We start from the raw sequence: 58,269 nt of genomic DNA on the forward strand, positions 1-58,269 counted from the left end.
CAAGGTTAAAGCCAGCAAATTACATACACACATGAGCTTTAATTGTTGGTTTCAAAAGTGAATAGAAGCGTCTATGATAAGCAAAAAGAAGAACAGGAGTACTTGTGGCACCTTAGAGACTAACAAATTTATTAGAGCATAAGCTTAGCTTTTTGTTAGTCTCTAAGGTGCCACAAGTACTCCTGTTCTTCTTTTTGCGGATACAGACTAACACGGCTGCTACTCTGAAACCTATGATAAGCAAGCTCCATACGTCCTTTAGGGCTGACCCAGGCTGAGCACTGGGGATCTCTTGCTTATGCCTTGAAACCTGCCCCCCCTCCCCGAGTCCAAGCAGCAATGAGATCCAGTTTCTCCCTGTCAGGGGTATTTATTCCCCCCCCCCCCCCGCCCATGTGCTCTGAGCTGTGGACTCAGCTAACGAGAGGAATCCACTGGCATGACTCAGCTTTGTGGGGTGGGGGAAGAGCAGAGCAACAAAGGCTTTTGTCCTCTCTAATGTTTCACTCTAGTCCGTCCGGTGTCCATGGGCCAGCCCTGTGCGGCAGGACGCAACGCCTTCCTCCGGAGAGCAGCACTTCACACTGCTTAATGTCTCTCTCCTGCCTGGTGATTTATACGGTCACAGAGGTTCACACGCTCAAACAGCCCCTTGCAAGAGGGGATACAGATGTTAGATATGCCGGCAGCAACTCACGAGCAATCCATAAAGGCTAAACACAAAGCACATTCTTGGAATCCTGACACCTGTTCGAACAATTCTAGCCTGCAGGTGAGCCAGCCTGGTTCCAGCCACGGCTTTGTCAGTGTTGAGTTGACACATGGCACCTTGGCATGAGCTGGCACCTGGTCTCCCAGTGTCCCAGTTAACTAGGCCAAAAGAAAAGACCTCTCCCTGTCCGCATACACAGCTCTACACTAGGAGCTATGCTGGCAGAGATTTGTAATATAGACCAGGCTTTAATGGGACAGAAGTGCAGGACAGTGCTGGGAAATGCTGATTTTAAAAAGGGTATTTTAATGGTAACTTGCCCTCTGCATAGAACCGACTGGTACATATGTATTTTGAACAATGAAAAACCGTCCTTTAAAAATGTTAACTCTCCTCCATCACACATACACCTGTACAGGTCTGTGGGGGTCTTTCTGGCAGGTGCAGAGACATTGCTGGCTGTTCAGTGAATGTTTGGCGCCTGTCCCAAAGCAGGGTTACACTTTTATTAGTACATGGCCTAATCCCTATTGCTCCTTCTATTCAGCAGGTCCCAGCTGTCTTCCATCCCCCCCGCAAAGAAACTCTTCTCTTAGCTCTGCTCTGACAAGCTGGTGAAGTCAATGAGGCTGTTTACCTCCGTGGGAACTGGGTTGGACCTTTACTAAACAGGGGTCTTGCTGCCAACCTGCCCCCAGTGTGTTTAATGTGCTGTTAGGAGAAGCCCACACACCGGTATGTTAAGGAGTTGGAACTCCCACTAACGACTGAGCCCTGCGCTACACACAGCGTCAGGTCGATGCCAGGCAGCTGACGTCCCCCGAACGCTGTAAAGGGCTACACTAAAATTTCACTCCTCCCAACATAACGTGCCCGCTACAGCGACATAATAACCCCACTTCCACGAGAGGCGGAGAGTCGCGGTCGATGTCGTTAGGTCGACGCAGTGTCAGTGAAGACGCTGCCTTGCTTACATCGACTGTTGCTGGCTTTCAGACGCCGCCCTGCAATGCCCCACACTGACAGTTCATAGAATCATAGACCAATCCCCAACTAAATCATCCCAGCAGGGCTTTGTCAAGCCTGACCTTAAAAACCTCCAAGGAAGGAGATTCCACCACCTCCCTAGGGAACCCATTCCAGTGCTTCACCACCCTCCTAGTGAAATAGTTTTTCCTAATATCCAACCTAGACCTCCCTGTTACGGAGTGTGGGGGAGTCAAGGCCCTGCACTCCTCTTCCTGGGATTCACCATGACTCTCAGCCAGCCAGTAAAACAGAAGGTTTATTAGATGACAGGAACACAGTCCCAAGCAGAGCGTGTAGGTACAACCAGAACCCCTCAATCAAGTCCTTCTGGGGGGTTCAGGGAGCTTAGATCCCAGCTTGGGGTTCCCTGCGTTGCACCACCCAGCCCAAACTGAAACTCCAAACTCCTCCAGCAGCTCTCTCCCCTCCCCTCTCCTTTGTTCCGTCTCCGGGGCAAAAGGTGTCACTTCTCCCAACCCCCCTCCCGGCTCAGGTTATAACTCAGGTAGCTTCCTTCCCATCCCCAATGTAACTCCCCTGCAACATTCCCCGGTCAAATCCGCCCCACTCCCTGCTCCATCACTTTTTTTTTTTTTTTGAGACTGAACTGAGCGGGGTTACTTCGACCAGTGACCTGGGGCAGTTCAGGGCCCCCTTTTTGGGACAACGCACTTGCTATTAGGTTGGCACTTTTTTTTCCATGGCCCACGTCCATGTTATAATTTTGCAGGAGCAGGCTTTACCTCAGGAGCTTGGCGTTGGCTCCTTTCATCTGGTGCAGCCAGGTCAGGGGAGTGGTCGGTGTGCACGGTGAAGTGTTGCCCAAAGAGATATGGCTCTAGTTTTTTAAGGGCCTACACCAAGGCCAGGCATTTTTTTTTTTTGATGGCCGTGTAGTTTTGCTTTTGGGGTAGCAACTTTTTGCTTAGGTACACGATTGGGTGGGGTTTTTTTGCATTAACTCCGCCCCCAGTTTTGTGTTTGAGGTGTTGGTGAACACCATAAAGGGCTTGTTAAAATTTGGGTTTGCCAGAACTAAGTCATGTGCCCCAGCCCCCTGATCATTTTCATTGCCCTCCGCTGGACTCTCTCCAATTTGTCCACATCCCTTCTGTAGTGGGGGGACCAAAACTGGACGCGATACTCCAGGTGTGGCCTCACCAGTGCCGAACAGAGGGGAATAATCACAGTTCCATCGGTGCAAGTGCTCCCGGTGAGGACATGCACCGTCGACACAAGGAGCAAAATGTAGACACGCACACAAGCGATGTAATTACTGCGGTGGCTGTACGCCAGCCTAAGCGAGGGCAATTGAATTTTGTAGTGTAGACATGCCCTCGGGTGTCTAATGTGAAGATGGACTGACACACAGAGCTTGATGAATAACCAAAAAAATTAATTTACAAATAAGTGGTAGATAAAATATCCTCAATAAATGTCAATTACAATGAACTGCTTGACCAGTTTCACTCATTACAAAGAGCTACAAAAGGATCTCACAAAACTGGGTGACTGGGCAACAAAATGGCAGATGAAATTCAATGTTGATAAATGCAAAGTAATGCACATTGGAAAACATAATCCCAACTCTACATATCAAATGATGGGGTCTAAATTAGCTGTTACCCCTCAAGAAAGATCTTGGAGTCATTGTGGATAGTTCTCTGAAAACATCCACTCAATGTGCAGTGGCAGTCAAAAAAGCGAATACAATGCTGGGAATCATTAAGAAAGGGATAGATAATAAGACAGAAAATATCATATTGCCTCTATATAAATCCATGGTACGCCCACAACTTGAATACTGCGTGCAGATGTGGTCGCCCCATCTCAAAAAAGATATATTGGAATGGGAAAAGGTTCAGAAAAGGACAACAAAAATGATGAGGGGTATGGAACAGCTTCCGTATGAAGAGAGATTAATGAGACTGGGACTTTTCAGCTTGGGAAAGAGGCAACTAAGGGGGGGATAGGATAGAGGTCTATAAAATCATGACGGGTGTGGAGAAAGTAAATAAGGAAGTGTTATTTACACCTTCTCATAATACAAGAACAAGGGGTCACCAAATGAAATTAATAGGCAGCAGGTTTAAAACACAAGGAAGTATTTTTTCACACAACACACTGTCAATCTGTGGAACTCCTTGCCAGAGGGTGTTGTGAAGGCCAAGACTATTGCGGGGTTCAAAAGGGAGCTAGATTCATGGATGGGCAGGGATGGTGTCCCCAGCCTCTGTTTGCTCGAAGCTGGGATTGGGTGACAGGGGATCGATCACTTGATGATTCCCTGTTCTGTTCATTCCCTCTGGGGCACCTGGCACTGGCTACTGTCAGAGGACAGGATACTGGGCTTGATGGACCTTTGCTCTGACCCAGTACGGCCGATCTTATGTTCTTATTAATTAGTTCCAAGTGTTTTGCTTAGGTTACTGGTACGATGAAGCAGCTCCTGTCTTGGGATTGCTGGTTCACGCTGCTCGTGCCACCTGCTTATTCTCAACCATTACTTTTCCGGAGAGGGTTGGAGTTTTTGGCATGTGAGCCGGGGGGAAGGTTCAGATTTTATATCTTTAAGAAAAATAAAACTTCCCATTATGTCTATGATTGCAAGGTGCTCTTTGGAACGCCTTTTCAAGTTTCCAGAAATGCTGACAGGTCTCAAGACGGGGTTCCTGGGGAAACGTCACCTCTCCCTCCCCCCCGCTCAGGGCCCCCCCTGCTCAGATTTTAGGCCTCAAGCCATCACCTGAGCTCAGGCCAGACTGGTGAAATTCTCCCATTCTCAAACCAGAGCCTGGGGGTAGCCCCATGAATCACGTGTGCTTTACCTCAGCAGGTCTGACTTGGGTGTAGACCCTGCAGGTCTCTTCCCTCAGAGGGCACCGCCAGTGGTCGCTACAGTGAACAAATGGCCTCCTTTAAGCAAAAGAATCATTTACTGAGAACAAAAGTATTTCAGAGGAAATATACCTTACACACAATAACGCAGGGTACACCGAGAGCTGCTTCCCGGGTGTCTCCCTCTTTTCCATGCACGGGGACCTTGGAAAGATGAACTCTGTGACAAAGTGGGGGATTTTCTTGTTTGTTTTCTTGGTTTCGGTGGGGTTTCAATGGTTTGCATGCAGCGGGGGTGGGACTCAGTTTCCCTGGGTGTTTCTGGTTTAACGAGGGGAGGGGAAAGGGAGTTTGTTGTTACAGAGGGCCGGAGAGGGAACGTGGGACCCCAGCCCATGGCCTGGAGGATGGATACCCCAGCGACCGGACCCGGAGACCCAGCTCAGGAATCGCAGCCGGTTCTGGCCAGTGGGAGGACAATGGGCTGCAGAGTGAGGACCCAGTGACCTAACCAGCCGGTTCCAGCCAGAGGACAGAAGCAGGAGAGGAGGCCCCTGTTTACGACCCTGTTTACCTGGAGAGAACACAATGGACAGAGGCAGGGCCTGGGGATCTCAGATGCCCAGCTGGGAGCAGGGGGGCTCTGGGCTGGAGAGGGGGAGCAGGCAGAGCCCACCTGGAGGCAGAGAGACTGGGATGTGCTGGGCTGAGGGAGGACAGGTCTGAGGCCCTGAGAGTTTCCTGGGCTGTGTTCAACTCTCAATAAATCCTCCTGTTTTATGCTGGCTGAGAGTCGCTTCGGTCTAGAGAATGAGGTGAGGGGAGAGGGGGTGTGTTTTGCAGAGGACCGGAGAGAGGACTTGGGGACCCAGCCGATGGCCGGGAGGAGGGACACCCCAGCGACTGGTGACCTGGTGACCCGGAGGCCCAGCTGAGGAGACGCAGCCGGTTCGGGACAGTGGGCGGACAATGGGCTGCAGAGTGAGGACCCAGTGACCTAACCAGCCGGTTCCAGCCAGAGGACAGAAGCGAGGAGAGGAGGCCCCGGTTTACGACCCTGTTTACCTGGAGAGAAGACAATGAACAGAGGTGGGGCCTGGGGCCGGGGATCTCAGATGCCCAGCTGGGAGCAGGGGGGCTCTGGGCTGGAGCGGGAGAGCAGGCAGAGCCCACCTGGAGGCAGAGAGACTGGGATGTGCTGGGCTGAGGGAGGCCAGGCCTGAGGCCCTGAGAGTTTCCTGGGCTGTGTTCAACTCTCAATAAATCCTCCTGTTTTATGCTGGCTGAGAGTCACTCCGGTCTAGAGAACAGGGTTGCATCAACCCCTTCAGGGGTGGAGGCTCCGGGGGTCCAGAGCGAGTGGACTCCCTGAGGGGGCCCACGGCAGAGACAGACGTGCTAAGGCTCAGAGAGGTGCGGCTCCAGAAGGTGGAGGGGTCAACCCCGGGAGAGAGTGGACCCCCGAGAAGGGCTGTCACACTGAAAGGGGCACCCCTCCATGGACCGCACGGGGCCAAGAGTGGGCACGATCTGTGAGTCCGTGACAAACTCCCTCTCGATTTTTCATTACAAACTTTCTCTGCTGGCTTTTCTCCCTCCCCGAGCTCCTCTCTGGACAGCCCCTAGACTCATCCCCTGCTTAGGAATACGGTCACCTTTAACTGTTAATAACCATTTTGCTTGCTAGCCTCCCAGCCTGGCAAAACAACTGTGTCACTTTGGACTGGCGCCAGAAAGTCGTGTGTGTGTGTTTATCTAGGAAGCCGCTGTCACCTGCCTATGGAGACCCCCCTGAATTGGAGCATTCTAGGCGTATAAATAAATATTTCACTAGCCCAGTGTGTACTCCCGTCCCCACACTGACCAGGGTACATGCCATGCTCAGAGCATTATTACCTAGCTAAGTGTCTAGCACAAGGCAAGGGGTGGAAATTCTTTTAAAGTTTCCAGAAATTATCACATATCTTACACAACACTAATGGAATTTTAATGGGACTCATAAGGGCGGCCAGTTCAAATCAATTATTTAAAACAAAACAAAACCCCTTGATTTTATTTTCTCCATTCTTAATGCGCTTGTTTCTTGTGAAGTGGATTTAGTGCAGTCAAAAAGGAGCAGAAAGTCCTAAAGGCCTCACGCCACAGCAAAGGCACAAACCTCCGGAGGTCCCTTCCAATCCTGATAGTCTATGAGTCTATGAAATTAACTAGCAGCTTTTCCACTCTGTAAAGGCACATTGAGGGTATCCACAGCTGTCAATCCAGAACTCTCCAAACAACAATAAGAGGAGGTGGGGGGCGGGCTCAGTCCCTGTGTATCCATTCAGTCCTTGACCTCTTAGCTGAAACATCAACAAGGGTCTCAAAGAAGGCAGCCATATTGGTTAAAAAAAAACCCTGGTTGAGAGGGAAAGTAACAGCAGCTAGAAAATATGTAACAAAGCACAGAAAGGGGAAGTTGATAATAATGAATATAAATCAGAAACTAGAACATTATTATGAATTGTAGAACATTAATAAGGGAAGCACAAGGATACAAGGCAAAATCTATGGCCAGCAGAATTAAGGACAATAAGGAGGAGTATATTAGGAACAAAAAGAATAATCCATTCATTACTAGATGGAAATTGTAGACTTTATCAATAATAATGCAGAAAAGTTCAATAAATATTTTTGTTCTGTCAAAAAAAGATGTAGTCATCCCATATAACGCTCTTTCCAGTCTACTAGTCTCTCAGGAGGATGTTGGACAGCAGCTACTAAAGTTAGACAATTAAAAATCAGCAGGTAACGTGCATACAAGAGTTTTAAAAGAGCTGGCTGAGGTGCTCACCGCACCATTAATGTTGATTTTCAGTGTTTTAGAATACCAGGAAAGTTCCAGAAGACTAGAATAAAGCTGATGTTACACCAATATTTAAAAAGGGTAAACAGGATGACCAGGGTAATTAGAGGCCTGTCAATCTGACATCTATCCCAGGGAAGATAGTGGAGCAGCTGATACAGTACTCGATTAATAAAGAATTAAAGGAGGGTGATATAATTAATGCCAATCAATCTGGGTTTATGGAAAATAGATCCTGTCAAACTAACTTGATATTTTTTTTGATGAGATTATAAATTTGGTTGAAAAAGGTAATAGTGTTGATGCAACATACATAAACTTTTGGGCTTTTGACTTGATACCTCCTGACATTTTGATTACAAAACTAGAACGATATAAAATTTAACTTGGTGCACATTGAATGGATTAAAAGCTGCCTGATAGGTCCCAACAGGTAATTATAAATGGGGACTCATCCTTGAGCAGGTGGGTTTCCAGTGGGGTCCCACAGGGATCAGTTTTGGCCCTGCACTAACATTCTTATCAATGAGCTGGAAGAAAACATAAAATCATCCCTGATAAAGTTTGCAGCTGACACAGAAACTGAGGGAGTGGGAAATAATGAAGAGGACCGGTCACTGACACAGCGTGATCTGGGTCACAAGGCCGGAGAAGATGATCACCATGGGCCCTTCTAGCCTTGGCCTCTTGGTATCTGTGATACCGTGGCCATTGTCTGCGCCAGGTCCTTGCAAGCAAGGGGCCGAGAGCCTGGGGGGCTTTAGGTGCGGGATGCAGGAAAGAGGCTTACAGCTGTTACCAGACACCACCCCGGCAGAAGGGGGCAGCACCAGCAAGCCCTCTGTGCAGCCAGCCTTGGGGGGAGGGGGTTACTGGGGGCTGGAAAGGCCCAGGCACCACAGCTCCCGTCAAGGCAGGATTGTGAGATGGCCACAGCCTCGTCCCCACCCCTCACTGGCCGTGCAAACACCCCACCCTCCTCCTTCCAGCTGCACCCACAGCGACCCCTGCCAGGACCAGTGCAAACGCTCCCCTGCCACAGCTGTCCCCCACTGGGTGCTGAGACCCCCTGCTCCCCCCCACTCACACAGTGCTCCAGCCCTGCTCGGGGCGGTCATGAGCCGAGCTGTCTGCCCTGCCTCGCTCCTCCCCAGCATAACATGCCTGGACCTCAGGCCTTCCTCCACCTGGCCCCAGGGAGCTGCAGCCTCCACCTCCCGGCACGGCTCACGTGCTGCCCTGCAGCCCCACTGCACCCAGAGGTGCCCTGCATCTGAGCCTCCCACAGGGTCCGACTGGCCCAGCCGGCCCCTCAGCCTCTGAGCCATCGGTGTGCTGCATGAGGCACCATTCACCAGCGTAGCTCTGGGCACCTGCCCCTGGCTCTGCTCCACGCAGCTCTAGGCTCACACCGCTGTCCTCCTCCCACGTTTAAATCCCACTCGCCCCAGCCGGACGCGGCCGTCCCAGTGTCAGGGAGAGGCGCCTTTGATCGGGGCTGCCACGGGGCTGGAGCCGCTGTAGAACCACTGCTGGGACGGTGTCACCCAGTGGCGGGGCTGAGGCCACCCCGGCACATTGCACGGCGCAGGCCTGGCCTGTCAGAGGGATGAGGCACCACTAACGGGCTGGGCGGTTGGGGATTCCCACGGCAGGGCTGAGCTCCTCCCATGCAGCAGTCGTACCGTTCCCCAGGGCACAGCCAACTGCTCGTGTCACCAAGGCCAAGCCCCCGCCTCCGGTGTTGGGCTCCCACCTCTGCCGCGCCAGCCAGACCTAGGCGAGCAGAGAGCACGAAGGCCAGAGAGCTGCCAAGGCACCTGAGAGGGGTGAGGCTGGCAGCAGGGGACAGGCAGAGAGGGGGCTGGGGCAGGTGGGGGGAGTGGCGCACAGGGCTGGGCCTCGCAGGCAGTGCTGGGGGGCAGACGAGCTCCGGGCTGCCTGAGGACCGTTACAGCCAGCCTGGCTGGAGGTAGGAAAGCTCCTGTGTGGGTGGGGTGGGGCTTCCAGTGCAGCTCCAACAGGCTCAGTCCAGCCCAGGAAGCCCCTCGTTTCCCTGGTGAGGCCGGTGCAGGAGAGGCTGCAGTGGTGGAACGGTATCTCCTGCCCTGCGGCGACGGCTGCTTCGGGCCAGCCCCCAGCGGTGCCTGTGAAGTTCCCTACACCAGCGGCACAGGCGCTCCAGGCACCGAGCACCACAACCCCATCACAATCCAGCACCACGCAGGGCCTGGCTTCACAACTCCACCCAAAACGCCACGGGAGAAGTAGTGAGCTTCAACCGGCAGGGACTGTATCCACCCCAGGCAGCCAGCCCCTTGGCGCCCGTCCCCCAGCCCAGCTCTTCTTGCAGGCCCAGGGGCAGCTCCCGGGTGGCAGGCAACTCGGCCCTGTCAGTGCAGGGCACCCAAAGCTGCCATTGACTGCACCGGCGGGTGGGGGTGTTTCTCAAGCCCCAGGAAATCAACCCTGGGGGGCTCATACTGCGCTCCCCTAACCCAAGCACCCACAGACGCCAGCCTCTCTCTGAGGGGACAGCAGAACCCAGCCCTCCTGCCCCCTCACCTCCTGCTCTAACCATTGGAACTGCTTCCCTCAACCCTCCTTCCCCCCAGCCAGTGAGACACAGGGGGCCAGGCTCACGCACTTTATTCACACCCGTACCCAGTGCTCCGGGGGCTGTGCCTTTCCCAGGCAGCAGCCTGCCCCCCCTGCAGCGGGGGGAGCCCAGCCGACCCCATTTGCTGCTGCCACCTCTTGGGACTCGCAGGGGGAGGCAGGCACCACTGGCTGCTTTCCCGGTGCTGGGGGAAGGGACGGCTGATGGGCTGCACTGGCTTTACGTGGAAGAAATAAAGTTGAAGCCCTGAGAAAAGGGCCTGTCCCAGACTCTGGGCCCGGCGTCTCTCCATCGTAGGCTGAGGGACCGGGCTGGCAGGGCCGAGGCGAGAGCGGAGGGCGGGTACAGAGGAGATGCCAGGAGGACCCTGGGTGCTACACAGGCAGGAGAGAAGCAGCGATCTAGGCGAGGCCTCTCGCCCCTGGCGCAGCCTGCACGGGGCCGCCCTTCCTCACTGCTTTCCAGGCTCTGCTCATGCCTGCAGCCTGTGCGCCCTCACTCCAGTGAGCCCCGCCTTCCGCCATTCCTGGCACGCTGCCCCGGCCTGCAGCGCGCCCCCCCCCCCCCACTCTGCTGGGACAGCGCTTCCCATGGAGCCCCCAGCCGCTCACACCATCCTGCCTGGCTCCGGGTGGGGGCGGCTCTCTTCCTAGGTCCTGTGCACAAACACGCAGGCAGCTGGTGCTTAGCAAACACCTACCCCCTGTGCAGCAGGACGGCCTGCAGGAGCACAGCCCCACGGGGCAGAGGCTGGGGAAAGGGAGCTAGGAAAGCTCTCTGGGGCCAGAGCGGGGGCTGGGGATTAGTGCTCTGTTCCCCTGAAAGCGCCCCGCGGTCACCGTTCTATGCTTCCACCTGAGAGCCGGGGTGGGGCCTGCCCCAGCCATGGGAGAGACCCAGCGTTCGAGTCCCGGCTCTCGCCCGGGGTGTAAGCCCAGCCCTGCCCCCTCCAGGCCACGAGTGGCTCAGGCAGCAGCAGGAAAGGCCTGTCCCAGTTCGGTGCCACTGTGGCTAGTGCTTTGGCTACTGGCCGCTCTGAGCTGGGCACAGCCTGGCTGAGCTCGGCTGTCCAGCCTTTGACTGTCCAATAAATTAAGTCGGAGGAGGCACGAGGGCTGTGGCTCCGTGGCCCGGGGCACGTGCCGGCCGCAGGGTCCTGGCTGGCTTGCCGGGCGCTAGAAGAGCTGCAGTAAGAACTCCGGTGCCCACTCCAGGGCAGTCTGTGTGACGGCCAGAGCCGCTGCCCCCAGCGTGGCTGAAATCCCCCACACAGCTGCTTTCACCAGCGGGCTGTGCCCGGCCGTGGGCAGGAGAGCAGTGGCTTCGGCGTGGGCGCTGTCCTGCTGCTGCTGTCTGCGCAGCACGGTGTCCGGGCGCTGGTGGGAGGTGGCCAGCTGGAAGGCGGTGAAGGAGCCTATGGAGATGCTGGGAAGAGACGGGGAGGGAGCTGGTTAGCGCAGGGGTGACATGCAGGGCTGGCCAGGGCACCCCCCACCTAATGCCGAGATGCGCAGCCTGCACAGGTCCCAGCATGCAGCTCTCTTCCTGGCTGGCCAGGCCGCGCTGCATGGGGAGACCCGTCCTCGGCTGCACTGCCATGTTAAGAGAAGGCAGGGGGGCATCTCTGAGCGCAACCCCCCGGCTTCTGGCTGTTGGCCAGTGCAGCCCTCGGCTCTGCCGAGCTGGACACCCTGAATGGGAGGGAATCGGACCGGCTCCAACGTCCACCATTACGTCGCCGCCTAGGGGCCGGAGACCCACAGAAAAGCCATTCGCGCCACTCCTCCCACAGCCAGGGCCCTTCAGCTCTGGCACTACCAGCCTGTGCTGCGGTCTGGGAGCCTCTCAGCCCCTGGGCTGCATGCGGGGGGTTGGCTCACCACCGGCCTGCCAGACACCACGAGCTAAGAGGGGTGCCCAGTCCCCCCACGCCCCACCTGCTGCAGCTGCCAGCATGCCTGAGAGCTCGGCCAGACGGCCTGGTTTTCTCGCTGCTCCGAGGGCAGAGGGAAATCGACAAGGAGTTTAGGAACCCCGGCCCCCGGCAGCGGGGATGGTCAGGGAGGGGGGCAGCCAGCCAGCCCTGCAGCAGCTACATGAGCAATGGAAGGGAAGAGTTGCACCTTTAACCAGACACTCCTGCCAGGGTCCTGGGCAACCCCACACCTGGGAGACCACTGGGGGCCGGGTGCACACCCCCTCCCCCCGCAGCCCTGCCCTCCCTCACCTCTTGTGGTGCTGCAGAGCCGCCTGCTTTGCCAGCTCGGCATGCGGGTGACGCTGGAAGAGCCGGAGGGCCCGGGAGATGAGGCTCTCGTACGGAAGGTTCTGGGGGATTTGGGACAGAAGCTGGTGGACGCTGGGCATGTCGCAGTCACACGCCAGCACCTCCTCCTCCCGGTGCAGGACGATCTGCAAGGAGAGCGCGTCATTGTCCCATGGGACACGTGTGGCTTCCCAGCATGGCCACGGGGCTGGAGCCTTTGCAATAACCCACATCTCCCAGCCCCGACAAGGGCTCTCCTTGGCTGCCCCTGCCATGCCCCCGTCACATGGTTCACGGTCCATCACCTTACCACGCCACTGACAAAACAGCCACCTCTGGGGTGGAGCACAGCAGCTGTTAAACAGTGAACAGGGACAGCACACACCAGCTTGAGACAGGCAGTAAAAGAGAACCCATGACCAGCTGGGAGCCACAGAACAGTGTCACCCTCCTGGGAGTTGGGCTGGGACTCCAGGTTAAACAACTCGCCTGACTAAAACTGCCAGAGGTTCATCAATGGCCCCGACTAGAGGCACAGGACCTGGCACCGCACTGGGCTGGCTCCCGCTGCGTCACCCACCCCCACCCTCCAGCAACTCAGAGCTCTCCCAGCCAGCTGCTGACCCGTCCCAGCGGGCTTAGCTTGTGAGATGGGCCAGGGGACAGAGCTGTGCTCGCTGGCTTGTGTTCAAGGGACAATGGGCCCTTCTGCCTTTGGGAGCGATGGAGGCAGGCTGGCGGCCGGTCACCTTCCCCTGCTAAGCCCCCCACAGAAGCGGGGTGCAAGGGGACAGGGCTCCCTCCCAATTCCACTCCCCTTGCTCCCCAGGCAGGCCAGGGCTGGGGGCACCGCTCCGCAGGGCTGAGGACTGCAGTTGGACGTACCACGGCAGCAAAGTAGACAGGCATGAGTGGGTGCGAGGCCAGGAAGAAGTCGTAGAGGCGCAGGATGTGGGGGAAGCTGGTGAGGACGTGGCCGTACCACGTGATGAGCCAGCTCAGGGCAAAGATGGTCCCCACCTCCGCTCTGCAGACACGGGAGAGAGGGTCCTGCTCAGGCACTGCCCGTCTCCATCCTGCCAATACCCACCCCCAGGACTGTCCCTGCTCCCCAACCCCACCCCGCAGCCCCCCACAGCACCCCACCAACTCGCAGCCCCCACCCTGTCTCCCAACCTCTACCCACAGTTCCCCACTGCCCGCCAATCTCTACCCACAGTCCCCCACTGCCCGCCAACCCACAGCCCCCACCCCATCCCCAAACCACTACCCACAGCCCCCACCTCTGCCCGCCAACCTGCAGCCCCCACCCCATCCCCAAACCCCTACCCACATCCCCCAATCCCGCCCCGCAGCCCTCCACCCGCAGCCCCCCACCCCATCCCCCACCTCTGCCCGCCAACCTGCAGCCCCCACCCCATCCCCAAACCACTACCCACAGCCCCCCACCTCTGCCCGCCAACCTGCAGCCCCCACCCCATCCCCAAACCACTACCCACAGCCCCCCACCTCTGCCCGCCAACCTGCAGCCCCCACTGTCCCCCAACCCCTACCCACATCCCCCAATCCCGCCCCGCAGCCCCCCACCCCATCCCCCAACCGCTACCCTCAGTCCCCCGCTCCCCAATCCCGCCCCACAGCCCAACCTGCAGCCCCCACTCCATCCCCAACCCGCAGCCCCTCGCCCCCCAATCCTGCCCCACAGCCCCCCTGCCCCTGCAGCCCCAGACTCCTCCCCCACACCCAACCAGCTCTGTTGATGCCTCCCAACCTGCAGGGCCCAACCCAATTTTTTCTATCCTGGGCCCATCTTGGTGTGTGTGTGTGGGGGTCCTCTGGGCAGGTCAGTCATGGAGCTGCTGGGCCTGGGAAGGAGGCAGCGTTGAATGGCGCACATCCCCCCGCCCAGCATCGCCACTGGTACCTCAGCATGAAGTCATGGAGGCGGAGGCTCTCCCGCTGCAGGATGGGCATGAGATAGTTCAGGATGTGCTTGGTGCTGTCCATTGTGGGGTCCATGAAGTCCCTGTGGACGGGGAGAGGTTAGAGGAGGGCGTCTCCAGCGAGTCACAAGGAGCACGGACGGGCGTGATCACTGCGCTCTCACCCAGTGCATGCTGGGGCTGGGAGCCCCCCTGCCCTCTGCGCTGTATTACAGGCCAGGTGGATAAAAGTCAATGATTTAAAAAAAAAAATGGATTTTTTTGATAAAGATAGTTTTAATTAAGATACATGATAGCTCAAAGATCTCTCATCATGGAATCAGGTTTCAGAGAGGTAGCCGTGTATAGGGATTATAAATTCTAATTCTATAGCATGAGACAATATATGCATGTAATGTTTAAGAAAATGTTTGTAATTAAATTCCAATAGTTCATGGATTAGAGACTCAATCTTATGGAGTTCCAGGGGCTTCTTTATAGATTATGTAGGTTAATCTTTCTATGTACCCAATGGGACTCGGTGCTCAGTCTAGAAGACACCATCAGAGATGCTTAGTTTTGCAGTTCTCAAACTGTGGATTTGTGTCTCCAGAGGTAACATGCTTGTTAACAGCAAAAATGTTTTTAAATAAATAGAGAGGTGAGAAATAACAGACATGAACCCTATTGTCCCTCTGCAAATTTGTGTACACAGAGTCAGTCCCTTACCTCTCTCTAAAAGTGCAAAGTTTCAAAAAGTTCAATGACTAGAAGATTGTTGGGGGCGGAATAGATCTGGACAGGGAGAAGAAGTCTGGAGATAAATGTGAGAAGGGAGGGACAGGCAGTAGAAACAAAAGTGAAACTGTTTGAGCAGCATATTCCAGAAGTCTTGAGGTCTTTCTGAGTGTAGCCTTCATTGATTTGAGATCTACCATACCATTCTCTCACTAGAAGGGAAAACCTAGGCTGGCAGCAGGCCGTAAAAGAGACCCAGTCTGGGAATATTTTCATGAAGTTCCTCTACCTGTGGGTAAGACAGGTATGAGTGCAAAATGCAAACAGTGCGTACAGATGTGGTCTCCTCATCTCAAAAAAGATATACTGGCACTAGAAAAGGTTCAGAAAAGGGCAACTAAAACGATTAGGGGTTTGGAACGGGTCCCATATGAGGAGAGATTAAAAAGGCTAGGACTCTTCAGCTTGGAAAAGAGGAGACTAAGGGGGGATATGATAGAGGTCTATAAAATCATGAGTGATGTGGAGAAAGTGGATAAGGAAAAGTTATTTACTTATTCCCATAATACAAGAACTAGGGGTCACCAAATGAAATTAATGGGCAGCAGGTTTAAAACAAATACAAGGACGTTCTTCTTCACACAGCGCACAGTCAACTTGTGGAACTCCTTACCTAAGGAGGTTGTGAAGGCTAGGACTATAACAGCATTTAAAAGAGAACTGGATAAATTCATTGTGGTTAAGTCCATTAATGGCTATTAGCCAGGACGGGTAAGGAATGGTGTCCCTAGCCTCTGTCTGTCAGAGGGTGGAGATGGATGGCAGGAGAGAGATCACTTGATCATTACCTGTTAGGTTCACTCCCTCTGGGGCACCTGGCATTGGCCACTGTCGGTAGACAGGATACTGGGCTAGATGGACCTTTGGTCTGACCCGGTACGGCCTTTCTTATGTTCTTATGTAAAGAAATGCAAGGCCTGGTTGCCCAAATGAAACAACCTCATGAGAAGTGTTCCTTCTCAGGAGGAAGTTGTGTTGAAGATAATGAAAGGAACATGTCTGAACATGCAGGATCTTCGGTTTGGTAAACTTTTTTATTTCATACTTCTTCCTTAAGGATTGCCTGTCTTCCTTCTGGACTATTCTTGAATTCTCATGTTTGAGCAAAAAATATAATTGTTACTTTATGGTACTATCATTTTAGATGCAGTTGTGATAAAAAATAAAGAGCTGAAATAGGCAGATCTTCCTTCTACAATTTCACCTTTAAAGTAGTACTGAGTGTCGGCGAATGCAATGAGTCACACTAAAGGAGCAGTATGGTAATAATAATGAAATAACTGCATTGACTTATTTTGTTTCGGAGAATCCATCCTCAACATACAGGATTCTGAAGACTATCCACCTCTAACATCACCATTATTTTCTATAGTTTCAGAATTATCTACCAATGATAGTGTTTCAGTCACATCATGTAGGTCACATAGCCACAGTAGATCACCTGTAGCAAAAAGGAAAAAAAAATCTCCATCATCCAGAAACAACCATGGATACGTTTGTGAGAAGAACCAGCAGATTACAAAAAGAGGTAATTGATGAAAAAATTGCCTGGTTTGTTTATGCAACAAACTCTCCTTTCCATATGATTGAGAACCCACACTTCATTAACATGGTTCTGTCATTAAGACCAGGATACAGTCCACCCAACAGAGCAGATGTCGCAGGCAAATTGCTGGATAAAGTGTATGAAAGAGAAATTGAGCAGTGTGCAAAAGGTCTAGAGGGTGAAATTGTTAACCTGAGACTTGATGGGTGGAGCAATGTCCACAATGATCCTGTTGTATGTGCTTGTGTGACAACAGAAGAAGAGAATGTCTTCCTTACTGAAACAACTGATACATCAGGAAATGCACACACAGCAGAAACAACGAGGAGTCCTTGTGGCACTTTAGAGACGAACAAATTTATTTGGGCATAAAATTTGTGGGCTAAAACCCACTTCATAAGATTCATGGAGTGGAACATACAGTAGGGAGGTATAAATACACAGCATATGTAAAGATGGGAGTAGCCTTACCAAGTGGGACGTCAGTGCTAACGAGTCAGCAGTAAAAGCTATAACAAAACTGTGAAAAAAATTTCAAATGTCTAGTACGCAGCTTGGTCACAGACAATGCTGTAAATGTATCCAAGATGAGAAGAAATTATTTAGAAGAGAGTCCCAAGCTAATAACATTCGGTTGCAGTGCTCATTTGATGCACCTCCTAGCCAAAGACTTCAGTGTTCCAGAAACAAAGGCTAATGTTGTTGAAATTGCAAAATACTTCCATAACAACCACTTTGCAGCAGCTGCTCTGAAAAAAGTGGGAGGAACCAAGCTAACTCTCCCACAAGACGTGCGATGGAACTCAGTAGTGGACTGTTTTGAGCACTATATCAAGAACTGGCCTAATCTGATGACAGTTTGTGAACAAAATCGTGAAAAAATAAGATGGCACTGTCACAGCCAAAGTTCTCAACATTGGGCTTAAGAGAAATGTTGAACACATACTGAGTACCCTGAAGCCTATTTCTGTAGCCTTGAACAAAATGCAGGTACATAGCTGTTTTATTGCTGACGCTGTTGAAATCTGGAAGGAACTGAGTGAGATCTTAATGAGAGAAATATGCAATGACAGAGTTACATTTCAAGCATTAAAAAAAACAAATGGGACAAGCACCATCTCCAGCTCATTTTCTTGCAAATATTCTCACTTGGTGCCGGGGTCAAACCTTAACTGGTGAAGAAGAGGAGTTGGCTATGACATGGACATCCAGCAATCATCCCTCCATAATGCCAACTATAATAAACTTCAGAGCTAAGAGTGAACCATTCAAGAAATACATGTTTGCTGATGATGTTTTAAAGAAAGTCACTAGTGAGCTGGTGGAAGTCACTTATGCATTTGGATTCAAAGACTGTTGAAGTGATAATCTCACTTTTAACAGCAGTAGCTTCTTCTGCCGGTGTAGAAAGAATATTTTCTTCCTTTGGACTAATTCATTCCAAATTGAGAAGTTGTTTGGGACCTGAAAAAGCAGGAAAGCTTGTTTTTCTTTTCCAGATTATGAACAAACAGGAAAATGAAGGTGAAGACGACTGAGTTAGCTGCAGAAGCCAATATTTTAAGTTTCTCATGTTGACCTGGCTGACATAGTCAATTTAATTTTAGGGTGGTTTTTTTTTTTTTAAATATTTCATTTAACTATTTTAGTTACAAACTATTTTAACAAAAACAAACCTGATTTTAAAAAACTTGAATGTTTAACTGAATTCAAACATTCATATGCTTGTTTTGTTAAAATATTATATGTTTGCTGTTGAAGAAAAAAATCCAGAATGCATAACATTGTTGTTTTAGTTAAATAAAACAATTTAAATGTCTGTCTGGTGATGTTCTCCTTCTAATCCAGCATGGCAAGGAAATCCTCCAGATATTAATGATTAACCTGTTGAACTGGAGATAGTTCACCTCCCCATGACTTCATAAATATCTGCTTCAATTACCTTTGGTAAATGAAATAACCAAACAATCATTCATTTTCTGATATAGCTGTAAAACTCATCTGAAAAGTTTTCAAAATAAATCACTCTGAAAATGTATAGTGTGTACCTTCTAAAAATGAAACCTAAATCTATCTCTGTGAAGAATATGTATTAAGGTTAGAACAACCAACAAGAATGCACTTTTATGTAGAAATCCATGATTAAATCAAGTCTGACTAATGATTTAAATCATAATTTAAATAATGATTTAAATCAAATCCACCCTATCAGATCATGGGTCAAATTTCATGTTCCAGCTATTTAGGGAGTTATGGAAGATGTGTCGGGTAAAACAGCTAAGATCCGCCCTGTATTATCCAGAGACAAATGGTTCAGTTGAAAGGTTCAATGTGACCCTCAAATCTATGCTGGGCATGTATAAAGGAGGGCAAGCGACAGGGATATCCTGTTACCTCTCTGTTATTTGCTTACCGGGAGGTACCCCGAGAGTCTGCGAGGTTTGCCCCATGGGATCTCCTGTGTGGGAGAAAGGTCAGAGGTCCCCTAGATCACATGAAAGACTCCTGGGAGGGCGAGACTGAGGCAGAGGGGGAACTGGTGGCTGAAGACGTACAGAAGTTTAGGAAGAATCTGATGGAATGATTCAGCAAAACCTCCGGAGAACCAGACTGCTCCGGAAGCTTGGCGTGACCACAACGCCTGCGAGTCACCATGTGACCTGGGCGACTCGGTGCTGGAGTTACTCCCTATAAAAAGCCCCCAAACGCAGAACTCACGAGGCTGTGGAAAGGGCTAACAATGGTATTTACAATATCCATGGAGGCATCACACGGTAACCGATCTTTGGCTGTTCCTGGCCTCTTCCCTTGAGCATCACTAAAAACTATTTCACCCCTGCTTAATCCGTTATAGCAACCCGTGTGTAAATCCTGCCCAACTACGCCACTGGGACGGCTGTCGGGTCAGGGAGGGGCTGTGTCACCATTAGCCCTGCAACCCGGGGGGCCTTACAATGCCTTGCTGCTGCAGCTCCCCGCCAGCCTGCCAACATGCAGGTCCAGCAACACACCAGCCACACTCTGGCTTCCAGCAGCCTTGGTTACAACCAGCACGATGAGCCCAGGCCCGAACTTCCCCAAACCACGTCCAGCCCGCTTCTGGACAGTGCAGAGAAATGATAAGAGACAAAACCACAACCCAGCTTATTAACTTAACGGGGGAAATTCCCCCTTCCCTGCAAACACGGCACTGAGCTGGTTTAGCGTGAACTCAAGACAAATTGATTAACAATAGGACATCTGTTAAGTGATGCCACGTGAAAGGAATCAAGTTAGGAAGGGTCAGAAGCAAATAAAAGTGACAACATGCATCTCGAAGTCTAAAACAATCTAGCAAAATACTGGCTTTGTTCACGATGCTCTCTCTCACCAGTCTTTCTTCTTCCCAGCCACGGCTGGCTTTCCCTCAGTCAGGACCTCCCACAAAGGTACCCTCGTCTCCCTAGGGGAAAGATCTGTGTCTAAGCAGGTTTCTCACCTACATTCAGTTCCAGAGACTTCAATCTCCACCCCCCCTTGGCTGAAGGGCCCGTCCTTCTCAGCTTGCAAGAACTCCGTTCCCTTGTGTCCGTCCAGTGATGGATGCCAAAGATGGCTTCTGTCCTTGCTTGTAGCTTCCAAAGTTCAGTGAACTTGTTGCAAGAGGCAGGATGAGCTCATGCGGTTCTTCCCTTCCTGTGGGTTTCCCGCCCCCTGTACGTGTGCTGTGACAATGGGGCGTCCATTGTTTCTGATTCCATCATGCTGAATTTACACAGGAGACCGGTAGATAGCGGTGACGTTCCCTCCTGCCTGGGCAGACTGTAGAGCCTAATATCAGTGAGTCCCCATAATTCCTTACGTAGCATTAACACAGACATTTCAGTGAGATCCATCACCAGTGTGTCAGGGGCTTTCTGAAAAGGCCTCACTCCATACACTTTTATAACACAGTAATGTCGTATGCAGTCCGCTGATCCAATTGCTATCACCTGAGGTTCAGCCCCCCCCCCCCCATCTTTATAAACCAGTAAATCTTAGCAGTGGGTTCTTGAGAAGTACAGCCCAGACCAAGCTACTCCCTCTTGCTGAGTATAGACCCTGCTGGCTTCTCCCTCACTTGTTAGCCTGACGTTTGCCTCCACCCTTAGCTGCTTGATGGGTCTGTTTATGAAATATGTAAATACATTTTCATTGTCTTTCAAAGTACGTTGGAAGTAACTCGCAGGTAGGGATAACACACTCCTTTTAGGGCAGAGCTGTTTCCCAACTCCCCCGGCATGCCTGGATTGAACCCAAGTTAGTCATCATTCTAGCGTACTTCCATAGCTCTCAATGCCCACTACGGACATACACCAGGCAAGAACATTACCGTTTTCAGGTGATGCCTCCCAAGGCCTATTTTGTACAAAGCCTGTTACAATAGCAGGTAGTGTATGAATGTGGGGTACTTTCGGTCACACCTCCCCCTTACAAACCTGCAGGAGGGTTAGCCACTGGCTGACCTGGAGGCAGCAGGTTAGAACCCACCATTCTCCAACACCTCAGTATGTTTAATTACATCTGAAATCACCACCCTCAACCCACAGATTAAAGGGCAACTTCCCCACTCCTCAACATTCCTACTTCCCCCAGTGGCTGCTTCCCACCCACCTGGGTCACCCAGACCAGTCAAGAGTTCTGTCACCCCGAAGGTGTTTACTCAGCTTTCTTACCAAGCTGAGTCTGCCCTGCTCTCAGGGGAGTTCTGGCCCACAGCTTTCCTAATTGTGTCAAAGACTCACCACTGCCAGCAGTCTTCCCTGCTCTCGGCAGAGCGCTATTCCCTAGCTGTGCCAGAGTCCCACCACTCCCAGCAGATCCTGGCCCACAGCACCATCTAGCCATGCCTCACCCAGAACAGCAAAGTGTCACCCTCTAAGTTGTGAAACCAGACCTCTTACCAGTCTGCCCTGCTCCCAGCAGAGCTCTGGCCCACAGCAACCCTAGCTGTGCCAGTCTCTCTCCACACTCAGCAGTTTTGGTGCCTCTGCACTTTTCAGCCATGCCTCAGTTTCCCTGCTCCAGTGGAGTTCTGGCCTACAGCTTTCCTAGCTGTGCCAGAGTCATACTCCACACGGACTCAGATTCCCTGGTGAGGCTTACCCCCTCGACCACTGAATCTGCCTATGGCAGGCGTGTACCTGAGACCTCAGGCTTCACCATTACTTCATTTCAGGAACTAACACATGCAGAAAAACCACATCCCACATTCTCCCAGTCAGAATCCCAGAACGCCCTTCAAGGTCTGTAATGCCTCGGGCTACAGGCGGAGTGCTGGGGTCCATCTATCCACATCTGCGATCCCCTGATCAGCCACCCTCATAGGTCCTTCCTCCTGGGTCCTATGGGCGTGATTTGTCCCTCCTCTTCTGTTCGAGCTGCCTGCATGTGTCCTGGTCAGCAAGCTTCTGCTGCTGCACCTCAGCCTCTGCGCACAGGCCTCCAGCTTCATCCACCTCTCCCCCACTGCAGCCTCTTCCACTCCCACCTCCACCGCTCTTGCCATTATTCCCCTGGGGAACTAGCCGCTTGGTCTCTTGCATGCCTTGTAGAACGAGGGACCCCCATTGGCGCAGGCACCCCAGCCTGCCTTACGGCACGAGTGCAGCATGGCCACTGGCTCCGATCGCTTCTGAGCGGCTGCCGACAGAGCTCCCGGTGCTGACAGCTGCGCTCACTGCTTCTTGGGGAGCTCAGCACCTGCTTCTTTGCTCCGCCTGCCTTTTCTACTGCGTCCTCATCGTCACGCTTTCCTTTGCTCTATTGCCCTTGCTCGACATAAACAACTAGAAATTGGTAAAGCTGGTCCCCTTCTTTGACTGTTCCCAGCCTTTCCACCAGAGAATCACTTCAAGCTATTTTACCAGGGCTCGAAGTGTAAACCTCAGTTAAAACAACAACCTGTGTGTAACTCCTGCCGACTACGCCAGTGGCAAGCTGCCTGCCGTGACTCCAGGGCGTGAGTGCCAGCCTCAGGGCAGAGGGCCGGGAACCCGGCACCAGCCCCACATTGGCTGTGAGTTCTGTGTTCGATTTCACCAACCAGTTACCGGGTGTGAGCTCCTCAGACCCTACAACAGCCTCTCCGGGGAGTCACAGACAGGCCCCGTGGGCCCCCCCATCTGTCCTGCCACCTGTGAGATAGCTGGGCCCTTCCCCCGTGTGATAGCTGGGCCCTTCCCCCAAGGATACAGCAATAGTCAGGTTACTCCCTGTCCCAAAGGACCCGTCCTCACCCCAGGGCCCCTGCGCTTTAGCTCTCACACCGAAGCCCACGCTTATAGCCAGCCCTAGAACAAGCTGTCGAAAGCTTTATTACCTGGGACAGGAAACAGGAGTGTTATTGACAAGGTTAAAGCAGGTAACCACAGATACACACATAAATGAACTACAAAAAGTAATTAGAAGCTTCTCTGATAAGCAAGCTTTATACATCCTGTAGGGCTAAACCAGGATGAGCACTAGGGATCTTTTGCTTATGCCTAGTAATCCTTGCCCCTAGAGTCCAAGCAGCAGAAAGATACAGTTCCTCCTCGTTAGGGGTTTTTTATTCCCTTCCCCACTTCTGTTCTGAGCTGTGAACTCAGCTGATGGGAGGAATCCACTTGCATGACTCATCTTCATGGGGGGAGGGGAACAGTCAATAACAGTCTTTTGTCCCCTTTAATGTTCCACACTAGTCCGTCTGGTGTCCATGGGCCCTCCTTGATGGGCAGGACAGAACACCTACTGTTGGAGACCAGCATTACACACTAGTTAATGTCTCCCTCCTGCCTGGTGGTTTACAGCCACAGAGGCTCACACTCTCAAACATTCCCTTACAATAGTGGATACAGATGTTAGAAGTGAGATTAATGCCAGCAGCAATTTACAAGCATTCCATACCGTCTAAATACTAAGCACGGTCTTATCATTCTAATACCGATCTGAACAATACCAACACACAGATGATCCAGACTGGTTCCAGCCACGTATGTGTCAGGGGGACCTTGGCGTGAGCTGGCCCCTGCTCTGCTATTGTCACACGCCGTATAAAAAGGTACAAAACACAGAACTCATGGGACTGGCCTTTTGAGTTTGTAGAAAGGGATAACAATGTGATTTACAAGACACAAGGCGGCCCCCCCCCAGCAAGGCAGCTTCACAGACCGTGCATGTGAACAGGTTAAAAGCATATCAGAGTCAGGAAGCCATTGTAAACAGGAGATGTTGTGCAGAGGAGACTTCTCAGAGCGCGCTTCTCATTGATTTGATGGCTGCATGCCACAATAGCAGCTCACTAGAGAGCAGTGAGTTACGTGAAGCGCTAAGCTCGGTGGAAAAGGCAGAGTTTATGAGTATGTTGCAGAGTCACCCCCAGGTATTTTCCAACAGACCAGAACTGACTCGTAAAATGGTCCGTAAGATTAACACGGTGGAGCCACAACCTGCTCCCAGCAGAGCATATCGGACCACAGGAAAGATGCAGGAGCAAATTCTTAAGGTGATAAAAAAGATGCTGGAAATGGGGATAATTAAGGGGTCAAACAGTCCCTGGGCGTCTCCAGTTATTATGGCTCCCAGAAAGGATGGACCACAAGGTTTTGGGTTGATCAGAGAAAGTTTAACACTGTCACAGCTCCTGACACACACCCTGTGCCCAGAACTGACAGCACGTTAGCCACTCTGGGACAGACAAAGTATCTGAGCACTCCAGACCTAAAAAGAGGATGTTGGCAAATCCCATTAGAGAGCAAAATGCAGAAAACAAATCTGCCTTCATTACTGATCGGGGACTTTTTGAGTTCAAAATGTTATCTTTTGGATTAATTAATGCAGAAGCCACCTTTCAGAGACTTGTTCATCAAATGGTATTTACGCCTTCTCATAACACAAGAACTAGGGGTCACCAAATGAAGTTAATAGGCAGCAGGTTTAAAACAAACAAAAGGATGTATTTCTTCACCCAACGCACCGTCAATCTGTGGAACTCCTTGCCAGAGGATGTTGTGAAGACCAAGACTATAACAGGGTTCAAAAAAAGAACTAGATAAATTCATGGAGGATAGGTCCATCAATGGCTATTAGCCAGGATGGGCAGGGATGGTGTCCCTAGCCTCTGTTTGCCAGAAGCTGGGAATGAGCGACGGGATGGATCACGTGATGATTCCCTGTTCTGTTCATTCCCTCCGGGGCACCTGGCATTGGCCACTGATACAGGGCTAGATGGACCTTTGGTCTGACCCAGTCTGGCTGTTCTTATTTTCAACGGATTACAAGACTTTGCACAGGCATCTACTGATGACATTACAATCTATAGCTCTTCTTGGCCAGATCATAAAAACCACTTGGGAACTGTGATGATAACACTCAAAGATGCAGGTCTCACAGCAAACGTGTCATATGCAAGATAGAAGTTGCCAAAGCCCCTTGTTTGGGACATTAGGTAGGGGGGTAGCCAATTTTCCCCAGATCCCTTAAAAGTGGAATTGCTAACGGGCCTATACCCCGACCAAAAGGCAAGCCCAGTCTTAGCTAACTACTCCCGCCGGTTTCTAAACGGGTTCAGTGACACTGTCTGCACTATCACGGATTGATGCAGAAAGACAAAACCGAACAAAACCGCATGGACGGCAGCCTGTCACAAAGCTTTCGAGGAGGTGAAGACAAGGGCATCAGGAAAGCGCATTCTGGCCAGGTCACATTTTGACAAGCTGTTTGAACTGTGCACGGATGCTTCTGGCACAGGCCTGGGAGCTGTACTAATGCAAAATGGGAGGGGAACAGGCCGCACCCCATTGCTTTTCTGAGTAAAACACCCCCGGCCACTGAACAGAATTGCTCCAAATCAGAAAAAGAATGGTATGCGTGCGTGACTCAGAGGCCCATCGATGGTTTACTACTGTGCATCAGCAACTCGTCAGGCCTGACACACTCACTGCACCTCACACACCGTTGTCACGAGATATACCCAAAAGGCGGCAGGTGGAAAACTAGTAACTCGGTGGGCATTAATATTCTTGCATGATTTATGCACAGGGATTGTACAAAGAGTTACGGGTATGCACTCCAATTGTGTTCTTAAAGCGTGTTTGGCAAGCAGCGCATACGCCCGGTCTGCCCTAACCAAAGGGACGCATAGTTGCTCGGCTGAGTAGCCTGGTCGTCCAGCAAAGACAATGAAGGCACATTTACATAAAAGGTAAATAAAGCTAACAACTGAGCCAGGCAGGGAGATAGCTTCTGAACTATAGGGCCGGGGGTCTGTCCGCAAAGGACACGCGAGAGCATCAACTGTTCATGTACAGAACTACTGTGTTATAAAGGGTATCAAGGAAGGTCTTTTCCGAAAGCTCCCACCACCCCGGTGACTGGTATCATTGTGAAATGTCTGCATTAACACTACGTGAGGAAAGCTGGATACTTTAAGATATTATGCTTTAAAGTCTGTGACCGAACACAGGGAGAAACAGGTTTCCTCCCAAGCAGGAGGGACGGCAGCTATCGACCTGTCTCCGTTTGCCAGAAGCTGGGAATGGGCGACAGGGGATGGATCACTTGATGATTCCCTGTTCTGTTCATTCCCCCTCTGGGGCGCCTGGCATTGGCCACTGTTGGAAGACAGGATACTGGGCTAGGTGGACCTTTGGGCTGACCCAGTAGGGCCGTTCTTACGTTCAGTGAAATTAAGCAAGGCAGGACCAAGAACAATGGCAGCCCCATTTCCATATGAATCAGCGGGGGATTGGAAGCCACAGGAGCGGCAGAACCGCATGAGGTCACCCGGAGCCTGGGGACAAAACGGTGAGGTTGGGAAGATATAAGGAGAGAGAAGCCAGCTCGGCATCCATCTCTGGACAGACACGAGGGGCCTCTTGCCAGCGGAGAAAGGCGGGTCCGTCAGTCAAGGTGGTTGACGTCACTGGGATCTTAATGTAGATGAGAAACCTGCTTAGGCAGAGGTCTTTCACCTAGGAGGCCAAGGGAAACCAGCCCCTTGCACTTCTGAGGATGGGCCTGACTGAGAGAAACTCAGCCACAGCTGGAAAGAAAAAGATTGGCAGGAAATCTACCTGGACCCGAGGCTGTAGCTTGTTCAGTTTGATCTTAGCCATTAGAAAGCGTATTTTTATCTTTGTTTGTTTGTAACCCTGTCTAACTTTACTCCTTCTACTTCGGATCACTTCACCCCCGTCCTTGTTTTATGTTCCACTACGCCAGCTCAGGGAAGGGGGCGTTTACCCCAGGGAAGTTAAGAAGCTGGGATGTGCCTTTGTCTCTTTAAAGGAGACAATGACCCTTAGTGCATCTCTGAGTGTTCCAGGAGAGGGCTGGACCTTGCGGAGCATGTGGCTTTGGGAAAATTCGGGCGTGAGGTGGGGTCACCTCTGCAAGTAGCAAGACTGATGGAAGCTGGGGTGGGGGTGCTGTGTCGTAGGCAGGCTGCTGGCGTCCCAGTGCTGGACCAGGGCTGCACCGCACGCGGACACTCAGAGTATTGCATGCTTGGCTGCTGGCTGAGAGCCACAGCAGCAGAACATTTCAGGCACCCAGGGCTACAGGGCAGGCAGTGGCACCACCCCCTCTTGGTCTGGGCTGCACCCCCAACGTGACAACGGGCCATTAAGCAGCTAAGGCTTTGGCTATTTAACAGAGAATTCAGGGTCCCAACAGACGCTCTCCCTTGAGATGGCTGCACAGGACGAAAGGTACCGACACACTGCCCCAAGAACACAACATGGAAACCGCACGTATTAAAGGGAAGGAAAGCACAGCAGCCGCTGGCCCATCCAGGCAAGAGGGGTCTGAACTGATGCCTGCCAGTCAGCCAATGCCTCCCCGTCCTGCCCCAGCGTACGAGGGGAGGTGGGATCCAGGGGTGCCCTGGGGTTACAGAGAGCTCCTGGGTCTGGCATGTACAGTCTAATTCACCGGGGAGAGTCATGTGAGGCTGTGACGCTTCTCGGGGTACCCAGGGTTATGAGCCTCCTTGTTACCCCCTGCCTCTAGCGGAAGGCGGCCTTACCCACAACGGCTGGGCGTCAGCTGCCTCACACCACCGTTCCTTCGCCTTGCAAGTTAACAATAGGCGCACCGCAGTCCCTGAGTCCCTTTGAATCACTCCCCTGCGACATCCAGCCCCTGACACTGGCTACCCCCAGAAATCCCAGATCCTCTGCCCCCAAGGAACAGCGTGCCCCAGTTCACTGGTTTTACCTTAGCTCACTGCTCCCGCATAACACCCAGCACTTATAATCAGGGTGGAGAAAAAACAAGGATTTAAAAAAAAAAAAAGAAAGTTTTTTTTAATTTAAATCGGATTTTTTGATAGGTTTTTCCCCCCCCTCAAAAATCATTTTATCTAAAGATAGTTTTAATTAAGACACATTATAGCTCAGCGATATCATGGAATAGGGATTATAAATTCTTATTCTACAGCATGAGACAATATATTCATGTCATGTTTACAAAAAGCTTTGTAAATGACTTCCAATAGTTCATGGATTAGGGACCCAATCTTGTGGGGTTCCAGGGGTTTCTGTATAGATTCTTTAGGTTAATCTTTCGATCTACCCAATGGGACTCGGTGCTCAGTCTAGAAGACACCATCAGAGATGCTTAGTTTTGCAGTTCTCAAACTGTGGATTTGTGTCTCCAGAGAGAACAGCAAAAATGTTTTTAATAAATAAATAAATAGACCTCAACCCTATTGTCCCTCTGCAAATTTGTGTACACAGAGTCAATCCCTTACCTCTCTCTAAAAGTGCAAAGTTTCAAAAAGTTCAATGAATAGAAGATTATTGGGGGTGGAATAGATCTGGACAAGGAGAAGATGTCTGGAGATAAATGTGAGAAGGGAGGGACAGGCAGAAGAAACAAAAGTGAAACTGTTTGAGCAGCATATTCCAGAAGTCTTGAGGTCTTTCTGAGTGTAGCCGTCATTGATTTGAGATCTACCATACCATTCTCTCACTAGAAGGGAAAACCTAGGCTGGCAGCAGGCCGTAAAAGAGACCCAGTCTGGGAATATTTTCATGAAATTCCTCTACCTGTGGGTAAGACAGGCAGGCGTGCAAAATGCAAACAGTGCAACAAAGAAATGCAAGGCCCAGTTGCCCGAATGAAACAACCTCATGAGAAGTGTTCCTTCTCAGGAGGAAGTTGTGTTGAAGATAATGAAAGGAACATGTCTGAACATGCAGGATCTTCAGGTTGGTAAACTTTTTTATTTCATACTTCTTTCTTAAAGGACTGCCTGTCTTCCTTCTGGACTCTTCTTCAATTCTCATGTTTGAGCAAAAAATATAATTGTTACTTTATGGTGCTATCATTTTAGATGCAGTTGTGATAAAAAATAAAGAGCTGAAATAGGCAGATCTTCCTTTTACAATTTCACCTTTAAAGTAGTACTGAGTGTCAGTGAATGCAATGAGTAACACTAAAGGAGCAGTATGGTAATAATAATGAAATAACCGCATTGACTTATTTTGTTTTGGAGAATCCATCCTCAACATACAGGATTCTGAAGACTATCCACCTTCAACATCACCATTATTTTCTATAGTTTCAGAGTTATCTGCCAATGATAGTGTTTCAGTCACACCATGTATGTCACATAGCCACAGTAGATCATCTGTAGCAAAAAGAAAAAAAAATCTCCATCATCCAGAAACAACCATGGATACGTTTCTGATAAGAACCAGCAGATTGCAAAAAGAGGTCACTGATGAAAAAATTGCCCGGTTTGTTTATACAACAAACTCTCCTTTCCATATGATTGAGAACCCACACTTCATTAACATGGTTCAGTCATTAAGACCAGGATACAGTCCACCCAACAGAGCAGATGTCGCAGGCAAATTGCTGGATAAAGTGTATGAAAGAGAAATTGAGCAGTGTGCAAAAGGTCTAGAGGGTGAAATTGTTAACCTGAGTCTTGATGGGTGGAGCAATGTCCACAATGATCCTGTTGTATGTGCTTGTGTGACAACAGAAGAAGGGAATGTCTTCCTTACTGAAACAACTGATACATCAGGAAATGCACACACAGCAGAATACTTACAAGAAGTAGCAGTAAAAGCTATAACAAACTGTGAAAAAAAATTAAAATGTCTAGTACGCAGCTTGGTCACGGACAATGCTGCAAATGTATCCAAGATGAGAAGAAATTATGTGAAGAGAGTCCCAAGCTAACAACATACGGTTGCAGTGCTCCTTTGAAGCACCTCCTAGCCAAAGACTTCAGTGTTCCAGAAATAAAGGCTGAAGTTGTTGAAATTGCAAAATACTTCCGAAACAACCACTTTGCAGCAGCTGCTCTGAAAAAAGTGGGAGGAACCAAGCTAACTCTCCCACAAGACATGCGATGGAACTCAGTAGTGGACTGTTTTGAGCACTATATCAAGAACTGGCCTGATCTGATGATAGTTTGTGAACAAAAACGTGAAAAAAATAGATGGCACTGTCACAGCCAAAGTTCTCAACATTGGGCTTAAGGGAAACGTTGAACACATGCTGAGTACCCTGAAGCCTAGTTCTGTAGCCTTGAACAAAATGCAGGGAAATAGCTGTTTTATTGCTGACGCTGTTGAAATCTGGAAGGAACTGAGTGAGATCTTAACGAGAGAAATATGCAATGACAGAGTTACGTTTCAAGCATTAAAAAAAGCCAATGGGACAAGCACCATCTCCAGCTCATTTTCTTGCAAATATTCTCAATGTTTGGTGCCGGGGTCAAACCTTAACTGGTGAAGAAGAGGAGTTGGCTATGACATGGACATAGGGTGACAAGATAGCAAATTTGAAAAATCGAGACAGGGGGTGAGGTGTAATAGGAGCCTATATTAGAAAAAAAAAATACCCCAAAATCGCGACATCTGGTCACCCTACATGGACATCCAGCAATCCTCCCTCCAAAATGCCACCTATAATAAACTTCAGCGTTAAGAGTGAACCATTCAAGAAATACATGTTTGCTGATGATGTTTTAAAGAAAGTCACATCAGTGAACTGGTGGAAGTCACTTATGCACTTGGATTCAAAGACTGTTGAAGTGATAATCTCACTGTTAACAGCAGTAGCTTCTTCTGCCGGTGTAGAAAGAATATTTTCTTCCTTTGGACTAATTCATTCCAAATTGAGAAATCGTTTGGGACCTGACAAAGCAGGAAAGCTTGTTTTTCTTTTCCAGATTATGAACGAACAGGAAAATGAAGGTGAAGACAACTGAGTTAGCTGCAGAAGCCAATATATTAAGTTTCTTATGTTGACCTGGCTGACATAGACAATTTAATTTTTGTTTTTAAGTAAAAATATTTCATTTAACTATTTTAGTTCAAAAGTATTTTAACAAAAACAAACCTGATTTAAAAAAACTTGAATGTTTAACTAAATTCAAACATTCATATGCTTGTTTTGTTATATTATATGTTTGCTGTTGAAGAAAAAAATCCAGAATGCATAACGTTGTTGTTTTAGCTAAATAAAACAATTTAAGTGTCTGTCTGGTGATGTTCTCCTCCTAATCCAGCATGGCACGAAAATCCTCCAAATATTAATGATTAACCTGTTGAATTGGAGATAGTTCACCTCCCCATGACTTCATAAATATCTGCTTCAATTACCTTTGGTAAATGAAATAACCAAACAATCATTCATTTTCTGATATAGCTGTAAAACTCATCTGAAAAGTTTTCAAAATAAATCACTTCTAAAAATGAAACCTACATCTATCACAACTCAGAGAAGAATATGTATTAAGGTTATAACAACCAACAAGAATGCACTTTTATATTGAAATCCATGATTAAATCGAGTCTTCCTGACTAGTGATTTTAATCAAATCCACCCTGCTTATAATGAAACAAACGAAGGTTTATTTAGGAAAGAATAGAGATCCAACTAAGAACACGAGAGAGTGCTGGAAACAAACAGCGACTGTACAGAACCAAACCACAAAACGCGCATGTGGGTCTGTACTATCAACAGTTACCTTTCCTACCTGACACGATAGGCTGCTCCCGCCCCCCAAAGTTGAGTCCGTCGCAGAGTTAGCTGGCTTCCCCGGAACCAGCAGCCAAACATTCACGAAAACACCCCTGCTGCACAAGATGTTTCCTCAGGGAATTAATCCAGACGCCCTCCCCCCACGCTGTGTTACAGTGACAGTCTGTTGTCGCTACTCACACAGGGCGATCCTGATCCTTTTTTACCTCCAAGTGGTTTCGATTGTTTGCAGTTGTCTCGGAGGGTTTCCATCGATTAGTCTTGCTCCATCCCAAGGCTGACAACTGAGCCTTGCAGTATATCACCAGCTAACCAGGGAGCGGTGACAACTCCCTCCTGCTTGAGTGGGCCGTCACCAAGACACATTATCCCCTGGTGACTAACTTCTTCTCCAAGCTCATAAAGCATACTGTCAATATAGTTACATGAGTCCCTGAGTATTACTCGTACACGCACCTCACAAGGATTAGGAGGCTTGGTAAGTAACAAGCTGGCCGTAGATACCTTGCATGTCACCCCTCAGGGATAAATACCCTGCCAGACGTGTGTTTGGTATAGCGAGTTTGTCAGGCCTGAGAAGAGACTCGTTTGGAAAGAAAAGGGGACCCTTTGTCGCGGGTCACAGAGGTCTCAAATAAAAGCCACTGCCGCACCGGTCATCGATATCATTGCACAACGCAGGCACAGATACTGTTCTTAAGGGCTGCGTCTAGGGCCTCGCCACTGGCAAAGGGGAAAAGCAGGTTTTCTGTCAGACAAGAAATGTTTTTCTAGCTGGCTGTTTACATGTACATTAAGCAGTGTCTGGTTCACAGTGGGTCTCACCTCATCGAGCCGAATGCAGGATCGAGAAAACTTCAGAAAGAGAAAAGTAATAGGAGGAAGCAAGTGGCACCTATTTTAATTCCCTCTGGGGCGCCTGGCATTGGCCACTGCCAGAAGACAGGATACTGGGCTGGATGGACCTTTGGTCTGACCCAGTCTGGCCGCTCTTATGTTCTTATCTTAAGATGCACCTCGAAGCTTTGCTCTTTAGGACATTTGGGGGACAAAGATGACACCCTGGCATCCTTCGCCTGGGAAGTAAATGGACAGCAATTTGCTTCATGACAGCGGGGTCTCAACCAGGCCTGGCTGAAAACGCTGGAGAGACTCTTGGGCGAGAGAAGCTGCTGTAGACAGGAGGGTAACCTGGTAGCTAAGTGCAGTCTCTAGGAACTGTGCTGTGATTTTGTTTTTCATGCAACCGTTTGTTTCCAATATTCTTATTCGCTGTCCCCGGCATCTCTGTCTTTGATGACAAACTTACTCTCGTTTTCACTCTCAACATATCCAGGTGCTGCGTGCTAAGCACAGTGCTGGCCCCCAGCTCAGCCGTACCCGCGGGTGAGTTCTGTGCGCGCAGGAGGGCTGCGAGTGCCCAGTGGCTCAGGGGAGGGGCGCTCCGAGGACTCGGGGCTTGGCAGGTGCCTATGGCTCCCTGCACGGAGGGACCGGGGCCTGTAGAGGCCTGGCAGGCAGTGCCAGGCTGGTGGTTTCAGGGAGCTGACCCCCAGCAGGCACAGACAAGACTTTGTCACGCTAAAGGCAAGCAGTGGTGAGGGGCCTGAGAACGCCACGTAGATTCCAGGCCAGGTCTCTCAAGCGCCAGACTAATGCCCCAGTGGTTAGTGCTCTGCAATGCAGCGCAGGAGATCCTGGCTCGAAGCCCTCCAGGGCCGCAGGGGACCCCGGCTGGCACAGTGCCCTGCAGTGCCAGCACTGATTCCCAGGCCTAGGCACAGGCCGACCAAGGGGACGTCCCACCCCCCTCCAAGGCGGTTCCGTTGGCCTGGTACCTGAGATGGTGGGTGGAGAGTTTCTCCAGCAGCGCGCTGCCCATGCGCTCGCCCGCCACCAGCAGGAGCGTAACGGCGATGTCGTGGTAGCCCTGGTAGTAGTGCAGCTCGGGGTGCGCCCTCAGGATGTGCAGGATGAGGTCGATGAGTTGCTCCTGCAGGACCTGGCGCTGCTCGGCCCGCATGCCTGCGCAGAGACAGAGGGTCAGAGCCCCAGGGCACCGCGCAGTGCAAGCACCCTGCTCCGGCGCCTCCCACAGAGCCGGCCCCCACTGGAGCCCCCGGCTCCCCCACCCTGGCTCTGCTTGGGCAGGGTGTGGTGGGAAGACTGTCAGACAGGAGGCCACTGCAGCGTTCCCTTGGCCTGACCGCAGACCCCTCTAATCCCCTCTGGCAGTTGGTCCCAGCGAGGCCCTCCTGGCCGAGCGCGCTGTGCCTCGGGCCCAGTACCCGGGCTCCGTGAGCTGCCCTGTCCCAGCTGTCTTGGCGGGTCCCAAGCGGAGACGTGGTCTCTGCTGCAGCTGGGCCTGCTTCCTTTGAGGATTAGCACCAAGGCCATGAACTAGAGCAGCCAGCAGCCAGAGAGCCAGGAGCACAGCAGACTGGGACTGGGGGGCCCTGTATCGTCCCTCCCCATCGTGCTGAACCAGCCAGTCCCACATCCAAGCCCTGGCTTGGAGAGAAGAGGCGGAGAGGCCTGGGGTGGCCAGCGAGCCCCAGTGCAGGGTGCACGTGGGGAGGGAGCGTGATCGCTGCGTTTGGTGTTGTGAGTTTGTCAGGTCTGAGAAGAGAACTGTTAGCAAAGAACAGGGCCCCTTCGCTCTTCCAGCCTGACGCGCGCACAGAGCTTCCTCACCAAACCTTCTTCAGCCAAGCAGCCCCTGCTGGCCCCATGAAGCCGGGTGAGACTGGTGTCCCACCAACCCTCCCCAAACGTCCCAGCACCTGGCTGGGCAGATTCACCCCCAGAGACAGAAGGGGAGCGACGGGGAGGGGAGGGAATGAATCTCTAGGCAGGGGGTGTGGGTAGGGCGCTGCTCCAGCCAGACACTCGGGTGGGGGCTGGGTTAGCGGAAGTTCTAAGGCAGGACTACGGAGGGGGAGCAGGGGATCCAGCAAGGGGCACAGGTACCTTCCGAGGCAGGCAGCTCCCCTCCGGCACCAGCTCTGCACGGCAGAGCCAGGAACAGGCAGGACAGAAAGAAAACATGGTTACCAGGGAGCCGGAGGCAGGCCGGGCTCTGCCCGGTGAGGACGGGCACGGGCCAATCAGCGGAGTCAGGAGCCTGCGGGGAACCCTGGGCCCTACCTGACTCTAGCAAGGGGGAACCACTTAACCCTTCCCTGGCCACTGTGAGCTGAGAGCAACAGCCCAAGGCAGGAATGAGGGCACAGCCCCTGGGTACACCCCACCCCCTTACAAAGCTACCCGACCCCATCTCTCACACCCCTGGGCAGGAGGTGGCCTTGGGTCTCCGTCCCAGCAGGAGGGCCTCTGGGGAGGGGGGAACAAACACCCCTTCTCCCCTCAAATCCTCCTTTCCCCCAGCAACTCCAGCCACCCTCCCCCACAGTTCCCATGGGAGGGAGGTGAGGCCATCAGGCCCCTGCCACCCGATCCCAGCACACAGCAAAGCTCTCCCCAACTGCCACTTCAGCCCAGGAAGGGCCTGTGGGAACCTTGCTGCCCACGGGTGCGCCCGGCACCAGGGCACGTCTCACCTTGGGGGAAGCGGCGTGTGGAGCGGTTCACGTCCAGCTGCACTTGGGTGTAGTCCTTGTGGTTCTGGCGGACAGCCCTGCCTGGAGGGAGAGGCCAGCGGGGTCAGGGGCACCCTCAGGGCTAGCAGCGATCCTCACTCCTCGAATGAGACCCAAGCACTCCTGCCCGGCTGACATGGGGGGCTGCAGCGTGGACCCCAACTCAGACCCAAGCTCCGCACAGAGCAGGACAATAGCAGAGGCAGCCCCTCCTCCCCACTGCCCCGTATCCCTCCTTGGGTCAGCCTGGCATCGGGGAGGTGAGAGCTTGGGGAGCCTGTCTGAGCCTTTGCCCTCTAGGCCAGGATCGCTCAGTTCGGCACGTCTCCCAGCCACACGGCCCCAGCTCAGTGCCCCGCAGCCAGCTCTGATCTGCTCAGTGGAGGGCTGGTACCCATACAGCTCTGACAGCAGTTCCAGCGTCACAGTGGCAGGGAGTGCTTTGTGCTGGCTGCCCATCACTAGGGTTACCATACGTCCGTTTTTTCCCGGACATGTCTGGCTTTTTGGTAATCAAACCCCCGGCCGGAGGGAATTGCCAAAAAGCCGAACATGTCCGTGAAAAATACCGCTGGCCGGGCACTTCCCCTCCCGCGGCTGCTGCGCTCCCTACCTTGACTCTTCGGCTCTGTTTAAAGCCGAGCTGCCCGAGCGCTACCGGCTTCAAGCAGCCCCCGTGCCTCCGGACCCTGAGCCGCCGGACGGGCACTTCCCCTCCGGGCTCCGGGGGCGCAGGGTCCAGAGGCACGGGGGCTGCCTGAAGCCAGTAGCGCTCGGGCAGCTCGGCGCTTACAGAGCCCAGGAGTTCAGGGAGCACAGCAGCCACCGGAGCCCGGGAGGGGAAGTGCCCGGCCAGGGGCGCAGGGTCCGGAGGCAAGGGGGCTGCCCGAAGCCCAAGCGCTACCGGCTTCACGGTTCGCCGGGCAGCCTCCAGACCCTGCGCCCCTGGCTGGGCACTTCCCTTCCCAGGCTCCAGCTGCGCTGGGGAAGCGCCGGCCGGGGGCGCAGGGTCTGGGGGCTGCCCGGCAAACCGTGAAGCCGGTAGCGCTCGGGCAGCCCTTTTCGCATGGCTGGGAGGGAGGAGGGGGAATGCGGGGCGCTCAGGGGAGGGGACTTTGGGGAAGGGGCGGGGGTGGGGTGGGAAAGGGGCAGGGCCAGGGCCCCATGGAGTGTCCTCTTTTTTTATTTTTTAAATATGGTAACCCTACCCATCACCCTGGCCCCAGGGCACGCCACGGAGATGAGGACTGGTGCCAGCTACAGTAGTGGGCAGAGCACACAGCCGGAGCTAACAGGGCAGACATTAACCCCAGCTCTGATCTGGGTTTAGGCAAGTCTCTGGCCCGGTCCCCATGTTCCCCAGGCATTAGTCCGTCTCCTGGCTCAGGGTCTGCAGAATGGGGGTCACAGCTCCACGCCCAGGGTGGTGAGAATCAGTCAGCACCCCACCCCGTCAGGCTCAGGGGCTGCTAAGCCCAGCACGACTACGACAATGAACCACAGAGGTTGCTGCACACAGGGCGAGGCGCCCAGGCCCCGCTGAGCCCCTGGCTGCAGCTCCTTGCCAACACCTCTCATCCTTGCTTTGCAGCTGCTGTAAACACCTGGGAGCTCCCAAAGGGCCAGATGTTTGCAGCAGCTCGCAATATGCGAGTGACCCAAGCAGGCTACTCCAGGGGGCCTTGGCAGCCACACATATTTACACACCTTCTGGGCACACCAGCCCACAACTCCCACGGTGCCACCCACAGGGACTACAAGCCCCAGCACGCACTGCTCTCCCAGCCTCCAAGCAGGATGAAATGTAAGGTAAGCACTTTATGAATATGAATTAGCCCCATGGAGATCTATACGATCCCCATTACACAGGGGGTGCTGATGCGACAGCAGCAGAGGTGGAGAGGGAACCCAGGAGTCCTGGCGCCTAGGTCCCCTGCTCTAACCACTAGCCTATAGTGTCTCCGCATAGACCAACCATGCAAATGAGACCCAAGCACTTCCTGCTCATGGGACAGCCAATCAGAACTCCCCCCCACTCCCCGGTGCCTGGAAGCCCGTTAAGGCGCTGGCCAGCCCAGCAGCGAGGCCCTGGGGCACAGACGCACCCCCACACACCAGGGAGTTGAGCCCCCCTACCTGGCTTGGAAGGCAGGTTATACACATTGACGCTAAGCAGCTTCGGCCAGACCTTCCTGCGGATCTCATCGGTGAGCAGCCCCCCCTCGCTCACCGCTGCCCCCCGGAGGGTCTCCACGGCCACAGGGTCGCTCGTTAGGGCCTGGTGGATTAACAGCAGCTTCTGTTTCCTCTTCGACCCGAGCAGCTCTGCCAGCAGGAGAGAGATGGTCACCAACAAGGCCCTGCCCAGCTGCTCACGCTGGGCCGTCACCACCTGTCTCCTTCTCCTGGCTTAGCCTTCACTCAAACCCCTCCCTACAGCGCCCAGCGGGATCCTTCCCCCTCCCAGGGCTCGGGGCACTGGGCACACGCTCAGCTCTGCCACCTACCTAGGCCTGCAGACTCCCCAGGGAAGGGCCCGTGACTCCACCTGTGGGATGCACATGAGGGGGAGAGACAGGAAGCGGGGCAGCCAGTTTCCCCAGATTCAACTAGGATCAAGGCAAACGAAGAAGCCTGGGGAATTAGCCAAACTCCCAGCTCCTCAAGGGGGGCCAGACCAAGGGAGCAGGACGGCAGAGCTCCTGGAGAGGCAGTGATTAGGTACCAGTTTGGTTTCGTCTCCCATCACAAGACCAAGCAGCCCTGCGTAGCTGTGGGCGCGGCATGCACAGGCACCAAGTCGCGGAGCAGGGAGGGGAAGCTCCCATCTGGGACACTGGGCCCAGTTCCAGCCACCCCATTCCCAGAAAGAAAGCGACAAGCTGGAGGGAACTGGGAGAAACGAGTCACCGGAGGCTCCTTGCTGGAGAGTCTGACACGAGCAAGGCTTGGCTCAGCGACAGCTGTGGGGCCACGGGGCGGAGACATGGACGTGAGGCCCACAGGCCTGGGGACACTCCAGCTAGCACAGAACGCTGCAGCGTGTCTCCTCAGCGACACTGGCTACCACAAGCGCAGCAGTCCCGTCCTCCGCTACCTCCGCTGGTCTCACAGAGAACAAAGTCTAGCTCAAAGTTCTGCACGGCCTAGCACTGGGGAGTCTGAACGGAGTCCATCATGGACAGCTCCGGTCCTCTGGCCCCAGGGGACCTTTCTAACACCAGGAAGCAGAGTTTTCCCAGGGGCCATCCAGACTATGCAACAGCCGCCCCAGGGACAAAGGGTCACCCCAAAGCTCGCCAGCCCTGCTCCCCATGCCAGCCACACTCCTCCGGCCAACCTTCTCTCACACAGACCAAGGGGGCCGCTTACAAAAACCCTCCCAAAAGGAAACACCCCACCGTGCACCCAGGTCTGCCCTGGGGCTGGGGGGAGAGAACGGATCGTGCGGGACGGTGTTAGCCACGTCGCCGGACACAAGACCAGAAGGTGCTCGGACCCCCAGGTGATGAGGGTGGGATAGGGCCTACAGAGAACAGAACACACATGGCTGCTCTACAAACCCCAAGGAGGGAGAAGGTTCATTCAGGGTGGTGCAGGGGTAGCGGATGCTGGGCCTGTCTTTAACAGCGGCTCTAACGGATGAGTTACAGACCAAAGTGCTTCTTTGCAGCACCGCAGGCACTGGCTGGGACCAGAGCTCTAAGTACCCAGCTGAACGTTGGGCTAGATGGGACCGCCGGGGTCTCGAGTCCAGTCCCTGCTATCGTAGGCGACCCTGCCACGTAATCCTGACAGGACAAGTTCCAACCAGCACGTCTGCAAGACAAATGCTGCCCCGCTCCTCCGATTGAGTGCAGCTGTCCAGGCATGGCCACAACAACAGAGAACCAGAGAGCCCTTGACAAAGCCCCTCTCGGGAGGTTGCTATGAAAACAAAGCAGATGGGGCAAGACGCAAAATCTTGTCATGGATCAGAAACTAGCCAAGGCCAAAAACAAGGAGGAGGAGGAGGAGTACATGGGCAAAGGGTGTGTGAGCTCTCTGGGAAAGGGGGTTACAGTGGACGAGAAGCTGGATAGGAGTCGACAGTGTGCCCTTGTTGCCATTTTGGGCTGTATAAGTAGGAGCATTGCCAGCAGATCGAGGGAAGTGATTATTCCTCTCTATTCGGCACGGGTGAGGACACATCTGGAGTATTGCGTCCAGTTTTGGGCCCCACACTACAAAAGGGATGGGACAAATTGGGGAGAGTCCAGCAGAGGGCAACGAAAATGACCAGGGGCTGGGGCACATGACTTATGAGGAGAGGCTGAGGGAACTGGGATCGTTTAGTCTGCAGAAGAGAAGACTGAGGGGGGATTTGATAGCAGCCTTCAACTACCTGAAGGGGGTTCCAGAGAGGTTGGAGCTCGGCAGTTCTCAGTGGTGGCAGGTGACAGAATAAGAAGCAATGGTCTCCGTTGCAGTGGAGGAGGTCTACGTTGGATATTAGGAAACACTATTTCACTAGGAGGGTGGTGAAGCACTGGAATGGGTTACCTAGGGAGGTGGTGGAATCTCCTTCCTTAGAGGTTTTTAAGGCCTGGCTTGACAAAGCCCTGGCTGGGATGATTTAGTTGGGGATTGGTCCTGCTTTGAGCAGGGGGTTGGACTAGAACCTCCTGAGGTCTCTTCCAGTCCTAATCTTCTACGAGTCTATGACCTGTGCAGCCCCATGCCAGTGGGGCTCCGGCCCTGAGCAGTGGTTCTGGGTTCCGTACTGGGACCAGTATTTAATTATTCATTACACGGAAAAAAACGACATTAAAAGAACATTATTAAGGTTGCCAGATCAAGCACTCAAAAATTACAAAATGCCTTCATTCGGCCCCCTTTGTGCACATGCATTCCAAGGCAGTCTTTAATGACGTGATCAGATACTAGCGATTCCTGCCTCGTTCCGTGCACAGGCTGGACGATCCTCACTCACCCTCATTCTCCACAGCGCAGCCCCAGGCCTTCTTCACCCCCAGGAGCTGAACCCTGCTCTTGCCAGTATTCTTCATTTCCTCCGGGGCTTTTCTACAGCGCTCAGCACTATAGCCTCCGAGTGCTTCCCAACCAATTGATCTTCACAGCACCCCTGGGAACCGAGCGGCTAGCACCCCATTTTACAGATGGAGCACCGAGGCACAAAGGGATTCATTTTGGGGTGGCCAATCTGAGACACCTAGGACCTGATTCTTCAGAGCACTTAGCACCACACAGCACTTTGTATGTTCAATGCACAGCTCAGCACTGCTGCAGACCAGCCCCCAGGGTCTCGAGTCGGGTGCCCAGAAAATGAGGCGCACACAGTTAGCGGCCACCTGTGCACAGTCTGGTTTAAGTGACTGGCCCAGCAGCACACAGCAACTCTGTGGCAAAGGCAGGGATAGAATCCAGTTCTTCTCTGCCTGCAGTCCCCTGCCTCCTCCACTACACACCTTCCAATGTCTGGAGGACGAGGCAGCTGCCTTCACAACACAGCCCTGACTGCACCCCCAGAGCAGGTCCCTCCTGTTCACGGAATTGGGTGGGAGGGGGACTGAGAGCACACGGGAGACAGTCCCCCTGCTCTCAGTTGTGGTCGCTCCAGCCTCAGGGCTGGAGCATGCTCAGAGCTGACGGGATCTATTGAGCATGTGTGAACTGCAATTTCTCAAAGGCTTGTTACTTGGCCAAATGTGGACGGATTTACCTGGGGATGGCTACGGCACCAACCTGTCACAAGGGCCAGGCCCAGGCCAAATTTCGAGTCCCTGCTCCAAAGCATGGAGGTGCCAGAGCTTCTCAAAGGCACGATCGCCAGGATTTTAACATGGGCAAACTGCGTTTTCCCCAGGCTCATTCTCGAAAACGGCTGACCCATTTTAGCTGAAATTTTCAAAATAAAATACTAATAATAATCAGCCTGAAGCAGACACCTGGCTTGAAAAGCTTTATCCCAACCAATTAAAGACTGGGAAACTTATAAGCAACTGAAAACTGGGTCTTATCGTGGGAAATATCGGGCAGCCATAATAATGGAGGATGCTCCGAGCCCTGCCCAGAACGATCGGGGAAAGGTGGGAGCAGGGAGTGGGTGTGAGCACAAGCAGGAAGGCTCCAGCAGGCTGCCATCCCCTGCTCAGGGATCGCTCCCTAGACAATGCCTTCCAGACTCTAGCCCCTCTAGCCTGAGGCGCCCCAAGCGATGGGGCTCCCAGCCCTTCCCCTGGGTTGGGAGGGGCACTGGAGCCTGAGCCAACTCACTGCCGGGCAGCGATGGGGCTCCCAGCCCTTCCCACAGCTCAATGCATCTCACCTGCCTGAATTCCATCCCCTTTCTCCGGACTCCACCCTGCTCCTCCCCACACTCCCTCTCTCCTTCACCCCTTGCTGGCTGCCTGCCCGAGCTAGACACACAGGGCACTTTCAATCTGGCCATCCAGCTCTGGCTCTCCAGGCCCTGAGCATTTCTGTAGCTCTTCTCCGAATTCCCCGCAGCTGGCTTTCTAGGGGCCAGCGCAGAACGCACTATTCCAGGAGCAGCGGGTGTCAGGGATTCTCTCCTCCTTGCTCCAGGCAGGAGACCTCTCCATGCAATGGAGGCACCACAGATCTCATTGCAAACACCCCCCCACACACCTCAGACCTGGGGCGCCTCCAGCTGAGCGCTCCAGGGACAAGGGGAGGGAGCAGACTCGGACACAGACGTGGCAGAAAGGCGCAGATGGTTTGGAAGCCTCTACCCGCCGTTCACCGGCCGTCCATAAATCACCACTAGAAACCAGAACGTTCAGGGCTGGCATGTCAAGGCTCTGACACCAGCCGCACGTCACCAGCACCCGCATGGGTCAGGCCCTGAGCGTCACAGCGCAGCAGACACTTCCCAGGGAGCCCCAAGAGGTCGAGGGCTCAGGGACCAGTTTATGCAGCAATATGCTTGCCCGGTTCAGCGCAGGCCTGGAGCACCCTCTGGTGCGATGGGTTGCAGGGGTAGGAAGTAGAAATGCTCTATAAAGAGAAGCCATCAACTCAGCACACTCCACCTGTTCTGTTGGGTGCACCTGGCTCCCCTGCCCTCCCATCGCGGGTTCTCCCAGCTGTTCCACAAAGCACCTCGTTCGTTTCTTTTCCAGCAGTGGAATTACAGCCCTGCAGTGTCCCAAATTCCAGGCAGCTCCCTGTCCCTCTGGCGCTGAGGAGTTAAAGTGCCCAACGGCAATCCTGAAGGTCGCAGGTTCGGCTTGATCTCGCACTGAAAGGCCCCCTCCAGTTCACCCAGCTGCGACGCGGGTACCCGATCCATCGGGCTAGGGCAGTCAAAGGCGGCGGACATGTGTCGCTGGCTGTGAAATGAACAGGCCATAGGCACGTCGGCTGGATGAGCCACTGAACTCTATCGATGGCTCCACCGATGTCCACGTTCCCTCCTGCAGCTCCTGCCTGAGCCCCAAAGAGACAGGCGGAGTGCCACCACCGCTCCCTAGCCACGGCCTTTCCACCTCCATCAGAGCGCAGCCAAGTAGGGAACGAGGCTGCTCCCTCACAAGACACAGCAACGAGGCCTAAACTCCCAAGCACCCGAACCCTCCTCCTCCCCACGCGGGGGGCGCGGACCTGCCCTTGCCCAAGAGCGTGGCGGGAACGTCCCAAGAGCTGCCTCCTGAACTGCCAACCAGGCTGGGAGCACGGGACATACGACTCCATGATCCCCTCTGCCGCTCTGCACAACTGGCCTGAAGAAGCCTCATGGCCAGAAGAGTGAAGCGAACCTGGGGGCAGCAATTTCCCAAGCAAAGGGCAGGGGGTCAGACACAACACGCAACTGAGCGGCGGCTTTGGGAAGCCGGAGATAATATAATGCTAATTCCTAGCGCTATCATCCACAGATCTCACAGCGCTTCACCAGGTCCAGGTCACTATCCCCATTATACAGATGGGGAAACCGAGGCACAGAGCAAGGAAGTGACTTGCCCAAGGTCACCCAGCAGGCCAGTGGCAGAGAACACAAGTCTCCGGAGTCCCCGCCCAGTGCCCTATCCACTAGGCCACCCTGCCTCCCATCGGCACAGGGCAGCCAGTCACCGGAGCCGCCTCTCGGCAGACTGCCCAGCACTGGGCTGCGCTCTGAACACAGCCCTCCGCCACCAGCATTAGAAACCCCAGCCTGGGCCCGCCCCACGGGCCGTACCCCGCCCCCAAGCAAGGCCAGCAGCGGCGCCCAAGAAGGACGCAAGAAGCCAGTAGTGGGTGCTCATGGGACAGCCTGTCCCAGGGGAAGTGCCTCCCTAGCCCCCACCAATTAGCGCCAAATCATGCCTGTCGCAGGGGGAGGGATCTATAGCCCCCTGCAGCCCTGACAGCCCCACTGGAGAGCCCCCTAGCACCTTCCTCCACCCCAGAGCACAGGGGGCCCTCAGGGGTCAGCGACCCCAGCACCTCCTCCCACCCCACAGAATGGAGGCCCCCCAGAATGGGGGTCCCCCAGGGGTCAGCAACCCCAGCACCTTCCCCCACCCCACAGAACAGGGGTCCCCCAGGGGTCAGCAACCCCAGCACTCCCCCCACCCTACAGGACGGGGGTCACCCAGGGGTCAGCGCCCCCCAGCACCTCCCACCCCACAGAGCGGGGGTTCCCCAGGGGTCAGTGTCCCCCAGCACTCTCCCCACCCCACAGGACGGGGGTCATCCAGGGGTCAGCGCCCCCCAGCACCTCCCACCCCACAGAGCGGGGGTTCCCCAGGGGTCAGCGTCCCCCAGCACTCCCCCCACCCCACAGAGCGGGGGTTCCCCAGGGGTCAGCGCCCCCCAGCACCTCCCACCCCACAGAGCGGGGGTTCCCCAGGGGTCAGCGCCCCCCAGCACCTCCCACCCCACAGAGCGGGGGTCACCCGGGGGTCACCATCCCCACTTCACCTCCCCCCCACCGCAGGGCACGGGGTCACCCAGGGGTCAGCACCCCCCCACCTCAGGGCACGGGGGTCAGCGCCCCCCTCACCTTCCCGCCGCCTGCCCGGGGGGGGCCGCTCGGCCGAGCCGCCCCCCCGCTGCCTCGGGCCGCCACCGCCGCTCATCGCCGCGGAGCCAACTCACAGCCCCCCCTCCCAGCCGGGCGACAGAGCCCGCCCCCCGCCGCTTCCGCCTCCTCATTGGAGCCGCCTCCGCTGCCCATTGGACAGAACCGCCGTCGCTCAAGTCCAGGAGTGGGAGGGGGAGGAGGAGGCGGGGCGCAAGGAACGCTGGGAAATGTAGTTCCCCGGGAGCTGAGGTTCTTGGGTTGTGTTAAAGAAGGGCGGGGGCATGGACATGGGCATGGGGCGTCTGCATGGGTGAGGGTGTGGGGATGCAAGGGTGAGGGGGGATGCAGGGGTGGGGGGTGCATGGGTAAGGTGGTCTGGAGGGGTGAGGGGTCTGGGGATGGGGGGGTTCATGGGAAGGGTCTGTGGGGGTGAGGGGAATGGGGTGGGGGATCATGTCTGGGGATGAGGGGAGGGGATGCAGGGGTGGGGAGTACGTAGGTGAGGTGGTCTGCAGACATGAGGGGGTCTGCAGGGGTGAAGGTGTGGGGAGTGCATGGGTGAAGGGGTCTGGCGTGAAGTGGGTGCACGAATGGGGTGGGGGCATGGGTGAGTGAGCAGAAGGAGGGGGCAGGTTCATGGGTGAGGGGGTCTGTTCAGGGTGCTCCCTATAGTTGACGTTTGGGTTTAATGATTTAGAGCCCCTATAAGTACAGAAATCCATAACATGCAGTTCTTCAACCTCCTGCTTCGGGGTTCAAACCAGTCTCTGGGTAGCAGAGACCAGGGTGAGATTTATGTAGGGGGCAGATTAGCCCACATCTGCTCCTACAGGCTTCTTACACCTTCTGCTGCCGCGTCGGGCGCTGGCCCCTGCCCTGTCAGAGACAGCCTACTAGGCTAGCTGGACCTCAGGTGTGCAGCTCCTGCCTGAGTGAGCCTTGCTGCGTTCCTCTGCGATGTCTGCACAATTCCAGCCCAGTGCCTGCAGTACTGCCCGCTCTCATCCTGTTAGCACACGTCTCAAAAGATTCAGTGTGTTTTCCAGCAGCACCAGCTCCCGGAGTCATGTGATTACATGAGACTCCCAGCTTTCATTTTTAAAAAAGAACAGTTTCTAGCCCTGCTAGTTGTGGAGAAAGGCTTGGAACCGTGACGCCTAAGGGCTCACACCCGGCAGGCAGAAAAAAAAACGTATAATTAAGATTTCATGGGTTTTAAACTAACCCCCTGATTTGGGAGGCATGATTTTGTAATGTCTGGCATTGGCCATCCTGAGCCTCTCTGGGCCACAAATGCATCTGCAGGTTTTTCGCACTTGCCTTGCTTCGGGGTCAGGAGTGTTATTTATATGGTACGAAGGGTGTGTCACCCCACCAGCGTCCTAGCACAGCACAGGCAGCAGCTAGGGAACTGCTACTCAGCCAATCACGAGCCTCAGCTTTGGTCTAGAGGCTTCCTGCAAACAAACTGAAACAACGTTATAATAAGTTTACAAAGTCACTTGCAGGCAGCCTGCCCCTATCCAACACCCCATTGTTGTTATAGTCTAACAGTGCCTCCACACAGCCTGGATCAGGGCCCCGGCCTACAGACAGATGGAGGCAGTCCCTGCACTGGAGAGCTGCAAGTTTTGATATAGGCAGACCAAGGAAGGGATGTTACAGCTGGGAAACAGAGGGCTCTAAGATGAAACCATTGGCTCAAGGACAGAACAGGGATTTGTACGAAGACCTCGTCTAATGGCTTAGCCACCAGCCAGCCACTCCATCCCCTCTTATGTGGTCTCATCCTCCTTTGCTGAGTCCTGGCTGCACTCCAGCCTGGGCGATCTTCAGGGCAGGGATTTTCTCTCTGTTCAAGGGGACAGCTGTTGCAATCCTCAGATGCATAAACCAGGGACTCTCAAGGTGGAGCAGAGAGGTTATTTTACCTCTTTATTTGGCACTGTGGGACCGCTGCTGGAATCCTGTGTCCAGTTCTGGAATCCACAGTTCAAGGAGGATGGTGATGTTCGGCCCAGAAATATGGAGTATAGAACATTGTTTGGCCACCTTAGCCAAAGTTAAGCTAACAGTAGCTGAAGAGGGTCCCACGAAGAGCCACGAGAATGATTCCAGGATTAGAAAACCTGCCTATAAGAGTGAGAGACTCCAGGATCTCCATCTATTTAGCTTAACAAAGAGCAGGTGAAGGGGTGACTTGATCACAGTCTGTGAGTATCTACCCAAGGAACAAATATTTAATAACGGGCTCTACAATCTAGCAGAGGAAGGTTTAACAGGATCCAATGATGGAAAGCTGAAGCTAGAGAAATTCAAACTGGAAATAAGGCGGACATTTTTAACCAGGAGGGTAATTAACCATTGGAACACCTCATCCAGGGTCCTGGTGGATTCTCCATCGCTGTCAATTTTTAAATTGAGACTGGATGGTTTTCTAACAGCTCTGCTCTGGGAATTATTGTGGGGCCGGTTTCTGGCCTGTGTTGTACAGGAGGTCAGACTGGACGACCACAGTGCTCCCTTCTGGCCTTGGAATCTATGACCCAGCCCATCTTTGGGCATCGCACAGAGAGTAAATGAGAGAGGAATTTCCTCTCTGCAGCCCATTCAAGCCTTGTCCTCTCCCAAAGCCACTAACCAGGGCCAGTTATCCTAGAATCATAGAATCTCAGGGCTGGAAGGGACCTCAGGAGGTATCTAGTCCAACCCCCTGCTCAAAGCAGGACCAATTCCCAACTAAATCAACCCAGCCAGGGCTTTGTCAAGCCGGGCCTTAAAAACCTCTAAGGCTGGAGATTCCACCACCTCCGTAGGGAACCCATTCCAGTGCTTCACCACCCTCCTAGCGAAATAGTGTTTCCTAATATCCAACCTAGACCTCCCCCACTGCAACTTGAGACCATTACTCCTTGTTCTGTCATCTGCCACCACTGAGAACAGTCTAGATCCATCCTCTTTGGAACCCCCCTTCAGGTAGTTGAAGGCTGCTATCAAATCCCCCCTCATTCTTCCCTTCTGCAGACTAAATAACCCCAGTTCCCTCAGCCTCTCTTCATCAGTCATGTGCCCCAGCCCCCTAATCATTTTCGTTGCCCTCTGCTGGACTCGCTCCAATTTGTCCACATCCCTTCTGTAGTGGGGGGCCCAAAACTGGATGCAATACTCCAGGTGTGGCCTCACCCATGCCGAATAGAGGGGAATAATCACTTCCCTCGATCTGCTGGCAATGCTCCTACTAATGCAGCCCAATATGCCGTTAGCCTTCTTGGCAACGAGGCAATTATTGACACCTGCCATGGTGGCTTTGGTTCTGTGACCTCCTGTCCCAGCAGAAGCTGGACTAAGACATTTATCTCACAAAAGCCATCAGATGATCATGACTTTGGGTCACTGGCTCCATTAGAAGTGGAGGTGAAAAACGATATCCCATTATCACTCTCCTGAGTCATCCACCCCCCCCCCATCTAAGAATTTATACCACCATCATCATGATGGCAAATCCCAGGGGACACGGCCTCCTGGCAAGTGGAGGACCTCCTGGATAGATCTCTGGCAAGGTGCTGAAGGTGATCTGGTTCCATTTTCAGTTTATAGGTGTCACTGGTAATCTCGTTGCGCACCCAAAGGTTTTGATGCCCGTGTGGTTGCCGCCATGTAGCAGCATTCCTTGGTAGCCATGCTTTGGAATTCGTTAGTCTTCCATTCTAATAATACCCAGAAAGTATCAAACCTAAACCAGCGCTGATCGCAGCAGGAGCTGGGTTTGGCTTCGCATATCCTCATTTCTGATCTTGTCCTGCCACTTGATATGGAGCAGCTGATGAAGACAACGAGACTCAAAAACGTCAATCCAGGAGTGTTCTTCAGCCTCGCTTGGCACCCAGGCCCCCCTTCCATACAGAAGAGTTGGTATAATTGTGGTTCTGTAGATTCACAGGCTTGACGTGACAACATCCCCACGGAGGCCACTGAAGGTCCTGACACACGGCATCAGCTGCTACTATGTGCACATCCTCATCTTTCGGCATCCTCCAGGTTTGTCTATGACACTGCCCAAGGATTTGATAGTGGCACCTGCTCGGTGTCCCAGCGGACAGGTGAATACTGACCTGGTTGTACGTGGGAGCTGGAGGCTGCTGGATGGGATGGCCAGGGACATAGTTTTATCTGGATTAATAGCCAAATCCATGCACGTGGCCTCTTGCCTGACCACATCACCCATCAGCTGCCGCGGCTCGCCAAACTGAGCCAACAAGACAACATCATCGCCGTATTTGAGATCTGGAAGCAGAACAGCTCAAGGCCACTGTGTCACGGAGTCCCCACACCTGCTAAAGCCGGCCCTGGCTAGACCCCATTAGCCCCAATCCAACAGGTTGATGGGAAACGCCCAGTGGGACGTAGGAACCTAAATGCCTTTGAGGCCCTGTGCCTTTAAGGATTGAGCTTCCCAGTCTGGGCAGGGGTCTGTGGAGCTCTGTGGTTATGCCCAGCCAGCCGGGATCAGACACAGAATAAGGAGACCGTTTGCCAGCTCCTTAAGCAGGACGTGCGAACACCACAAAGGAAGTGAATAAGATCAGAGGCTGAATCCTGGGCTGGTTACCTCACAGAAACGCTGTTGTCATGGGGACTGGAGTTCCCAGAACAAAATACTTCCCCCCAAGTGCCCCTCCCTGTTCTGGGGCCAGAAGCTCCAGTGACGATTCTTCCTTTGCAGGGTGGATCGAGCCTGCAGGAAAGCTCGCCTGTTTGGGGCAGCGGGAAGCAGCATCTCATCACTTGCTGGGTCTGAGCTTCTCCCAGTAACTCCCTACTCCTCTCCTCCTCGTATGCATGTCCGCTAGGCCCTGTAGTCCAATCAGCTGCTCAGTGTTTCCCCACCTGACTTCATGCCCCTGGCAGCCCCAACAGTGATCATGGCATCCCAGCATACTGGCATGCAGTGCCACCCCCATCCCCTGTTTGCCCCCTCCTGAGCTCTGAGCAAGTGCTCGCCTAGTAGAGACTGGGATGGACCAGAAGCTGTTAGACTGTAAGCTCTTTGCATTGTATGTTTGTACAGCCCCTAGCACAATGGGGACCAACGGGATCAAGGTCTTTAGGCACTACTGCAATATAGATGTTAAAGAAGAAGAGAACCTGCCACTGCTGGAGAGTGACTCATGCAGTTACTTCTTGAGTGCCAGGAGTACAGGTCTGTGCTTTGGTGGTGGAGGTCTCAGGTTTAAACCCTGCGGATGAATCAGGCAGTCAAGGTAATCACAGCTTAGGTGTTTAAATGTTTCCGGAGGGCCGTGTCCATTTCTCCCGGTTGAGAATCAGAGGCCCTGAGATCCCAGATGTGCCAGACCCTTTTTTATTTCTAATTTCCATTGTTTGTGAAACTCCCCTAGCAGCTGCAAAATTGTGCTGGAGCCGCTAACGATTCTCTCCGTTCTTACGTCACCACCAACTATTTCTTCATCTTTCCTGGGTTCTTAGCCAAGCTAGAAATCAGCGCAGCTGTGTCGTTCATCTCCTTGCTTCGGCCTCCCCGAGCCTGATCATGGAGGCCCGGCTACAGGGTGGGAGATGCTTTCCAGTGACACCTTACTCATATGGCCAGGGCAGATCCATCCTTGTGTGGAGCGAGACCCAGCTTCAGGGAAACCTTTGCCTAGCTCAGCTTAGTCTGCAGTTACCAGCCCTCCACCACTCGAGGCCACTGCGGGGCTAGAGAACAGGGCTCTTGTTATTGGAGGAGAAATTTGAAGGTCAGAACAGTCTGAGAGTGTTCATCAAACTCTACACCCACAGACTTGCTTGTATGCAGCTACCTGGGGAATGGGGGTGGAGGGAGCATGCAGGTAGGTAGCGCAGTGCATGAGGGAGATATTGTGGTCTGGATCCCAGGGTAAACTCTGGCTTTTGCAGAAATGCACCAAAGTAGCAGACATGGAGCATCAGTGTCTGAAAGACAGAGCAGACTGCACAGAGCCTTGGATGGACAAAGGGTCGAGTTGCTCCCGATGTGGGATTTGAACCTGTGCGCCTAGTATTTCTAGGCAAGCCTGGCCTGATGCTTTAACAGGGAGGCGCAATATCCTAGCCGGAGCCTGAAAGCTGCCCTTTGCAACCACCCACATCTTTAAGGGCAGCCCAGCGAGTGCCCGTCCATCGTAGGAGCAGCCTATCAGTGCTGGCAGCACGGCTCCTTGTGTCCAGCACTCTCAGGCCACGGGTTAAATAGCAAACAGCGTGAACAGGCCTTCCGGCCAGAGCTGCCCTGGGCTGCCCCATGCTGCCATCTCCTCCCAGCACAGCTCTCACTCCTCCTCTCTGAGAAATGGGCGCTTGGGACCCCCGTGCGCCGCGGGATGCAGCAACCTGGCTGGAAGTCACCTTGTTTTTATGGTTGTTCAGAGCCTCAAATAGCTTGTGACAGAGGAGCTTTGTAACTGGGCAAATATCAATCAGGGCCAGTGATCAGGACCTATTATTTATTGGAGCTCTTCGAGTTGGAGAATGGCTCTGAAACCAACAAGATGAAATCCAACCAACTCGAGAGCAAAGTGCTGCACTTAGGAAGGAAAAATCAAATGCACAACTACAAAATGGGGACGACCTAGCGAGGGGGCAGCACTGCAGAAAAGGATCCCTTGGTAATAGTGACCATAATATAATTAAATTTAACATCCCTGTGGTGGGGAAAACACCTCAGCGGCCCAACACTGCAGCATTTCATTTCAGAAAGGGGGACTACACAAAAACGAGGAGGTTAGTGAAACAGAAATTAAAAGGTACAGCACCAAAAGTAAAATCCCTGCAAGCTGCATGGAAACTTTTTTAACACACCATAATAGAGAGTCAAATTAAATGTGTACCCCAAATTAAAAAAATACCAAATTAAATTTAATACCAAATTAAAAAAAACACAGTAAGAGAACCAAAAAAGTGCCACTGTGGCTAAACAACAAAGTAGGAGAAGCAGTGAGAGGCAAAAAGGCATCCTTTAAAAAGTGGAAGTTAAATCCTATTGAGGAAAATAGAAAGGAGCATAAACTCTGGCAACTGAAGTGTAAAAATACAATTAGGAAGGCCAAAAAAGAATTTGAAGAACAGCTAGCCAAAGACTCCAAAAGTAACAGCGATTTTTTTTTAACTACATCATAAGCAGGAAACCTACTAACAATCAGTGGGGCCACTGGACGATCCAGATGCTAAAGGAGCACTCAAGGGGGATAAGGCCATTGCGGAGAAACTAAATGAATTATTTGCATCGGTCTTCATTGAGGTTGAGGATGTGGGGGAGATTCCCAAACCTGAGCCATTCTTTTTAGGTGACAAATCTGAGGAACTGTCCCAGATTGAGATGTCATTAGAGGAGGTTTTGGAACAAATTGATAAACTAAACAGTAATAAAACACCAGGACCAGATGGTATCTGGCCTGCTAAACCCAGGGTTGTGAGTTCAATCCTTGAGGAGGCCATTTAAGATTCTGGGGCAAAAATCTGTCTGGGGATTGGTCCTGCTTTGTGCAGGGGGTTGGACTAGATGACCTCCTGAGGTCCCTTTCAACCCTGGTATTCTATATGACCAAAGTATCACCCAAAAGTTCCGAAGTTCAATTTCAAATGTGAAATTGCAAAACTACTAACAGTGGAGTGCAACCTATCATTTAAATCTGCTTCTGTACCAGATGACTGGAGGGTAGCTAATGTGATGCCAATTTTTAAAAAAGGCTCCAGAGGCGATCCTCTTAAAGGACGGTAGGCACTAACTTCAGTACAAGGCAAATTGGTTGAAACTATAGTCAAGAACAGAATTATCAGACACATAGATAAACATGATTTGTTGGGGAAGAGTCAACATGATTTTTGTAAAGGGAAATCATGCCTCACCAATCTACTAGAATTCTTTGAGGGGGTCGACAAGCTTGTGGGCAAGGGTGATCCAGTGGCTATAGTGTATTTGGACTTTCAGAAAGCCTTTGACAAGGTCCCTCACCAAATACTCTTAAGCAAAGTAAGCTGTCATGGGATAAGAGGGACGGTCCTCTAATGCAGTGATTCTCAACCAGGGGTTCGGGGCCCCTTGGGGGGGGGCCGTGAGCAGGTTTCAGGGGCTCCGCCAAGCAGGACCAATGTTAGACTTGCTGTGGCCCAGGGCAGAAAGCCGAAGTCCTACTGCATGGGGTTGAAGCCTGGGGCTCTGAGCCCCGCCACCTGGGGCTGACACAGAAGCCTGAGCAACTTAGCTTTGCTGTGTCCTCTGTGACGTGGGGCCCTGGGCAATTTCCCTGTTTGCTACTCCCTGATTCCAGCCCTGGCTTTTATATGCAGAAAACCAGTTGTTGTGGCACAAGTGGGCCATGGAGTTTTTATAGCATGTTTGGGGGGGTCTCAGAAAGAAAAAGGTTGAGAACCCCTGGTCTAATGGACTGGTTAAAAGACAGGAAACAAAGGGTAGGAATAAATGGTCAGTTTTCAGAATGGAGAGAGGTAAATAGTGGTGCCCCCAGGGGGCTATACTGGGTCCAGTCCTATTCAACATATTCATAAATGATCTGGAAAAAGGGACGGGAGTAAACAGTGAGGTGACAAAATTTGCAGATGATGCAAAACTACTCAAGATAGTTAAGCCTAAAGCAGACTGAGAAGAGCTACAAAGGGATCTCACAAAACTGGGTGACTGGGCAAAAAAATGGCAGATGAAATTCAATGTTGATAAATGCAAAGTAATGCCCATTGGAAAACATAATCCCAACTCTACCTATAAAATGATGGGGTCTAAATTAGCTATTACCATTCAGGAAAGAGATCTTGAAGTCATTGTGGATAGTTCTCTGAAAACATCCACTCAATGTGCAGCGGCGTCAAAAAAGCGAAGAGAATGTTGGTAACCGTTAGGAAAGGGATAGATCATAAGACAGAAAATATCTTATTGCTTCTATATAAATCTATGGTACGCCCACATCTTGAATACTGTGTGCAAATGTGGTCTCCCCATCTCAGAAAAGATATGTTGGAACTGGAAAAAGTTCAGAAAAGGGCAACAAAAATGATTAGGGGTATAGAACAGCTTCCGTATGAAGAGAGATTAATAGGACTAGGACTGTTCAGCTTGGGAAAGAGACGACTAAGGGGGGATATGATAGAGGTCTATAAAATCATGACTGGTGTGGAGAAAGTAAATAAAGAAATGTTATTTGTCCCTTCACATAACACATGAAGCAGGGGTCACCCAATGAAATTAATAGGCAGTGGGTTGAAAACAAGCAAAAGGAAGTATTTCTTCACACAACGCACAGTCAACCTGTGGAACTCCTTGCCAGAGGATGTTGTGAAGGCCAAGACTATAACAGGATTCAAAAAAGAACTAAATAATTTCATGGAGGTTAGGTCCACGCAGGGCCGGCTCCAGGCACCAGCTTACCAAGCAGGTGCTTGGGGCAGCCACTCCGGAGAGGGGCGGCACGTCCAGCTGTTCGGCGGCAATTCGGCGGATGGTCCCTCACTCCCGCTCGGAGCGAAGGATCTCCCGCTGAATTGCCGCCGCAGATCGCGATTGTGCTTTTTTGTTTTTGTTTGTTTGTTTGTCTGCTTGGGGCGGCCAAAACCCTGGAGCCGGCCCTGGGTCCACCAATGGCTATTGGCCAGGATGGTCGAGGATGCAACCCCCTGCTCTGGGTGTCTCTAAATCTTTGACTGTCAGAAGCTGGGATTTGACGACAGGGGATGGATCGCTTGATAAATTGCCCTGTTCTCTTCACTCCCCCAGAGGCATCTGGCATCGGCCACTGTCAGAAGACAGGATACCGGGCGAGGTGGACAATTGGTCTGACCCAGTATGGCCATTCTGATGTTCTTAATTTTTAGTTCCGTGATCAGTTTCTCCTTATCCGTTAGTACAAGCTCTAACGCAGAATTCCCCCGTGTTGGTTGCAACACTTTTTAAGTTAGAAAATTATCACCTGTAATATTTGAAATTCCAAGGATGTTTTAGTACTGGCAGCCTGCGACCTCCAGCACCTGTCACTCAGGTTGAAGTCCCTCAGGGGCACACAGATCAGCTCGTAAGGAAGTGGTCATCCTATTCCTTAATGTGATTCGGTGGTCTGTAGTACCCCATCTTGTGCTTTATCTGTTAGGGCACTGATCCATACGCATTCAAGATCATTTTCTTTCAAGTTATCAGTGACTCAGAAACAGGTCATGCTATTTTTAACATCGAGTGCCACTCCCCCTCCTCGTTGGCCCACTCAATCCTTCCTAAATAGGTTATAACCATCGACTTTCACACTCCAGGCATGGGAATCAGCCCAGCAGGTTTCAGGAATACCAACTCGATCGCATTTACATTCATCAGTGAGCAAGTCCAGTTCCTCTTGTCTCTCACCCAGGCTCCTAGCATTGGTGTAGAGACAATTCAAGAATTTCTTCTCTTCGTGTCCTTTGGGTCCTTGATTCATTCTATTCTCAACATCGCGATTTTGTGCTGAGCGCTCCGAGCTTCCCTATTTTTACCCCCTCCCCCATTTTGCTATTAGTTTAACCCCTTCCTGACCATTCCAGCCTGTCCCCGAGGAGATTGGTCCCCATTCGGCTAGCCAACCTATACAGCCCCCTCTCCCCATGGAAGGTGGACCAGTGCTCCACAAAACCAAAGCCCTCCACCCTACACCACTTACCTAGCCAGCGATTCACGGCCAGAATCTTCTGCCTTCAGTCTTCCTTTGCTCAAGGGACAGGAAGGGTCTCAGAGAACATGGCTTGGACATTCTTCTTCTTCAGCATGCCTCTGAGTGTCCTGAGGTCATCTACGCTCTGCGAGATATCCTGTCATGCAGTGTCCTTCGTGCTGATATGAACGACCACCCATGGACCCTTGCCTGTCAACTTCAGAAGCTTATCTAATCTTAGAGTGACATCTTGTATCTTGGCTCCGGGAAGGCAGCACACCAGCCTATTGTCCACCTATCCCTTGCAGAATGTTCTTTCGATTTTTTTGAGCATTGAATCTCCAACAAGGATCATCTGCCTTCCTTGGATGGAAGCTCTATTCTCTTATAGGTTGGGACGAGCTGCCATCTGCACTTGTCCCGTACACCTCTCCGTTCCCTTGGACCTGCTGGATTCTGAGAAGTATCTCCCATAGTGTCCACACTGAGGACCTGGTATTGACTGGAAACGTCTAGCTGTGTGAAATTCCTCCTGCTTCTCTTCTCTCTGGGGCCACAGTCTGTCTAGCCTCGTCTGTCTCCACCTGTGCTGCCGTGACCTCCTGCCTCTGGTGGTTATGAACTGACAGGCCTCCTCTCTGAGTCTCTCTCTCATCAATTTCTTTGTGGCCAGCTCCATTCTTCCTCGAACCTGGGGTACTGGTGTTTCCCGAACCTGGGGTACTGGTGTTTCCCGAACCTGGGGTACTGGTGTTTCCCGAACCTGGGGGTCTAGGAACTCTTCCGTTTCTCTGGTTCTTAGTACAGTGTCAACTTGCCCCTTCAATCCAAGAATCTTTTCCTCCAGCACAGCCACCAACATGCACTTCATGCACAGAAAATCCCTTCTGGTTTGAGGTAGGAAAGAGAACATGGCACAGGCGTTGCAGGTCACCACCACTGTTCCATTGCTGGCCATCTTGATATCACACATAGTACTGAGCCTCTCACACTTTCTCCGAAACTCCCGTTTGCAGCTCTCAAGTTCACCTAGCAAGTACTCTATAGTCTACACCAACTCTTCCCTGCTTAGTTCAGCTCAGCTCTGCCCCTCACCACCATGAAGTGATTAACTCAGAGACTTCAAACAGCCGGGCTGATCAAAGCTCCCAGACTCACTCAGGGGCCTACTGCCCAGTCACACAGAGAACAACAGTCAGACACACAACCCACAGACATGCACCAGACCATGAAATCCCGCTACCTCTAAGCACAGAGGCTGGAGCTTCTCCCTCCAAAACTCTCCTGTGAGATTTAGAAAATCTGACATGCGAGGAAAGGTTAAAACCTGGGGATGTTTAGTTTTGAAAAAAGGGAGGCTGAGGGGGGACCTGATAACAGTCTTCAAATCTGTTAAGGGCTGGGGGCGGGGATCAGCGGTTCTCTGGGGCCACCGGGGGTAGGACAGGAAGTAACGGGCTGAACCTGCCGCAAGGGAGGTTTCGGTTAGAGATCAGGAACAGGCTGGGGAGTTAAGCTCTGGGACAGGCGGCCCAGGGGGGCTGTGGGGTCCCCGTCACTGGAGGGTTTTAAGACCAGGTTGGACAAACCCCTGCCAGGGCTGGTCTAGGGTTCCTCGGCCCTGCCCCAGCACAGGGGGATGAAGTCCATGGCCCCTCCAGGCCCCTCCAGCCCCTCATTTCTGTCACTGTGGCCATGGGTTATCCGCTCTTTCTCTCCCTGCCCCTTTGCAGCGAATCCCCCACACTGCATCTCTCCCCGTACCACCCCCTGCACCCCATCCCCCACACTGCATCTGTTCCCGTCCCACACCCCATCCCCCGCACCGCACCCCTTCCCATCCCACACCCCTGCACCCCATCCCCCGCACTGCATCCCTTCCCGTCCCACCCCCTGCACCCCCATCCCCCTCACTCCATCCCTCCCCGTCCCACCCCACCACATGCCCATCCCCCTCACTGCATCCCTCCCCATCCCAACCCACCGCACCCCCATCCCCCGCACTGCATCTCTCCCCGTCCCACCCCCTGCACCCCATCCCCCGCACTGCACCCCATCCCCGTCCCACCCCCTGCACCCCATCCCCCTCACTGCATCCCTCCCTGTCCCAACCCCTGCACCCCATCCCACGCACTGCATCCCTCCCCGTCCCACCCCATCCCCCCGTCCCAACCCACTGCACCCCCATCCCCCTTACTGCATCTATTCCCGTCCCACACCCCATCCCCCGCACTGCATCCCTCCCCGTCCCACACCCTGCACCCCATCCCCTGCACTGCATCCCTCCCCGTCCCACCCCATCCCCCCATCCCACCCCACCACACGCCCATCCCCCTCACTGCATCCCTCCCCATCCCAACCCACCGCACCCCCATCCCCCGCACTGCATCTCTCCCCGTCCCACCCACTGCACCCCATTCCCCGCACTGCATCCCTCCCCATCCCAACCCACCGCACCCCCATCCCCCGCACTGCATCTCTCCCCGTCCCACCCCCTGCACCCCTATCCCCCTCACTGTATCCCTCCCCGTCCCACACCCTGCACCCCCCTCCCCCTCCCTGTATCCATCCCCATCCCACCCCCTGCACCCCATTCCCCGCACTGCATCCCTCCCCATCCCAACCCACCGCACCCCCATCCCCCGCACTGCATCTCTCCCCGTCCCACCCCCTGCACCCCTATCCCCCTCACTGTATCCCTCCCCGTCCCACACCCTGCACCCCCCTCCCCCTCCCTGTATCCATCCCCATCCCACCCCCTGCACCCCATCCCCCGCACTGCATCCCTCCCCGTCCCAACCCACCGCACCCCCATCCCCTTCACTGCATCCCTCCCTGTCCCACCCCCTGCACTTATACAGCTGCAATTGGTCCCACTCCTGAAGCCCAAATACAAATCCAGAGAGCACAACCACAGACATGCACCTGTCCAGATAGCTAGATAAATCAATCTGTAGAAACAGACTCCCACATGTATATGCAGATCCACATGTGCATTCATGTGTACAGACGTAGCATGCACTAACACACAGACTTCCACATTATTTAATGTTACAATTGTTGTTTAGGGCCTCGAGACCCAGCTCCTCAGGGCTGCAGGGTGGTGGGTGCTGGACATGCACATAAACAGAGTGAGGCTGCAACACAGAGTTTATAACGTAGCTCGACAAAGATGGAGAGAAACGTCTGATCCGTCGGCTCTTCTGCAATGACTAGTCACCAACGTTCACTGTTTAAGAAAGAACACATTGCTTTTAGCGTTCCCTTCCCTTTGAACAGCTTGTTACGAAATGAACACACATATTTTATGTCATCAATTGTTTTGTGCACAAGCCAGCAAAAGGAATAAAAGTCAGAGTTAGGCTTCAAATGTTATTCACACAGGTATACACA

General features: G+C 52.8%; 1 protein-coding gene across 2 annotated transcripts; it reads right to left on the bottom strand.

Annotated features, from left to right (window-relative positions):
- Nucleotides 1-10,057: 10,057 nt before the first annotated feature.
- LOC101939809 (TBC1 domain family member 20-like) lies at nt 10,058-44,344 on the bottom strand. 2 transcript variants are annotated; one of them, XM_008165087.4, is made up of 8 exons: nt 44,189-44,344; nt 37,318-37,506; nt 35,143-35,223; nt 33,421-33,607; nt 14,235-14,336; nt 13,196-13,337; nt 12,272-12,456; nt 10,058-11,469 (listed from the first exon to the last, which is right to left on the bottom strand). In XM_008165087.4, exons 1-8 carry the CDS (start codon nt 44,262-44,264, stop codon nt 11,220-11,222), a joined length of 1,212 nt encoding a protein of 403 aa, XP_008163309.2. In that variant the 5' UTR covers nt 44,265-44,344; the 3' UTR covers nt 10,058-11,219. The 2 variants fall into 2 exon arrangements, with proteins under 2 accessions (XP_008163309.2, XP_042717239.2); XM_042861305.2 differs by lacking the exon at nt 35,143-35,223.
- Nucleotides 44,345-58,269: the final 13,925 nt, after the last annotated feature.

The sequence above is a fragment of the Chrysemys picta genome, chromosome 2 (genome assembly GCF_011386835.1).
Source record: "Chrysemys picta bellii isolate R12L10 chromosome 2, ASM1138683v2, whole genome shotgun sequence".
Lineage (NCBI taxonomy): Eukaryota > Metazoa > Chordata > Testudines > Emydidae > Chrysemys > Chrysemys picta.

Excerpts from the sequence above, each read along its gene's own strand:
- LOC101939809 (XM_008165087.4), bottom strand. The coding sequence starts at position 44,264 with ATGAGCGGCGGTGGCGGCCCGAGGCAGCGGGGGGGCGGCTCGGCCGAG. Across the intron at positions 13,338-14,234 it reads CTCCATGACTTCATGCTGAG|AGCGGAGGTGGGGACCATCT; the intron begins GTACCAGTGGCG and ends CCGTGTCTGCAG. Across the intron at positions 11,470-12,271 it reads GCTCTGCAGCACCACAAGAG|CATCTCCATAGGCTCCTTCA; the intron begins GTGAGGGAGGGC and ends GTCTCTTCCCAG.